Source organism: Pezoporus flaviventris, unplaced genomic scaffold (genome assembly GCF_033815535.1).
Source record: "Pezoporus flaviventris isolate CSIRO_AGI_PZ_B2104156 unplaced genomic scaffold, CSIRO_AGI_Pfla_v1 ptg000007l, whole genome shotgun sequence".
In the NCBI taxonomy this organism is placed as follows: domain Eukaryota; kingdom Metazoa; phylum Chordata; class Aves; order Psittaciformes; family Psittacidae; genus Pezoporus; species Pezoporus flaviventris.
Window position 1 is genome coordinate 35,376,209 of NW_026892555.1, and position 72,089 is coordinate 35,448,297.

General features: G+C 39.4%; 1 protein-coding gene across 2 annotated transcripts; it reads left to right on the forward strand.

Annotated features, from left to right (window-relative positions):
* The first annotated feature begins 335 nt into the window (after positions 1–335).
* On the forward strand, positions 336–30,799 carry ARMC1 (armadillo repeat containing 1). Of its 2 annotated transcripts, none has more exons than XM_061448386.1 (7): positions 336–509; positions 2,789–2,992; positions 6,291–6,382; positions 24,138–24,327; positions 27,765–27,881; positions 27,977–28,051; positions 28,570–30,799. In XM_061448386.1, exons 2-7 carry the CDS (start codon positions 2,801–2,803, stop codon positions 28,759–28,761), a joined length of 858 nt encoding a protein of 285 aa, XP_061304370.1. In that variant the 5' UTR covers positions 336–509; positions 2,789–2,800; the 3' UTR covers positions 28,762–30,799. The 2 variants fall into 2 exon arrangements, with proteins under 2 accessions (XP_061304370.1, XP_061304369.1); XM_061448385.1 differs by having other exon boundaries at positions 2,792–2,992.
* Positions 30,800–72,089: the final 41,290 nt, after the last annotated feature.

Genomic DNA, 72,089 nt, shown 5'->3' on the forward strand with positions numbered 1-72,089 from the left:
AGTCTTGACCCCCTAATGTAGATGCTGCCTGCTTCGGGTGTCAAAATAGGGTTGGGTGATGCGTTGCCATACAGTCTTACACTGCATCGTTTCACCCTATGCTTTATTTATTATTATTTTACTTCATACTAGAGGAGTAAATTCAAGTTCCGGTGGTAACAGAAAACAAAATACCCGAATTAAAGGGATTTACGAGGCCGCGGTTCACCCGTCGCTCCCCCGAGGTGCGGCGCAGCAGCCCTGTCTGAACTACAAGTCCCGGCGTGCACGGCGGTGCCACTACTGATTGTCGTCAGTAACAAAGCGCGCCACGAGTGGCGGAGAGGTGTGGGTGGGTCGGTACCAATCGGGTTGCAGGGTGGTGAGTGGTGCTGGGGTCAGAGCGGGCCCCGGTGGAGGTGTGTGAGCGGCGGGTTCTGCTGCCTCCCACCCCCCTTGCAGGCCGTGTCGCCCCGTGGGCGATGAGGCCACGGGGCTGAGCTGCTCGGCTGGGGACCTCTTCTGCAACGGTACGGGGTCGGGGAGGGGAACGGGCCGCGCTGGCGTTCGAGAGCGTGGGGCGCTGGAGAAGATGGGCGGGATGGTCCTGAGAGGGGGGCGGCGAGACCGGCGGAGATCCTTCCTGCTCTCCCTAACCGCGTCCTGGAGCTCTCCTTAGCCAGCTGGGCCTTCGCCGGCCGAGAGACGTGGGAGCTGAGCCCCGGGGCCTTGTCGCAGCCGGTCTGTCAGCTCCACCGCTTAGAGAAGGCTCAGCATGACAGTGGAGGTGCGGGGCTGTGGCGGCTCCTCTTCCGGGTCTCCCCCGGGAGGACGCGGGGCGGAGAGGGGATCCCACAGAGAGGTCTGCAGTGCTTTATTAATCTTTGATCTCAAAGCTGCAAGGAAAGAGCAGAAAAGAGCCAGTACCTGGCTAACTTCTCTTTTCGACACCAAATTCTAGGTAACTTCTTAAAACTTTTAAAAGAGTGTAATTTGAGTGGTTTTTTTTTGATTGTTTGGCTTTTCAGGAAAAATACGGGAGTCCTGTTTTTTCCTAAGATTAGTTGTTGCAGGTGATGGAGAAGGGAAAGGGCATTTTCCTTCTCAGTTGTGGCTGAGGAGAGAGGGAAAAGGGTTTGGGGAGGACATGAATGTGGCCTAATGAGATAAGAGGGGGTTAAAATTTCACTTGATGCTTTTTCAGGAGTTTAGAAGGAAAAAGGCAGAAGACGGCCAGAGTGAAGAGAGTTGAAGGAATGATCTGGTGCTGAGGACGCACAGCTAGAAGTCAGACGCTTTGGTTAGCATCAGTTCCACAACTGCCTTGATTTTAAAGTTTTGTATAAGTTCCTTTGCTAACTATGAAAAGTAATTAATAGTATTTAATGGAGTTTTGGTTTTCATTTTAATTGAGAGTTGTCTGCTTTGGAAATACAAATTATTGGTGGAGCTGCTGTATCTCACAGTTGATCTCTTTTGAACTTGTGATAGTCAAGAAAAATGGCCTGAAGACTAATGGTTGGTATGTACTCCACATTAGCACTCCCTTTCTTGAAGGAAGGAGATTGACAACATTTTTTTCTATGTGAAAATGTCAGAAATTATCATAACCAAGGTGCATATTTGTGGTTCATTCTTTTGGACGAGTGTGATTAGTTTGTGTTGCTTGAAGGCCTACCTTCAGTCAGAAAACATTGTACAATAGTATTTGTTTGGGAAATGATACTAAAAGAATGTAACCACTTACATATTTAGTTAATTTTATTTTTATGCAGGGGAAATATGGGAGAGCACAAATTAACAATATGTATTTACTCACACTTTTGTGCCTTAGGAAAAGTTAATGCCGTGAGTTGGTACTGGCAAAACCAGGATCACAGTTAGCATGTAGTAGTTTCAGAGGTACATAGTCATTCTTTTGCAGGAATCTAGGTTTTTGCACCACGATGTAACATTTTCTCTGACTAAACTTATACTTTTGTTACCTCTTGAGTAGTTATTCCTTATTAAACAACTCTGGAACCTGATACTCTCAAGCTAACAGGTGTCTCCTTTGAAACTGATCTGGTGACTTGGACTTTGGCTGGAGCAAGGCATGATGTGCGTGCTTTCTTGTTATTGAGAGGGTACTAATGAAAAGACAGACCACCCTGAACCCAGTCTCTGAAACCCTTTTGGCTTTTGTATGAATGTGGCATTTAATATATAGATCCAAGTTAAAGCTTACTGTTCTTGACACAGTGTTCATCTTTTGCTATTTTTTCTGGTTTATTTTTGTGTAAAATTTGATTATTGCTAAAGAAAATAGTAATATTTTCTTTTTTGATATTTTGATTTTATATTGATATTTGATTTGATATTTGATATTGATATTTGATTATTGCTAGAGAAAATAGCAACTCTGAAAATCTGTATTATGACTTTATTCTTATACAGAAGAGTGTTTATAGACTTTTAGGGTGACTTGTGTGAAAAATATGCATTTCCTGGAAATATTTGTAAGTAGTGGAAAAGAATCCACACGAATATACTGCTGTAAAAGCTGGCTGATCTGAAATGATACACTGGAAACAAATCAGAATATTATTAACCATACCTGGCTGTTCTCTGCATAGGAGGTTTAGATTTCCACTTTGATCCACGTTCTTATCAATCCCATCCCTGTTCCATGAATTCTAGTCCTTGGGGTTTTTTTTATACTTTTATGCTTATAACAAATCAGTGCCTTTGGGCTTTTGTTTTATTTGTTTGAATTAATGATAAATGTTGTGATATTAGTAATTGATTTCCCTGCTCCCCCCCTCCCCAGCAGGTATTTTGTATGCATGGTGCAGGAAAAATGAATTCTACTATGAGTGAGGAGCCTGATGCACTCTCTGTAGTTAACCAGCTCCGAGATCTAGCAGCTGACCCATTGAACAGACGGGCTATTGTTCAAGATCAAGGATGCCTGCCAGGTCTTATTCTGTTTCTGGACCATCCCAACCCGCCAGTTGTTCATTCAGCTTTGCTGGTAAGTATTCTGGGGATAAGTTTGTATGTGTGTAGGATGTTTTTTTAATTTTATTAGTATGTTTTTAAACAAGTAATAAGGTAAAAAATAAAATATTTTGTGTTATATTGATGTCCTTTATGTGTGTATTTTAAAAGCCATTTAAAAAATTGTTCAGCAGTGACACATTATTCCAGGGGAATTTATGGAATTTTTTGGAAGAGATTAATTTACTTAGAATTTTTTTCCTTAATACAGCTATTTTATTTTTTTTGTGTGGAGGGAGGTAAGCACCCTTAATTCTCCTTCTTAAGATGAAGCTGTGGAGCTTTAGAAATACACACAGTGATTTGACATTCATATTGTAAAAAGATACAAATCACAGAATAATTTAGGTTTGAAATGACCTCCAGAGGTGATGTAGTCCAATCCGGTACTCGAGGGTACTCGGACCATGGCTCAGGGTCATGTTCACCTTGATCTTGAATACCTTGAAGGATGGGGATTCCATTACCTCTCTGGCTTTATGTATCCGTATGCGTTATTTATACAATTAAGACTTGTCTGTGTCATAATTCTGTATTTTTCATTTGTTTTGCTTTTATAGTAGATATTAGTGGACTTCTTGGATTGATTTAGTGTCTGTGATACCCTTCTGGGCTCACGAAATGAAGACCTATAATCCAGGAGATGTGTGTCCTACTAACTGCTTTTAGGTTAGCCTTGCCATAGCATTTACCAGACTGTAATGTTCTTCACTGGAAGAGCTTTGAGTTGAGTTTACAGTTCTTGTTAATATGTTGCATTGTTTTTCTTCCCAGTGTGGTTTCCTTAGGTTGTGGTCTTAAAAAAGTATCTTGTTTGAATGTCTCACTCTCCTTTTCTTTGCTCCTTTGGGCTGCATTTTCACTGCCTGCATGAGATTCAGTAATTAGTCTGTGATCATGTTACAAAATAAGCTGTACATGAAAAGAACTAACTTTGTTAGATTGCTGAGGGCTAATGCAGTTTGCAGTGTGGCTCCAGAGCCGCAGATATTACTCAAGTTGTGTTGTAGGGACACCTTGTTGCATGGGGAGACAGCTGTGTTGTTTAGTGGTAACCTGCAGTTAGAGTGGATTAAGAATTAGGATTTAGAGGAGACCATGCTAAATCCCAGAACCCTGGCTGTATGGTCAAAAGTGCATTAGTTTACTGTGAAAACATGTTGGTTTTTTTTTTCTGCTACTCCAACTCCTTGTGCTGATTAGTTCTCCAACCTCTTAGGTTCTGTAGCATTTAGTATTTTTGCTGATTACTTTTTAGTCTCCGTTTTCTGTATTTTTCCATTCTGAAAGGTCTGTTTGTTTTGGTTTTGTTTTTGTAGTCATCCCATTGATCAAAAAGGTGCTTCTATTTGAATGGGAATCATTAAATGTAATGATTTTCCATTCAGTTTGTACCTAATAAAATGATGTACAGCACTGACTTTAAGTTTCTTATTGTGTTATTACACAATTCCAATATCTGTTTGAATCATGATAGTTCCTTATTTGACTTATTTGATATGTTGTACAGTCTTTTGGGGGTGGGGAAAATCGGACATCCTAGTGCAAAAAAGTCAGGTTACTCAAGTTGTTCTGATAACTTTGTCTTTGGTCTTATTTTAGTGGAAGTTACAATTGTGTGTAAAGAGTTTCTAACAGATGGAAAAGAGACTGCCTAAATTTTGACTCAAATATTTAGCTGTTAAGAGAATGTGTTTTTTTCTTTGTCTGACAACATTACACCCCTACTAAATTGCTTGAACAGAGAATAACAAAAATGAGACTTTTTCCACCATTAGGGATACATTGCTTGACATGAAAGTTAGTGGTTAAGAGCTATCATGCAGTTGAAAAGTAAGAAAACAAATGCATATATATACAACATCTATAAACTGTGGTTATTGATACTAATCCATGTCAGGAAACAGTAAAAATCTCATTTAGAGTTTCTGTCCTACCAGGCAGCAGCCAGGCTTTCTCAAAATGCAATAAAATGGTCTTGAATTTTACATAGCATGTGCTGAAGATACTTGAAAAAAAAACAAGGTAATTAGTTCTCTGTCTATGAAAGAATTAAGGATCATGTTATTTTAAAAGCAGCTGTTGAGCAGCATAGCTGTTATATGACTGTATTTAAAGAATTGGTGCACTTCTAAACCTTGCTAAACAAAGCATTTTATAAAACATTATAAAAATCATTTTATAAACCATTGTATTTGTGTATTGCAGGATTTTACAAGTGCAGTTCTTATACCTACATCAATAAAATACTGACTAAAGAACAGTGCACAGTACATCTTTGGCTGTTCCTTCTAAGAAAGCTTTGTCTGTCAGCACTAACAATAGAGAGATGGCTCATGAAAAGGAGGACTGACATTTTGACTAGGAGAGTATTAATGTTAGGAGACTCATGCAAATACACAGTTGCTGACTGGGGTCAACAATGTGAAGCTGTGCAAAGAGTTTGCCTTGAAAGCCAAAGAAACAAAACTTGTGCAACAAATTAGTATAAATTCCCAGTTTAGGTAACAATAACCTAAGCAGCTTCCTGCTGCTTGTATTCTTATTCCTGTGTGGAGTTATGAATATTGCAATTAGTCTTCAGAAGCCTATAAATGTGGTAAACCTCTTTCTGTAGACAGTAGAAACTTGGTGATAGATTTTCTAGTACTGGGGAAGCCCACAGAATGGATGGAAATTATGCTAGAAGCATAATGTATAAAAATTACTTTAGATCTCAGATCACATAAGTGTTTGGTGGAAGGGACTTCTGGAAGTCATTCACTTCAGCTTCCTGCTTGAATTGGGACTGTCACCGACAATCAGGTCAGTTGTAGCTTTGTCTCCTTGATTCTGCGGTGCCACTAGGTCATCTGTTTCAGTGTAGAACAACCTTCAGAGTGAAAAATCTTCTTGTAGTATCTGATTTAAATTTTCCAAGCTGCAGTTTGTAGCTGCTCCCCATTGTTACGTTGTCTGCTGCTGTAGCGGAAAGTTTGGCTTAATTATCTCTGTAAAGGCTTTTTAAGTAGTTGTAGACACCTGTTAGTCCCTTAGACTCTCTTAGCCAGTACAAATAAACCCAGTCTCTCAACCTTTTCTCATAGATTAGATATTCTATGCTTTCTGTGTATTTATAAGAAAGCTCCCTTTTTTTAATGTTCACAGTAGGTGATACTACTTTTATTTTGTTACTAGAGCTCACATTGTGACTGTTTTGCAGATGTGCGCTAATAAAAATGAATGATAATGTACTGGACATCTTGCTGATTTGCTGTGGTTCTTTCTTTTAGGCCCTTCGCTATTTGGCAGAGTGCCGTGCCAACAGAGAAAAGATGAAAAGTGAATTGGGTATGATGCTCAGCTTACAGAATGTAATACAAAAGTAAGTTTATGGTGGGTTATTGGATCCAAAGACAGTGTGAATGTAACATTCTGATGCAAAGTGAAACTTTGACTATTAATTTGTATAGCAAACTTTTAATACTGCATTCTTTATGTGCTGCAAGCAATTGATGGTTTTTATTTTTCAGTATAGCGAAGTAATTAGACCATGATCTACAAAAAATATTCATTTGAAAGTAATTTGCCGAACAGATTTCTTGCCCTTGTTACAGAAAACTAATTTTGTCTCTTCCCTTTAGGTTCTCTTTTAATCCTTCTCATCATTGTATATGGGTGCCTTGCACTAGTGCATTAATGAAATAGGCTGGCATCTGCCACATTTATCCTCTTAGAAGGGAAATTGTATGCGCAATGTATTTGTTTCAGTGTACTTTTGAAGGTATGTATTTGCACTTCTGTATTGAGGAAGCATCTTGCAGGTGGAGTGGAAGTCAGTGAGGTTTTTGGTGGTTTACTAATTTCTTGGTAGATTGGGTCAACTCGGTTATGTCTCAAAATTTGCAACTGTTGGATTTTGTTAAGATTGTTAACTGTTGAGTCTTGGATACTGGAACATGTGTGGGTACATACACTCTGGAGAAGATGCACATGTGCACTTACCAGTAGAAATTAATATGATACACTAAGATGAATCATTATTAACAAAAAAACCCCAACATACCTTCAAAGATTAGCCTGTCATAGCAAGAATTAATTTGCCATCAAGTTACTAAGAGATGCTATTTTATACAGAGCTTGATAGCATTTTAGTTAACTGGACTTTTCAAGATATGAGGAACTGTTTCATGAGGGAGAAGAAAAGTCATATTGCTGCACTGAGGTAAATGTTAAGTATTATTTAGAAAAGATGTAACACAAGTAAAATTGGGTGTTAAAGATTCAAGTGGAAAGCTTTTGAATCTCTTATGCGTTAGCTGAATCTCTAATGTATCACTTGTGGTATAAGTTACAAGTTTCTTTTAGAAAAAAAACTGGTCTAGAGTTTGCTAGTTCCTTCATTCCATAGTCCCTCTGGTTTTGGTGGTGTATCTTTTGTTATTCTGTCTCTCTAGCATTGCTTATCTAACGGTGTGAACCTGAAGAATTGGAGGGGAACTTCTAATCTGTCCACAAGTCCTGTGTAGTATATGACCTAAAGGAGATTAAAGCTGTTTACCTTTGAGTACTTCATTAATTCTGCTGAAACTAACAATATTATGCATTGGCATGAAATTCAGCATTGTGCCTGAATATAATCTTTTTATTCACCAGGTACCCAAAACATAAGGATTTAAAACATGCCTTAAGTGGGGCAACAAACTAAATGACTAGAATTCAGAAGAGAATAGTTCTTTTTTTGAATAATGCAATAATAAAACTTTTTTAAATGGTAGGTGTTTTTAATAGGATGTATGGGGAGAAAATGGAATTAAGTCTTACAGTGTTCTCCTTTTCTAAAAGACAAGCATAGTTAAGGTAAAATGCACATAAGTCTTTGCTACTTTTATAATAACAATAAACACTGAAATATTTAAGTAGCAACAGAAGCATATATTTTGAAAGAACTTTTTTCTAGTATAGATTACATGTCTGTTTAGAGCACAGAGACATCCTTAAATTGCTGAAAGGGGAATGCTAGTTCATTATCAGTCTCTGCAGCTTACAAATATTACTTAGGAAACAGTCATAATTAAAACTTTTGTTTAAGGAATTTTATAGAAATCTCTTCGACAACATTTTTTTTTCCCTGTGTTTCAATTTCAAGGACTGAAAGTGTGAAGTTCAGAAACATGCAGAAAAGGAGGGATAAGTCAGTAAAAACTGGAAATCTTGTAGGTGTTCTTTTTTTTTCTAGAAGGCTCGTTGGCAACAGTAAGAACATTTAATTTGTATGCTTGTAACATTTGGAAAGTGTGATATCATGAAAATTTAAATACATAGCATCTTCAAACACAAGACTTTGTCATGTGCTTGTCAGGATTTTAGGCTTTCACATTGACAGGAAATACTGAAGCTAAGTTTTGTGTTGCCTGCAGAAATATGGAGAAAGATGGTAGAAAAGTCCTGAGAAGATAAATGTAGAATTATTTTTGTCACAATAAACCAATGTTTTGGGGCTGTGTTTTTTTGTTAGAAGGTCTGTAGAGGAGAAAACAAGGTCCTTTACCTTCTTGAGATCTACGTCACAAAATGCAGATACTAGCTTTTAATGGGATTTCGGTTTACCAGAAGATGTTGTAGTCCATTGCACTGAAAGGAAACATTAATAAAAGAAGTAATAAATGCTTTGGTAGTAGATGTCATTGTCTGCTTCCCAGAATTTGTGGATCTAGCTCATCGCTCTATCTAGTCTAAAATCTTTTTATTATTTCCACAATTTAATTTGGGGTTTAGCTTTTTTTTGTAATATGTTTATAAAATTGTGAACAAACCATATGAAGAGATACGAACATCTGTCAGTATTGTGCTTTTCCAGTTACTCTGTGGTTCTTTGAAGCGAGGCAGAACCCACCACGTTCTGGATCAGAAGTTGTAGTTACTGGCTTTTTGCTCTTGACAGCTTAAGCACATCCTGTGGTCTGAATCTTTTCCTTTCATCAAGGATTTTGTAGCTGTCACTGTTCACTCTCTTTGACTTCTCACTTTACTGAATAATATTCAGTGGCTTTCCCTGTTCTGTACTGAATCGTGACAAACTGTATTCTGCCACTGATAAAGCTGTCTTATGTCTTTTCAGGCAATGAAATGGAGCTTGTGTGCAGAGAGGCAAGTTGCAAACAATATTTGTCATATTTCAGACTAAAGTTGATGTTCAGCAGTGCTGAACTGACACTGTGCTTAGGAAGTCAAGAGTTTTAGAATTCCAGTTCTTTTTTGCTTTCAATTATGTAAATTCTGAAATTTAGGGCTTTTTTTGTCATTTGAGTGTCTTTTTTTTTTTTTTTTTTTTAATAAGCCTTGGAGGTTTCTGTACTAGCGACCTCAAGTTCAGGTATGGAATTTCTTGCCATAACCTGCCTACAGATAACCAGTCTTAACAGATCTTCAAATGGTCAGTGCCATTAGCTGGAAAATAGTTGGACTTGGTTTGCTACTTATGACTTCTTGTAATAGTACATGGGAGCCTCAGGCACAAGCCAAAACGCTTTTGTTGAAACTAATACAGAAATAGTGGAAGAAGAATATAGCACTTGTTTAAACTCATTATCCTGAAGGTAAGGTACTGTTTCCTTCATAAGACTACTGAGGTTGAGAGTTTAAATTGCCACTGGTTTATCTAATGATAAGCAGTAAATTATATTTTGTACTGCACCATGGAAAATGGGTAGGAAATATTTGAGAGACCTTCAGGTTTAATTGTAATTATTTGAGGTACCTGCATGTTTAATTTCATAACTTACCAGTCCCATAGAATTATCTGGTCAGCTTTTTTGTATTTGCTTATAATAAGCATTATAGCTCACTTGTGAAAATCATTTTGCTGCATAAAAGGAATGTTCAGCTAACTCCTTAGTTGATACTACATTTCACATAAGGAACAAAGGATAAGTTTGAGGTTCATTGTGAGAGTGATTCTCAAGATGTATGAGCACTAGGTTTTGCTGACAGAAGAGTAACAGATTTTAGATGTAGAGACTGAAGCCTATAGGCTCTAGAACAGAAATATGAAATGTCAGCTCTGAGGAGTGCAGAATAAAAATCTGAAGGCAGTGAGATTTTTACATATTTAGGATTTCTTTTCAGGCTGAACTTGATTTGGAACATGTATATGACTTTCTGAGACACATCGTAGGAAAAGCTTTATAAAATTCCACATTTTCTAGGACATGTGAGGAGCTGTTCAAGTTTCATGGAATACTTCAAAACATTTTTCAAATGTAAAAAATTCTATTGCCCTTCTCTATATTTACTGTTTTTTTTTGTAACGGGACATTTTTCTTTTCATCCAGTTCTGCTTATTTTTAAGTGAAGCTTGGTCCATCTTCATGTTATCAGCTAAGAGTAGTAACAATGTTGGAGAGAAATCAGACCTTTAAAGTCCTTACCGGCAGGTTTCCAAACTTTTCTTTTAATATTTTGTTTTGCTTTTTATGGCTCATACTGCTTTGTTATAGTCACAAAAATGTTTCACTCCCTTGCCAGGTGACTGAGTACTTGGAAATGTATGAATAGAAATGTATGAGCCAATAGGTAAAAAGAAGAGGAGAAATTGAGGCTCATTGGAGAATGATGTTTCATTCTATTCCATCAGTCATCAACTGTTATTTAATACTGAAAACTGGTTTAGTTGCTGGCTTTATGAATTCTATAGAGGACTTACTGTATCCGTATGGACTTTATAAAATGTTATTAGCAGCTTCTAGAATTAAAATTAATTAGGATTTATAGCCTACAAGGAAAGACACTAATTTGTGTTCAGAGTGAAAGTGACTTTTGATGGACAGTAAAGGTCAAAGTTCATAATTTTTCATAATCTCTGTAAGTAGCATGTTGGTATTGTTTAAATATAACTAACATATTTAAAAAAACTGATGAAGAGTCAATACACTGAATAGCTCTTATTATGGAACAGCAAATTACTGAGAGTAAAATTCCAATTACTTAGCTAAAAGAGCTTTTCAAGATAGTCTTCCTTTGCCAGGGTGTCAGATTTAACAAGCTGAACTAAATCCAGTGCATTAATCAGCTCTTCCAATTTATTACTTGCCTAAGAAGATTAGGGCAATTAATATGTGTTTAATTAGAGTCCCTTGCAGATCTAGTAAAATACATGCAGTCTGTAATTGCTGACTTCTTACTCAATTTTAATTTTTGGTAGCCTTAATTACCTGTACTTTTTGAAAAATTAATTATTTGTTGAAACCAGCAAAGTTTAAATTTATTATGTTGGACCAAAAAACTGAAAAATAAAGCCCAATATTTCAGGAAGTGTTAGCTGAAATTAACGTTAGGGATGCAGCATCACAAGAGTTATCTAATTTTTATTGTGTGACATGCTACTTCCCCCCCCCCCCCTTTTTTTTTTGTTTCCCTCTTTTTTTTTGTGAGAAAAGAGGATTGGTTGGAGAAAGACAGTGCAAAGGCCATTTATTAATTAGTAAGAAAGTGAACTACATATTTAAAGGGATATCTGATGATGAAAGGGATGTTGCCATTTCAGAACTGGCTTCAAGGTAATACTTCATGAGAAATTATAGCTAAAATTTTGTAGCCTTTTTGCATTTACTGCATTTATACATTTATGCCATTGATTGGAATACTTAAATTCTGATCTGCAAAGGAGAAAGAAATAGCTTTTTTCAGACTGTGGAGATTTTCTATACCTGAATCATTTATTAATGTTATTTTTGTAATCCATGGTATGTGGGGCTTTTTTACACATCAGAATTGAGAAATAGTTGAGATTGGGTAATGGGATTCTGTTGCAGGGTTATTTTTGGAATCTACCATACTTGTGATTCTGTACTGAGCAGCTGTGTTTTTGGAGAAAAACATGGTTATCCTATGTCTTAGATATTCCTGTGAGCAGGAGCTTCCAAAAACTTTGGTTTTAGGAATTACTTACAAATTGCTGTGTATCACCTGAAACAAAGAGTAATACACACTTCCCTCTATTCCATGTTAACTTTCCTGGCCTTCCCTTTCCTGTTATTTTCCCAAGCCTCTGTGTTTTACTCACTTTGTTACATTTTGTCTATTAGAAGCAAAGTGCTTCTAGAAAATTACACTGCTTGCTGGTGCATCTGTTTGGGCTGTGGGGCTCCAGTCAATTCAGTGCTCTAGCAATGTGCTTGTTAATAATAGATGCTCACAGCAGGAGGACATCTGCGGGCTGTTTTATTCAGCATTGTTAAGCAAAGTGGCTGAATATCCTCCTCCCCCACCTCTAGTTTCTTTAGGGAATGTGTTTATTGTATATTTTGGTAATCTTACAAGTTTCAGAAATAGTTTGGTTATTTTTGAAAAAGCATCCTCTTCCAAAAAAAACCCACCAAACAAACCCCAATAAAATATTAGGAAATGTAGGAAACATCAGTATGTCCTCTTTAAATATACAGTATTAAATATACAGCTGAATGCTCCTTTTCTCTGTCAAACAGCTTCCTGGGATTTGGAGGAGATTATCTATATCAAGGAGTTAAGGGGTCGGGGAGAGAATGGGGGCAGTGCTGTAGGCTACATAGGTCAGTAAGGCATGTACTCCGTAAAAGTTCGTGCTCTTTTTGCTTGTGGGTCATGATAAACTAATAAAGAGTTCAGAATTTATCACAGTTCAGCAATTGTTTTAAAAATATTTCAAGACCTTTTGTTTTATTTCTGTAATATATTTGGCATTATGGAGGATATCTGAAGTCATCTCAACACTGATGCAGGCAAAGGAACAAAAAGTAACAAGAAGTAAACCACAAAAAGCGTTAATAGAAGCATAGAATGGTTAGGGTTGGAAAAGACCATAAGATAATCTAGTTCCAGCCCCCATGCCATGGGCAGGTTATGAAATGGTGTAAAATCCTAGTTTTACAGTACTGGTGTTAACCTGGATTTTAGTCATATTATAATGGGCTTTCTAGGAGAATTTTATGGGGTTTGTGAGATAAGAAAATAAGGTTTAAAGGCTTGGAAAGATGGACATTGTTTGTAGGAATAGTCCAAGACTTGACTGCCAACAATTCAAATATAGCTAGTAATTTACATGTTGAGTATTACTGTGAATTGATATTTTTCAGGGATTCATAGAAAGTAGCAGTCATATAAATAACTGTTCTAAAGGTTTATTATGAAAAGTGTGATTTAGGATGAGCTGATTGGGGTGTTTTTGTCTTTGTGTGTAGAACTGGTTACTGAAAAAATATGAAAGCGTGACCAAATGGAAGGGAGTGAGCTGTGCCCTACGGGATGTGCTCAGATGTTCTCTCAGTGTACTTCTGATGTTCAGTTTTGATTTATTTTTTTTTTTTTTTTAATCTCAGGACCTCTCTGTAGTCAGAGGTATTACAAAGTCATTGTTTCTTCCTGCACACAACTTCTTTGTTTAGTGAGCTCTATACAATCAGTAGTGTTTCTATACTTAAAACTTTAGGTGGTTGTCAAGCTCTAGATTTGGCTTTTGTGTGTTTGTATTACTGTTTTTATTCTGTCACGTGTCTATAATTCTTATTATAATGTTTCTGACTGCAGTCAGAATCCATTTTGGTTTCATGTCTTGCTTTCAAAGCTGCTACATTTACCTTATAATATCCCACTAGATACCTGGCATCTGTATCACGACTGCCGGTTGTGTAGCTTTTCATTTGATGTCTGTCTCAATTCATGTACTATATATATACATAGACTTTTTAATAAAACCAGTTCAACACAATACTAATTCAGTAGCCTAACTCTTAGTATACTAATTCAATATATGTACACACTCAGTGAAGCAGCGAACCAGCAGCTTCTGTAACTGGTTTCCATGCAGTGCTTGCAGTTACTGCGCAGCTTTTTTGGTATGTCTCTGACACTATAGTGCTTGCATTTCAACACCTTCATCCTCTTTTTTTGATACAAATATTTTATTTTCTTGATATTTAGTGAATTCCAATTAATTGATAAATAATGAGGTATCAAAGTAATCATTAATGCAGTGTTTTTAGTTGGTCATTTATGTAATGTCAGATTTAGAGACTGCCTGTAAGTTCTTCAGAATCATGGCCTTCAGCTGGTTTACAATGACTGCATTAAGAATGTGATAACGCTTAATACAGGACATGTAACTTGCTACTTAACCGTTGAAGTACCTAATTTCTACAGAGGTGATTTATGTACAATATCTGATAAGGTACGTTATCAAATTGTAGGTTCCTAAACCTGGAAAACACTTTTCAGTACCTCCTACTGCGTAAACAGGCATTATTTTGGTGGTGTTTTTTGGCAGAGAGAGGGCCATGATCATAATTGCTTTGAGTGCTTTGTATTTAAATGTGAAGAAATGAGTAAGTTAGAAAATAAACTAGTAGTTGGAGGCAAGAAACTAGAAGTTATAGGCAAATTGTGACAAGTATTGCAGAATGGGGGGGGGGGTAAAAGAGAACATTAAAACACTGAAAAAAAGGTGTGTGAAGTATAAAATAACTTTTCTAAAAATATATGTATATCAAAGCCTTTGGTCAGTGTCCTAGTCAATTTCTTCTTTGTTTAGAAAATAGCTGGAGCAGGAGGTTAAGTATTTTAGAAAGCAGTGGTTTTATTCCTGTTTTCCTGCAGACTTGTATTAAAACAAATACGGAACACTTGAGAAACATTGGTTATAAAAAATGAAATGGTTCACAGAGCATGGCACGATGTTCTGATATGTTAAAAAAATAGAAGCTGAATTGGCATTTAGCTTATTACTGAGTGTATGGTGGGGGAAAAAAAAAAAATCAATCTAAAGTCAGTGCCTCAAGACCCCCTTGACATGGTATGCCAAAAGGCAACTGTCTTCTCTTTTAGTGGCAAGGTTCAGTACTGAGGTTGAAGGGAAGAGATTTAAGTGGATTGGCAGAAGAGTCAGGAATGGTAATAGCAACACAGGGTGCCTTTACTACTCAATAAAACTTGTCATCAGCTGGTGTGGAAAACATTTTGAGAACACAGTGACCTTCACTGGTTACTGTTGAATTTACAAGAAGTGCCAAGATAGCATTTTGAGATGCTGTCTTTTGCTAATGGCTTACTAAAATAAAGAGCAAAGGAGGCTTATGATGCTTTGAAATGCAAGTAGCAAGTTGTGTTGCAAAGTATTTAATACTTACCGCAGGTGCAGATTGACAGTGTTGTGGGCTGGAGCCTACATTTATCTGTGAAAAAGGAGTTGATAGATACGTAGCACTTGTAAGGTTTCTCATCTTTCCTTGTCAGTATCAAATGTCTGCTTTTGGGTTACAATGAGCTTGTCCACAGGTGATTTTTGTCCCTAGTATGACTTTCATGCTAAGCGTCCCAAAAAAGTTGCAGATTTTTTGTCTGTTAATCCATAACTGTCTGGATTACCCCCCAAACACTTTTTTCTTTTATTTTTTTTAATTTCTTTCCTGCATGCTGCTCAATCAAGAAACAGAGGAAAGTGCTGGTAATTAGAAGTTGCATAGTTTCACGTGGATATTACAGGCAGTAAGTGCTACAGAGGGAAATGCCTCAAAAAATATTAGTGATGAAAAGAGTCTGCATTAGCAGTTTCTGAATGGAGCTGTTATTTCAGAAGAAAGTGAATTTTACTCTGGAACAACTAATGCAAAGTAGATATGTTATTCTGAATTAGATGTATTTATGTTCAGGAATGTGTTTTTATACTTTGTTGGTTTGCAGTATATGCTGCAATATAATTTTCTGCAAGATTTCCATTGAATTTGGCAGCTAGGAAATCCTGTGCGCTAACTTGGAACAAGTTAAAATTATTAGTGCATTCTGTAATTGCACAGTGCATAATAGAGTTCACACGGAATTTTTTCCTAAACCTTGGTACATGCTTCAACCTGTATTCTGCATGACTGCTGTCCCTTTGGCTAGCAGTGAAGCTGCTCATACTGGCTTGCTTTAAACAAAAAAAAAAAATCCATTGGCAATGTATAAGTAGTACAAGAGTATGAAAACAAGATGTTTAAATAATAGTTGCTTTCAACATTACTTACTTCAAATCTCTGCTGAATAAATTAATAATAATTTAATAATAATAAATTAATAAATTAGCAAATCAGTCAAATAGAAAGTTTACACACAGATATGCCTATGCATTTTTTTCCTCTGGTACAGGTTGCTGTAGTTTAATTCTTACTATTCACATGGGTTTTGTTTAGGAAAGCCTTCATCTGTAGGTTTGTAAGCCTTTCTTTTTACTTTCTCCAGTAGTTTTCAGGGAAATGATCAGTTGAAGCTTACTTCTCAGAATTAAAATAAACCGTGAGGTTAAGACAGAAATGTTTTCTAGGTAATTATATACCATCATCATGTATTATAATATGATATACTTGATGCTGTTAGCATGCTAATAATACAAGAAGTGGTATTTGGCATCCTTCCAAGCTGTTTCCAAAATGTGAGCATCATTCCAGAACTACCAGTAGTGCTACCTGATCACTACAGCAGGGTTAGCAGGAAGGATTGGCTTTTTAATGCTATTATTCGATAACTTCCACCATAAAAGGACCAGGGACAGTTGTTACCCTTAAGATTTATTTTGTTTTTAACCCCAGTGCAGTTTGTTGAAGCTATATAATAAACATGATTTCTGCCATATAAATCCATGAAATGATTACTGTTCATTAGCAGGCAAGATGTTGGAACTAGCTACTGTGAAATTCAACATGGAGTTTGTGTGTCTGTTACACAGACTCTTGTCTAGCAAATGCTACTCTGAAGCCTTTTGAGTTTAGTTGAGTAACAGGCCTGGATTTTTATTTTTTTTTAGATGGAGAATATGTCCATATGGTAGGTACCAAGCTGTGGAAGATCAAAAGTTGATCTTCCATTTAGCATATAAATAGCAAGAGTTAAAATTGGATTAATAGCTAAGTTAAACATATGGCATATGTTTGAATCTGTTAATCCCATTCGTGAAAGTTTGTTCTCTTCTTGTGATCAGAGGACAATAGAATGAATCAGGGAAATGTTCTAAGCACGGGTAATTAGTTTGCTAAATGTCACAGGCACCTATCTTACATCAGTCAATGGGATTATACTGTGATTTTCCTCAGATTTAAATTTGTATTGAAGTTTTTCAGCAGTCTTCAAAACATCCCAGCATTTACATGTGATTTATCTGAATTTTCAGGGTCATTAGGCATATGACTTAAATTGAGCTGGAAGTGGTGCTGGGAAATCCAATTCTCGCTCCTAATTTCAGTGAGGTATCTTTTGTTTAGTACAAAATCAACTTCAGTACATCGTTTCCTCATTTTGTCCCGAACTTTTACTTTAGTGTTTCCTAGGTCAAATTGTCATAGTGTGAGTAGAGTCTGGAATGCTTGCCAAGTGGGAGGAATCTTACGGGTCTGGAAAGCATTCCAGGGAAGTCTGTCTGACATTGCCTTGTTTCCATGGTGCAATAGCCTTGGAGTAAATAAAGGTGACATGTAGCTAGCACATGGTTGATGCCATTAGAGTGCAGTCACATAATGCACCTGCACTCACACAGTACATAGGTTCATCACAGTCCAGCTGCTTGGTCCTTGGATTTGGAAATTCATAGTGCTACAGATCATTGTGTCACTTCAAGCTTGCCCAGTCCTACAGGTTCTATTGGTTTTCCTGTTCTGTGCTTATGAATTAGCTTTCCTATTGTTAACCCACTGTTACGCGTGATCTGTTGTTGTTGGCTAGAATAAGGATCCTGCTGTCTATATTCTTGAGGATTTTGGCTTCTTACTTTTAAGAAAGCAGGTGGTAACTGTTTTTGTCAGCTGCTGTGTAACGTTATTTGGTCCTTACTGGGTGTTTTGTGGCTAGAGGGAGCTGAGGTGTACTGTAATGGGTAGCATGTTAATAGCACTGTAATGGGACTGTGAGAAAAAGTGCATTGAAGTGCTCTTTTCCAGGTTGTTTTCAGATTACTTGCCTGTTGCCTGGAATGAGTCAGGAGAGCAGCTTGTGAGCCCACTGTATCATGGGATGCACTAAAATCTCACAAGAAAGAGCAGCATTCTTGGAGATGAGAAAGAATCTTGCCCTGGCACTGGAGCAGAACAGCCAGTAAAACAGCCAGATCAGATAACTGTCTTGAAACAGATTGCCTTTTCTCTAATACCATGCTCTTTCTTTAGGCTTGTCATTCATGCTCAAAGTTTTCATCAAAACCATGTCAATCACTGTGTCTCACTTCTAGAATCAAGGATTAATGATTTCCAACCTTCCCTTGCAGAATGTAGCAATTCTTTGCAGCTTACTGCTCCCTTTAGTTGTTGCTAGAGACAATTTCTGTCTTTAAATACAGAAAGAATGGGCTCTAAAAGAAATTGGTTACCTGGAAACGCATACATCAATGGTCTTAAGGCGTAGTTGATAGGAATATCAATTTGTTAGCCATTTTTAAACCATAATTATATCAAATGATAGTTAAATCAAAAGTACATGCTTTAAGGTTTCTAATGCAGGAGCATTTCCCCCACAATGTACTTAGAATTCATGCCAATCCATTAAATTCTTACTTGTGCTTTTTGTGTCGTAGAAGGATACTACGTTTGTTGCAGCAAATGAGGTTCAATATGGAAATAAAATGATGATTGAGAATAGAACTGCTTGGGCTCTTAGGGGAAAAATATTATTTCTGCCTCACAGGGGCAGTACTTGCATGTATTAAGAGGGGTTGAGTGAAAATGTCTACTTCTGTGTGATCATAAGTTTTCTCAGACTTTTTGGAAGGATGCTGCTTGGGTCATTCTAAAAATTGAGTCTCTCAAAGTGGTATTTTGAATTTGAAGATCTGTGCTTTAAGGTGCTATTTTTCCAGTAGAATGTAAACTTCTTGAGATTGCAATACAGAAAGTTTTACCTGAACTGACTTTGCAAGGTTAAGGTCTATTTCCTTAGCTTTGGGTTGGGTTAATATTTCTTTCACCACTGCTAGCTTTCTTTGCTTTTACAGGCCTGCTCTTAACATTAATTTTTCTGTGTGTTGGTTTGCTAAGTACTTGTGAAAAAGAGTATAACGGTGAGCCATAAAGTGCATGTCCACCTTGTCTGATTGGCTGTTCAGAAGCATTCCTTCATGAGTTGTAAGACTGTATGCCATAGCCCCTCTTTGAAGGGGCGATGCGTACTCACAATATGTATAGTACAGACTATACAGATATGTTAAAGTGTTTATTGCATGTGAATAGAAGATGTATCGTAAATATACTGTTCTTGTATATCATTTTCCTTGCTTGGACCTTGTCAGAGTTTGGGGCTGTTCAGTGGTAGAAAGAGTCTGCCTCTGATTGCCCTCCTCTCATACAGGTTTCTCAGTCTTGTGTAGGGAGTGATCTCTAGTTCTTCTATCCTGAGGTGTAAGTGATGCCTCCTAAAGCTAGAAGTTGAGAATGATCTGTCTTTGGATCCCTTACTCCTGAGCAACCCTGGGGAAAAAGGTCTGTTGGTACAAGGCTGAAATTGGTCACTAGATTACGAGTACTCTTTTTACTCTTTCTTTTTGTAGTTCAAATGTAAACTCCTGAGTGAGCTTAGGTACATTGACATTTTCATCTATGTTGTGAAATGACTGGAGGTTAAAATATTTCTTTGGTGTTCCTCTGTGCCCTTACTTTTGGTTCTATACTAGATTTACTGAACACAATTATTATGCTAGGTAGAATTATGAAAAAATGCTATAGATTGAATGAGAAAACTTGGAGCAGCATTTTCCTAAAATCAGTATCATATCTGAACCAGTAAACTACTGGATTTTTAAGCTTTGTATTTAAAGCTTCTGAATTGATGTTGTAAGGTATAATAACTTGTCCTCGATGACTGTGGCTAGTATGATCATGGCATAAGATAAAGTGAAAACATTTGAAATACCAATTGATAAATGCCTTAATAAGTTTTGAGAACAAAGCCTCCCCTTTTTCATCTAGCTTTCTCTTTAGTTCATGATGTCTTAAAATAAAACAATTTAGGACTGAGCAGTTAACTGTAAGTCTAGATATGGGAGCAGTAAATTTATGAAATCAAAATAAAATTACACAGCTGCTTATATGTCAGTCTTTATAATTACTAGGTGCATTAGAATTAGGTAAACCATCATAGAATGGTTTGGGTTGGAAGGGATCTTAGAGATTGTCTAGTTCCACCCCTCCACCATGGAGAGGGACACCTTCCACCAGACCAGGTGCCCCATCCAACCTGTTTTGTTTGTTTGTTTTGGAAAACAATATGTAGGAAAAATAGTTGGCAGGAAAATCAAATACATGTTTGCTTTACTTACATAAAAACCTAAAAATAAATACACATCACATACACCTTTGGAGTTGTAGCCAGTAATTTTTGTGTCCTTCAAGTTTAGCTCAAACCTTGAAAAGTGTCCTGTTTTGCTAATAAAACCTCTGCAGGACTTGGACCATGTTTACAAAGTTATTTTTAATGGTGAAGAAATGGGGACTATTTCTTGTATCTTCTTTTGACAGATACAGCACATGTCACTTGGATTCTGTGTTCATATTACTTATACAGCCAGTCTTGGGTGAACATAATGGAAGGACAGGCAGCAATCTAGGATGACAGAAATTCAAGAAGACAGTGAAAATTAAAGGTTTGGGTTTCTGACAGGCATCTTCTGAATCTTGCTGAAGTAATGTAGTATGTTGCAGCCTCTGAAAGAGATGGTAACCAGCCCTTACCAACTGTTACTCTGCTATCACTAGAGACTACAGTTTCCCTGGCAGGATAGCAGAACACTGGTCGTAGAATCGTAGTATAGCCCAGATTGAAAGGGACCTTGAATAATCATCTAATCCAACCTTTCCTGTGAAAGGGAGGCTAGATGACACTGACTAGTGACTGACTGCCCAGTCATATCATGAAAACTTCAGTGGTGAGCACTCTGCCATGTCCCTGCAGTGTTCCAGTGATTTTTGTCAAACAGTCTCTGATTATATAGTGACTTTATAGTGTACCTGTACCTTCAGTGGTAAATAAAGTGCTGTGCTAGATGGGAGTGGCAGAAACATGAGCAAGAGTTCCCTTCTGCTGCTCTGATGGTGGACAGCTGTGAGTAGTGGTATCTGAAACTGCTGACATACAGGTGCTGGGGAGGGCCTGTGTCAGTGCCCTCAGAACCGTCTTCTCTTAAGGTTGCATTTTTTTCTCATTTCAGGCAATAAAATCATAGCCCATGTGTTACTTTTGTTAAAACAAACAAAAAATCGCCTCTATTCTATTTTAATTTTACATGTAATTTCATTGTATTTAGAATCATAGAATAGTTAGGGTTGGACAGGACCTTAAGATCATCAAGTTCCAACCTCCCTGCCATGGGTAGGGACACCTCACACTAAACCATGTCACCCAAGGCTCTGTCCAACCTGGCCTTGAACACTGCCTGGGATGGAGCATTCACAGCTTCCTTGGGCAACGCATTCCATATTTATCATTTTCTTACCAATTAAGTGTATAAAGAAACTGAGCCAGTGTTGAATGGGGAAGGTTTATTATACTTACTTCTAGGTAGGTGTGTTTTTTTGTTAAAGATCATAGTTTGAATTGGAAGAGACCTTTAAAGGTCATCTGATCCAAATCCCCTGCAATGAGCAGGGACATCTTCAACTAGATCAGATTTGCTCAGAGCCCTGTCTAATCTGACCTTGAATGTTTCCAGGGATGGGACATCTACCACCTCTCTGAGCAACCTGTGTGGGTGTTTCACCACCCTTATTGTAAAAAAATTCTTCTTATATTTAGTGTGATGTTAAGATTTCTAGTCTTTTTATAGCTGTTGTATAAATTAATGAAAGAATAACAGATTGATGCAAAACTTACGTTCACTCATTTTACCAGTACACTAAAAATTGTAGAAGGCTTTGTGTGGGATTTTGCACATCTTTGGTTTAACTGAGGTGCTGAAAGGGTAGTATTGCATTTCTGCAGACTAAAACTGGCTTATACCTTTATTGGGGATTGTTCTGCAATCTAATACTCATATGTGACATCTGTTGTTCTTGCCCTTGTAATGTAGTGTCTGAGTTTCACACTGCTTATTATTGGTTGCTTATTTTTCAACAGATTCTCTTTATATAAGATTAAAATCTTGTAATCTTCTGTTTGGTATTTTTAACGTTTATTATGTAAGAAGGGTAAGTAGAGTTATCACCTCTAACTTAGTGGTAGATACTATTAATCCTCTATTTGGGAAAATACAGGAAGTTGAGTAGCTTGTTTGTGTGTGTGTGTGCGCATGTATGATTTTTACCTGTATAGACTTGTTTTAGGAATATTGTCGAATGCTTGGATCAAGTGAGAGCAGATTTAAATTTCTGTTTTCAAATCAATGGCTTGTTTCAATAGTACAGTTAATTTTAGGTCATTAGTTTTCAAAGAACTGGCAGCTATAATGTTTGGAGCATAAAACACATGAAAATCACTGTTTTTTTACTTTTAGACATTTGCATATTTTACATTTGTTGATGCCTTGATAACTTCAAATTACTGTTCTTTTGTGTAGGTATATATGTTATGGCTAGTATTAAGTATATTTTATTTCTTATTTGTCTTTCTGTTTTTTTTTCTTTAACTCTGGGATGCAATAGTACAATTGTATTCAAACAAAAACTTACCAACAGCAAAGTGGGTGCTGTAGGTGGGATAGTGATATTTTCAACAGTGTTCTTAGTTAACTGTACTTAAACTTACCAAAGCTTTAAAGTCCTCTGTTGTAAATCACTTGATACAGACAAGATATTTGTTGTTGAAAGAATTTGCCAAGGCTAATGGTGGGTAAATTTCTTAGTATCTTGATAAAATGTCACTTTTTCACAAGCTAATTTATTACTACCTCAGGACACCAGCATGCACGGCTTTACCATCTATTCTATTACTTTATCTAATAAATTATGGAAGGTTGAAGTTGCAGTCTTTGTGAGTTCCCAGCCCTTGTTTCTGTGAATTAGCATAAGCATTTTCTTCACCATAGGAAAGCAGAACATAATCATGTATTTAAAATTGAACATATGCTGAAATGCTTTGCTATTTTAGGTCTTGGTTGTTTGCTTATTACTTCTTTTTTTCCTTTCTTTCTTTGAATGCTATCAACGTACTGCATGATCACAAGAGCTCACATTTTCTTCTCCGAGTGCTGTTCAAAACAAGGTGCAGAGAAGAGAATGAAAAAGAAAGGCTAGCTGGGACCTCCACAAGTTGAGGACTCCTAACATGCCTGCTTCAGTGTTCTTTCTTGTCCATATGGTAGAATGGAAAAATGTGTTTAATGTCTGGTAATTAAGGAAGTAAAATGGGGAAAAAAATAAATCTAAAGGTACTTGTTACTTTCTTAGTGTTTGGTAAACAGAGCAGCAAAGCTGTCATTCATCGTTTTAAGATTAATTGCAACTTGATGCCATAATAATTTTGCCTCTGCACATAGCTTTAAATCACTGGCATAATTAAAACAGGGCTGAATATGGACAACAGATTTATATTAGTACCTTACTAAAGTTAGTTTTAATCAATCATAAGAACTTAATATATATTCGGTCTATTATCTACTTTTCTTCCTATCTAAAAAAAAAATGCTTACCATATGGTTTGTACCATGACTTTTAGTCTAATCAGAAATAACTTTTGGATTCTTTAAGAAAATCTGTGTTTCTGCTTTGCTGTTGATGCCTTGTATCTTTTGGAGAAGAAAACATTTGGAAAAATTGCAGTTCTACAGAGAAAGTATTTTTACTATGTAGCAAGGAAGGTGGGAAATGAAAGATAACACAAGGCGATTGGAGATCTTTTGTTTAAAAAGAAAAAAGCTCTGTGCAAAGTGTTTTCTTTGTAGCAGTCAAACTGATGTAAACTGTATTCATGTTGTTTGAGAACACAGAGTTGTTTATAGTGATATTAGAATTAACAGAGTGACATAAAAATTGGAGTATGGGAATAGAAATAGTTTTACGTTGTTTCTCCTCTCCCCTTTTAAAGATTTTGCTATGTGTTGACTGTGTAACTGTATTTCTGTAGCACGTGGAGTATTCCAGTTGCAAGGAGATAACCAGCAGCTGTTTGGAGCTTACTAGTGTAAGCGCAAATATTTAGAAATTTTAATCCCTTTTTTCTTTAAGGACCACTACACCAGGAGAGACTAAACTTTTAGCTTCTGAAGTCTATGATATCCTTCAGTCTTCCAACATGTCAGACATGGACAATGTGAATGAGATGAATTATCGTCGACGGAAAGCACAGTTTTTCCTCGGCAGCACAAATAAGCGTGCCAAGACAGTGGTTTTGCATATAGATGGCCTTGATGATTCGGTAAGGAAATCTTAAGTGTTTATGTAAATAACGCATGCTGTACTGAGATGTAATTTGCCCACAGAAATAATGTATTCAGGCTACTTTTGTGGCATCATCGTCAGCAATTTCTGTGGATCGTATTTTGAAGATATGTATAAAGTCTTGCATAAATTGAGCTTAGTCAGAATATCTAAAGATGTTTTAAGGCAGTTTCCATGATGTTTTTTTAATTACTCTAAAACAGTGTTGTGTTTCCACCTCTCCTAGTTTTCTTTCCTTTTTGAAGAAAGTTTGGAATAAAGAAGGTATATTCACCAGTTTTACTTAAAAATAGCTTCTTGTTGTATCAGTTGTGTTAAACTAAAAGGTTTCCTTTTAGTTATGACAGATTTTAGACACTTTTTACTACTTTTAATGTAGCAGTGTTGTGTTTTCTTTAAGCTGGTTTTGCTGCATCTTTTTATTATCTGTGAGATCTTTTCTACTGTAGTGACCAGAATGGCATTTGAGTTAATGAGGTCTCGCTGAGTCTTTATGTAATGTCAGAATAACTTCTACAGATTTATCTACCATACCCCTGTAGATAACACCCCAGGGCCATGTTTGCCTTTTTACGGCTGCCAAACAGCATGTAGACTGTTTAAGCATGTTATCCACAAGTGCCCTCCGGACTCTGTATCTTCAGTTTTGTACCCATTTTAAATGATCAAACCTGATCCTTTGCTTTGTTGCTTTACATTTTGCCAAGTAAGCGTGTCCACAGGCCCAGTTCATCAACAGCATACGCATCGTACTGTTTTCATAAGACCATAGTTAATTCATTTAGAAATAACATGCTGCTCTAGCTCACTTTATACAAAGTAAATATTTTTCACAGTTTTGTCCTTCCAGCACTTACTCTGTCTAGAACGGCAGTGCTTTGTCAACACCATTGGCTTTTGTACTCTGAAGCGGGGTTTGACTTGTTTTGTTTTTTAATTCAGTCCAGTAGGTTGTCTCTTGTTAAGTTTGGTTTGATTTGTTTTTAAGCTTGTAGTTGATTTGTTTGTTCACAGGTATCTCCAAGCAAGGAATCTCATTCACTTCTACTTTGTGAATTTAGATATTCTGGCTATAGTGTGATTCTGTCTTAAAAGTGTTTCTTTGTACTCTTCGACAAATGGAACTCGGTGAGATGTGTGGCGTTTCTCTCTTAAATGCTGAGGCAAAGGTATTCTGAAAAAAGCATCAGATACTCAACACCAGAGAGCAAAACTGCAGGCTCCTGTAGTTGCCTAGAGCACACCAGCATGTTTTCTTACCTCATTGTTGAAGAAAAGAAAAATCTGACTGTACGCTGGCTGGAGATGGCTAGTGTGCATAGCTCTGTATTTCATCAGATGATTAAAGAAATGTTAGGGATACTCCAGGTGCTCACCTAGCAGTTAAACAACCCTATAATGGTGTTATAAACGTCAGGGTAAGTTGGGACTGGGAAGGTGATGAAGGATGGGAACAATAAAAGCAGTTTAGTTTCATTCCACAGTTTATTTACAGCCTAACAAGCAATGAATATCAGGTGGGGCATACAAGTGTTAAAAGGCATATTAAGTAAACACAGAGCTGTAAACATTGTGTTCTCAGTTTACCTTTGTTTTGTTATTTAGATTTGAAATGGAGTTGCTGTCAGGAATGACTGCAAATCCTATAAAAGCTTGTCGATTTTGAAACCTTAAATAGCAGATACTGATTATTTCAGGAAGGGAGGGGAAAGGTCATTTGTTGTTCAAGATCAAATTATCAACTTGATGATAAGCTTTAAAAAAAAAAAAAAGATAAAAATGAAGCAGTACTTCAGGATTCTGTGGCATCCCCCTCAATAAGTCTTCTAGTCTGTACATTTTACTAGTATTTGTTAGGGTATGGGAACCTACATTTCACCTGCCCTACGCTATACCTGCCCTGCCCTGTGCGCATGCGTCATAACTACCATGCAGAAGGATGTCTAGCTGTGTGCTGCAGGGGTTTGTGCCTAGCTGCTACAGTTAGACATACTTTGCCAAAGACATCTCTGCAGCAAGGCTGGTGACTGCCATGCTTCCAGGTTTTTAAGGAGTCTGTATGGACCTTTCTAAGTTTTGTCTTTAAGAAGCCATTCACCAGTTACCTGATCACTGAAAGCCTCATTGCAAATTAAACTGAAGTGCCTGTGATTTAACGTGGGATCTCGGGGTAAAAAGCCAAATTCTGTACAGAGTTGCTACATGCCTGCATAAGTATAGATTATTTTAGGCTAATAAGCTATGAATGTGGTGCCGCTTTTGTCCAAAAGTAGTTTCAACTTTCACTCATGAAAGACAGCCTATCATTTTTGCTATCAGATATTTCCTGTGTGTAGGCCAGGCAGCTTGTCTATCAAAGTTATCTTTTGTAATTCTCAAATGTTAATTATTTTAATACGTAAACTTACACAAATGAATTGTTTCAATATATATGCTAAAGTGCTAAAAACTGCTTTGATTAATTATAAGAGAGAGTAAAAGAATTTAGTTTACTTATGCATGAAAATTATCCCAACTACAGACCAATGATTATATGATAACTAATATAAATATGCTTTGAAATAACTTGCTATTTAAAACCTTGCAGAAATTTGCAGTAAAATTTAAATACATCATTACTTCGAACTTTGTGTAAGGCCATCACAGATACTGTTTATTTCTGGTATAGTGCATCTTTTCTTATTTTCCCCTTCTGTCCTATTAGTCTCTCCAAGTTTATTTTAATCCTTTTTGTTATAACCATCTTGTGCAAATATTAAAAGGGAAGAAAAATCAGAACATTCTAAGATAATATGGAACAGATGCAACTAGTACAGGTCAATGTAATGTTACAGCACAGTAGGTGATGTCACTTGCTTTAAACTTAACATTCTGTGGGTTATCAACCAAATATTTTCTCTCTGAAGTAAGAATTAAGCTTATGCTGTGCAGTGGTGTCTGTGAGCTGCCACAGATAAAGCAGCTGAAAGATACAACAGCTGCTTTGATGCATTCAGTCAGTATGGAGGCAAGGTGTCTGATAAATAGCAACTTACACACTAACTACTCACCAATGAGCACTTCAGTCAATCAGAACTTAACCAGAGGGGACTGTTTAGCTGATTGTACGGAGAAAAACATTCTTTGCTTTTCAGCACTTTCCTCCAATTATTTACAGTCGATTCCATCCTTTGTTGACTTCTAAAGAGTAAGCAATTTTTTCTTTTTTCTTTTTTCTTTTTTTTTTTTTTTGGTGGCAAGAGGATCTAATATTTGTGCGCTAAAATGGAGGTCTAAGGTTTTATTTTCTGAAGATGTGATTAACTAGCCACCTGCCCTCAGACATACAGGAATTCCTTAACAATCGGTTGTGAGCATTTAGCCATTGTGTATTATGAAAGTACTTTAGTTGTGGGGGTTTTGTTTGTTTTTCAGTCTCGAAGGAATCTTTGTGAAGAAGCCTTGCTGAAAATTAAAGGTGTTATTAGTTTTACCTTTCAAATGGCGGTTCAAAGGTGCGTGGTCCGAATTCGCTCAGACTTGAAAGCAGAGGTAAGCGCTCAGTAACACTCCAGATCCTTCCATTATTGTGTTCTGTCACACTGAACTGTTCTTTTTTTTTTCTTTCTTTTCCTGTGTGCTTGTAGGCATTGGCAACGGCAATAGCATCAACCAAAGTTATGAAGGCACAGCAAGTTGTGAAAAGTGAAAGTGGTGAGGAGGTAGGATACATATCTTTCTAAACTAACCTATCGTTTTAGTTCTGCTGTGTCTTTAATACCAGCACCTTTGTGCTGCAGCATCTGATACCAGGCAACATTTTGTAAGTGGGCGTGCTACACATACAGTACAAGGAGAATAAAGGGTATCCTATGTCAGGACATGTATGCATAGAACAGTTTTACAGAGCTTCCTGCTTAGGAGGACAAAAATACTGTAATTGCTTCTCTCCTTAATGATATGGAAAGGATCACAGTGAACAGAGTTGCTGAAGTGTTTTTATTTCACATCTACATTAAATGGGCTGTGCCTTTATTTGATACTTTTTCTTCCGTGTTAAGCCAAAGCTTTTATTGTGTGTCTTCTAAGCGTAGTAGGTTCCATTTGTGTTCTCTCTGTACAGGAGGATGAGGAGGAGTCTCACAAAATACATGCCTGTTGTCTTGAGTATCTGTGTAACTTCCATTCATTCTTTAAGTTACAACATTTGACATAATTTTAATCTATTGTGGTTTATCAGATGCTAGTTCCATTCCAAGATACTCCAGTGGAAGTAGAGCAGAATACAGATCTACCTGAATATTTACCAGAAGACGAAAGCCCGACTAAGGAACAGGACAAAGCAGTGTCTCGTGTTGGGTCACACCCAGAAGGTGCAGCAAGCTGGCTCAGCACGGCAGCAAACTTTCTATCAAGATCTTTCTACTGGTGACTTGTATTTGGTGTTAAAAGACTGTGTGAATGAACCAACAGGGGGGCCAGTTTTCCATTGGTGTGGTGAACTGCCAAGTGCAATTTGCAATAAATCATCACGAAAATTTTAGATTAAGCAAATGTATGCTGCATTTTACATTTTATTGGATGTTTAGCCTGATAGGGCAGGGGTCAAAGGACAGAGGCCTCCAATCAAATTGTTCTTTTTTTCTTTTCCCCTGTAGATTTTATTGCTTCACTTTTTAAATATGGGTCCACTGTTATATACCAAATGTTTATCCATATAGAGCTTTAAGTTTGACTTCACATGAAACACATGGTAGGAAGAATCCGTTTAACTCAAGTCTCAGGGCCTCTGTGAAAGAAAATTCTTAATAGCTCTAGCTGTGCATTAAATAAAATGCCCTTTTTATTTCTGCTTCCCTTTGGACTAATGTTGTTTTGTTAAATTTTTGTAGATTTTGACTCCAGAGAAAAATACAGTCTGCCTCTTTTTTTGCCTTTATTTTTGCCAGCCACATTCGCAGTGTGAGCACGATGTTCCCCTTTCGCTATTAAACTAGACTCACTACAGACTTGAAACTTACACCCTTTTATGTATGTTGAATTTTTTTCCAGTCTGCCCTTAACCACTGGAGTGCTTGAGATTAAGAAATAAGGGATTGAATAAACAAATATGTATACATACGTTGTACAGTAAATAAACTAGAACATATTTGTAATGATGGCTGTGACTGGCTGATATATATATATATAACTAATAAATACCACTGCCTGCTGTTTAGGCTAGCTGGGAAGAGTGTAGCAAAAAGAGCTGTGGTCTAATGTAGTGATGACCCATTGCAGCTCTGTCTGAAAAGAATAGAGGGATGTAGACTCTATTTGGTTAAGAAGTGGTGTTCACTGTTAGGAAACATTTGATGGTAACCGAAACTTTAAACTTGAAGAATAAAGCAGAACTGAATGCCTCTTGCCACAGTGCCACACTTACAAATTTTGACTTTAACCCTTTTTATTTTACTTAACAAATATGATATGTAATTATTCTTCCCTCCTAATATCTTTCGTGAGACTTCCATCAGCTTGGATAGGCTTAAAATCATGCAAACAATTGCCTTTGCCCTGTTACTTACAGACAGTAGAGGTTTAAAGATGTCTTGGTAGCTTCTGTGACCAGAAGTGGTAAAAGTAGAACTTTTGTAGACAGAGAATAACATCTGGCTGAGCTGTTAGTAAACATTGTGTGAGAGGATTCAATACACAGTGCTTGAGAACTGCGGTGCCACTGCTTTGTTACACCAGAGAAATACAGCTGAGAACTAAATAATGTTATAAAATAACCTCATTATACAATGCTTTTTTGTGGTAATGTATTTGCTATAATGTTAATTATATTTACCACTTGGAGACTCAGAAAAAAAATTTAATACATCAAAGTTACTCCCTTGGGCCTATGCACAAGGAATAAAAAAAGATAAATCACAGGCTGTCATAATACTACAGAAATGCTGAGGAAATGATCATGTAAAGTAATAATGCAGGTCAGAGTTCACCCACCCAAGTTAGTTGTCATTTTAGGATTAAAAAAAGAGAAAAGCTTGTTGGCAGACTAGATGTCTCATGTTTTTTAATATATCTAGTTTATTTTTGATTCAGGTTTACACGCACAGATTGAAAATAAAGGCTTTCCAGGGCATGTATTGCTTTAAATATGTAATACTACTCATTTGGCTGTCTAGAATGTTACAGTACCAAATGTGTTTGAAAAGTCCTCTGTTCTATAGCCATGAATGCAGAGTTTTATTTTTCTGCATTAACATCTGTTTGCATTTGCATTATTGCACATCTCTACTAAAAGACTGCACCCTTTGGATATTAATGGTTCAATACCAGTAGGTATTACAGTTTGTTTGTGCATTTGGTCTGTAGGTGTGCTTTTATGACAGTATTGCAGCTCTTGTAGAACAGTATAAGGCATCTGTAAAAGTTTTTGAAATATATTGTAAAATAATAAAGGATAATATAACTAAACAAAATCTGACTTGTGCCTTTTTAAATGTTTAAAGGGCTGGTGCCTTTTTAAATGTTCTGACGTTCTTTTAAACTGTTAGTGGTATTAGAGGTACACCTTTTTCATCTTTAATTTAACAGAGGAGTGCAAATGTCTGGTCATAGTGAGGCCTTTGCTGCATATCACAGTAGGGCTTTTGTGCATGTTTAGAACATGCTTTCATTTTAAACTGAGTTTTTGTACAAAGTCTCAAATTCATTCTTAGGGGAATTTCTGGAGATTAGGGTTTTTTTTAATAACTGATGCTGTGCGGATGCGTCTTTCATCAGGCGAATTAAGAACCACCAACATTCCTGGAGAAACCTCTTACTTTCAAAAAGCAAAAAAAACCCCAGACACAGCACACAGATGTTAATTTTATGCTTGTTCTTTCTCAGGGGTCAAATGAAGGGTAAGAAAGCCCTTTGACCTAGGAGATGGCCAAAATAAAATTACTGCAAAATTAGAGGCTTCCAGAAAGAAGCTGAACTGGAAGACTGAGCACTGGTATCACATTGCACTGGTTGCAAAGTACTTGACTGCCGAGAAAGCCACTGCATGCCTCATGGTTTAAGCTCCTGAACTGTCGTAGTGTTACAGCCATGTACAGCATAATAGGTTAATCACTACCATGTTTCTTCATAAGAGTAAATGCTTATGGGATAGGTAGAGGCAAAACTGAGGCTTATAACTGTGCCCTGCGAACAGCTGTCAAAGCACTGCAAGCATTCTGCAGTATTGTGAAATACAATATACTCCAGCTTTCCCACTCCCCAGTCATCTACGGCTTATTCTATACAAAAATAGCTGCTGTGGCTGAGTTTTGCCATAGGCCGTGTAAGCTGATGGGGAGAGCAGTGCGTGGGGCTAATTCGGAAGAAAACATTGAACACCTAGGCAGATGCAAACTGGCAGGTGTGAAGTAGTACTGGAACTGCCTCAATGTAAAATAAACTGTGGGTGCTCCTTTTTGCCCGAGAAGAACACTCCAGCTGTCAGCTACGGGAGTTTAGAAACATACCTAGTAAAATTCTGAGCAGCTGCGTTTGTTGCTGTATTCACTTTGCAGAAGGCTGGGTGATAAAGTCTTTCCTCTTTCTTCATCTGTACCTAATTATTCTGAGTTCCTAAAATGTGAACAAATCTATTTGTTGAGAATAACCTCTCAACCCATCTTGGATTCTGAACGTAATTCTTCAGGAAAAGTTGAGAGCGCATTATTTGGTGAAAGGGGGTGGGTGGTGGGGTCACTGGAGACTTCTTCAGTGAGGTTCAGTATCTAATTAGCCTCGGGGGTGAGTCTGACTGCTAAGATTCTTCTAAAGCTTAATTTAAAGCTGCTACAAAAAGAAATTGTCCTATTTCTTGTAGTTTTCACAGAGCAGGCATTGCTTAACTTGTTCAGCCTGCTTTACATGCAGGTTTTGAATAGGGCTGAAAAAACCCTGATTTACATTTGCAGTACTTTGCATATATATTGGTTGAAACATGGAGAGCGAGGTCTACTTCTGTAAGCTGCTGCATGTGCTACATCAGAATTTACATTACTTGAAGATTTCTTCATGTCATTGTTCATTGATGTGCATATGGCACTAGGCTTGTTAAATAACTGGGAGAGTTAGAGCTTCCCCTGTGGAATAAATTAAGATCAATTAAAGCAGTTAAAGTTGTGTGGAGATACAAAACCATCTCAGAGATGCGCACTCTTACCATGTTTTTGTGCCGGTTGTGATGGTAAAAGTTGTCTGTTATGTTAGAACCTGAAGGCCGCTACCTGAAGCAAGTTCCTGGCAGCTCTGTCTCTTCATGCCATGAAGACTGCACAGAACTTGGTAGCTAAATAATTTCCATTTTAACACAGGAAGCACTGCTGTGCCAGCAGTGTATAGCAACATGTCTGATTGGCATGAAATGGCACTTTTAAGTAGCAGATATAAAATACTGAATACCACAAAACCACCATATGGGAGCATCGTTGCTCTCATTTCCTACTGGAGCACCGAATTAAGTGTAAATACTGAGAGTAAGGGAGTATGGCTGGTTTGAAGTAATGCCTTGCTGCTTCATACCTCTTCTCATTGAGATCCTTCAGGGACATGAGTGTGCTAACCCACCGGTGCAGGGCATTGACATGTCGGCTTCTCCACTGGAACTGCTCCCCTGGATGTTTGCTGGTGGAAAGGGAGGGTCATCATGAGCTCATGGTGAGCTACCAGGGAGCAGCTGGGACACTGTTCATGCCCAACATCCCACAGAAATACAAACACCTATAACATGAGGTCTTCACAAAGGTGTTTTTCTATTAACCTTGTTTTAGTTTGTTTATCCGAATTGCTCGGGATTCCAGGGAAGTACAAAATTGTGTGGACTGTCTCCGATTCTTAGTTCACGCTTCATTACAAAAATTAGCTGAAATGCCTTCCATTTTAGGAGAGGACTTCACACTGTCTAAGCACCTCTGGCCTGAATTAGAAAAGTCAGACCTCTCATAAGCAGCTTTCCTTATTGAATTATATATAGGATTGCATCACAAGCCAGCATGGTTGTAAGCCAGTTTTGCTCTCAAAATAGACCTTATTGATTTGTTGAAGTTCTGTACTGATTTATTATCAGCTGGACAGCCTGCTGGGACATCCAGTCTAAGAAATGCTTTACCTAGAATACCTAGAAAGGTTGGACCTTGAGGAGGATCCTTGAGGTCTCTTCCAACCTGCTATGAGTCTGTGAACTTTTGGTAATAAATACCCTTTCTAGTTGGTTTTCCAAAAACTATATTTAGCTATCTTTACCTGATAGTTATGGTTATGTGTTATGGTGTTATGCTATATTTCAAAAGCTTTGTGCAACATGAGTTATTTCAGCAGTGCTACCTGCATGAGGTGCCCAAGGCATCTGCTGTCTTCATGTAAATTAAAGCATCGCCCTGACGGTGGTGTTTACAGCCTTTCCAGCAGTTAATGTTGTTTGTGGTATTTGATCCTTTGCATTTCTTTAAGAAGGCGTGACCTCCTTTATAGAATTCCCATGTATACACCATAATATAGCTGATAGTAATGATGCTCATTACTTTTCAAGAGTGTATGTATAGCATGGGTTGAAAGAGATATCACAAGATGTCCCATTTGTTATGTGATCTTTTGGCCATGCTTTTTTCATGGGGGAGAATCCATGGTGCTTTGGTTTGCATTAAACTTTGAAGAACACATAAACAATCCGGCATGGGAACTCCTATTTTGGGAAGGGTGGGAGGGAGGAGAGGGAAGCTGGAAGCCAGTTCCCAGAGAAGCAGGCATTCCACTTGCAAAAGGCAGCTCCCCATGGCCAGAAGAACAGCAGTAATTTAAGGTTACACAAGGCTGTCTAAAGGTGATGGTTTAATTTGTATTATTGCAAGATTAATTTTTTCCTGAATGAAAACTTAAACTGCTGTAATAGATTTTTGATTATAAACCCCTATATTGCTAATGTGGAAGTCCCACATTTAATATTGACAAAGCCATTCACTGTCATTATCTTGATGCAAAAAAAAAAAAAAAAAGCTTATATTATCCTTGGTTTTCATGGCTTTACCTCCTTTGCTACAACAAATATGTGCTGTAATGTTTTAGCAAATAACCATTATTGTTTATACACTGTAATTCAGTGGGATGGAGTAAATGGCATATTTTAAAGAGTCTATTTCTTTGCATATAAAATACCTGTAAAGCTTACTGAAGGTAAAGAGTGGCTACTACTTAGCTCTCAATTGTTGGCTACATTCCTGAAACAATGAAGATATATCACCCACTATAATAAGGAAATAGCAGCCATTTAACATAGTTGAGCATTAACTCTGTCATTTAGGCTGCTGAAGCAATCTTATTATTATAGTCAGTGTAGCTGGTTTTGTTTCTCCATATGTGTAGATGTTTCTGGTGTACAAAATGCTTGCTGTTTGTAACAGTAAATTACATACGCTTGAACACTACCCTTGCTATTTAAATGAAGTTATATCTGGACCTTTCAACAGAATAAGCAAAGATAAAGTGAATAACGTCTGGTTTTGAAATGTTTTTCGTGGTAGTAGCTTTAAAAGTGAAAATGCCCTGTGTCACCCTGCAAAATTTTGTTCTAAGAGAAAAAATAACAGTCCTTTTCTATGTAAACCTTCACTATGAAAACAGCTTCTTGAAACATATCTTTGCAGTGCTTATTATCAAAGAGGTGCATGTTACCCATTCCAAAGCTTGGACCCTGTAAATGAAAGCTGGTGATGGCTAGTTCTTCACCTGTGGTGTCTCAAAAGTCATGACCTCTTTAATATTACATTTGCAGTTTATACCTGTGTGTCTGGCTAGAGAAGTTGAGAATGTCATATTTTGCTCTGTTTTCTTTTTTCTTTAGCCTTCCATGTACATGCACGAATATACATATATGTACACACCACCCTCAGTACAATGGACCTTGGTGCAAGTGTCACTAGTGCTATAGCTAAATAGTCAGTACAACTCAATCAAGGGTCTATAGATTATGAAAAGGAAATGGTATGTAATAGGGGACAGCACGAAACCAAGCTTTAGAACTTTTAAAAACTGTAATGTATCTAAATGTAAAAAAAAGCTTTATTGACACACTGTTCATAATATACAAGACCCTTAATGTGTGAAAGTTCCTTGCGTAGTTTAATTGAAGTAGGAAGACAAGAAGAAAAAACCTAATGCCACAAAATGAAGTGAAAGCTCAAAGGTAGACCAGCCCTCTCTGGTCCTTTTCTGCCCCTTGTCCCAACACTGTCACCACCAGTCTGCAGCAGGGTCTGTAAAAAGATGTGGGGAGTAGACCCTTTCCTCATGTAAGAGTAGCTTTAAGTGAAAAAAGGTGGGTACCACAGGCATCCCATTAGCTCTACAGTACTTTAATGTTAAACTGCCTCTGAAGAGATGTGTACTTAAATGCCACCAGTGAACATTTTGTTTCCTTCCTTCAGGATGAGAACACTCAAACTCAGAGTGCCTCGTTGAATCCTGAGCCCCAGGCTAGCTCCCAGCTGCTGAGTGATGGTTTTGGGATAACCTAAATGGATGATAATGGGTACCCAGCAAAGTTTCAATGTCTGCTCCCAGTGACTATAGCCCATCTCAAGTACCCACCTACTCCTAGACTGAAACGGCAGCTGGCATCAGCTACTCAACCAATCCAATTTACTTTCAATCACACCATTACTACAACCTCCCTCCTCCATCTGTGTAAACATATGTCTTTGTTAAACACCACCATTTGTACAGGATAAAAATTGTCAATGCTGACAAAAATGCCCCCACATAATGCTGTTGTGATTGCAATGTTGTCCTTAAGCTGATTTTAAAGAAGTCTGTGAGCTGATCAACATCTTCCACTGCCCTTAGTGGGAAACTGATAGAAATAAATCTTGTAAAAATGGTTTTATTTTATCCGTGGGTAATATGCTTTTCTAAGACTCAGCTCTTGGAAGCTATATATTAATTGTTAGTGGCAGTTTGCAGTTCCACAGCAATACCCCAAAGCAATCACTGTTTCCTGAGTAGTCCTTTCTAATATTAGTGTGTTATCTTGGCAAGAGCATATTTTCCTTATACCTTTTGGGGCTGGCCCTTAAATCTGGCTTGGGAAAAAGTCACAACTCTGAAAAAACATTTGGTTATTAATGGCTGCTCCTTGCACCAGATTTTCTTCAGGAATGACTGCTTACGGTCTTTGTACAGGAGTTTTCCCTCTTCTTTTTCTTGTAGTACAGTGCACCTAGGACTGTCCTACAACTTAATTTAATCACAGCATAACTGGGGGCCTCCACTCTCTAAACATGAGCATTATAAAAGAATCTCTCTTCAGCAAACTGAATGCTCATAAAAATTTTACAGTGCTTCTTGCTGGGCCATCCTGTAAAACATTGGCTTGATCAGCATTAAGGCAGGGAAAGAAACTGGTTTTGCTTTCTGGACCTAAGCTGCTCATTCTTTGAGCCTTAACACCAGACACTTAAAATTAACAGTCCCTATCGTTATATGTCTGCACTTCTCATCTTGCTCTAGCATCTATCAGCCCAGGGTGAGATCCTAAACAAGTAAGTAAGCATTTTCTTTTGTGCAAACCTGCTTCTTCTGGCGCACACTTTGCTCCTTTCTTTTGCTCTTATTTACAATACTTGTGTTGCCATCATCATTGTGCTTTTCCATCTGTTCAGCCCTGGTAATACTAAACATGAAACTGTAGTTAGCGAAGTCCCACCATGAACTGGACTTTGATTCTGTGAGGACTTAAGCCCAATCATTTTGCTTCTTGCTAGTTTTCTCCAGCCATTTGGGCACTTGGGTATGCCAGTGTGCATTTCCCAGCTTTTTTCCCCATCATCTCTGCAGCTGCGAGGATTAGAGATGTTTGGTTTTTAATGAAAATTCAGGCTTTTTAGAATTGCTTCCTTTACAAATGAGCACTTTGCAAAAGCAAGTATCAGCAAAAGAAAACAAAGACCCAAACCCTGTAAAAAGATTAAACCAGTTTTCTGCCTTTCTTCTTACTTAGCTAATTCACTTCTTTCCTCAGTGGCCTCTGTTTTATTCTGGTGATCATTCTGCTGTTTCATGCTACCTTTCCCTGTTTCTGTGGCTTGGTGGTTTTGTAAAACATTCAGTGGCTTCCGTATTTTTGGGGATTTGGTTTTGTTTGCTTTGTTGGTGTTTTTTTGGCCTGCTCTGCTAACCATAACCATGATTCTTGTATAAACTAAGACGTGGGATATCAGGAACCTTCTTTATTCAGTGTTTGGAAGTATTGGTATCTCCCCCTGCTAGGGACCTGGTGGCTGCTCATGCAACCCACCAGTGCCAATAGGAAGGACTCCTGCCTTGTACTACTCCCAGTCCAGATAATTTTGTAGCTGCTGATCTGGCCTTATTCCTCAAGCTGCTGCTTAGTGGTTTATGACTATTTGAATGTTATGAAGTTTCTGAGGAGGCACTTTTTAATGGGTTAATCTTGCAGTTCTGATGAAAAGGGGGAAACTCCCACCCTGGTTTTCTGGTGCAGAAAGGGTGCTTTCGCCTTCTGCTGGGCCTCTGGACCCCTGAACTCTGCCTTGACTTGAGGCTCAGCCTCCATTTCACTGATGGTACCTCCACCACCTGGGCAAGGGAGCTAAAGGAAGGTGGCACTGATCGATTTCCCACATAAGCAGATGCTTGCAGCAACACTTTCCCCTGGTGTGCTTTCACTTTGAGTTTCCCATTCAGCTTTTGGAGGCCTAATGTGTCTTTTTGCATTTATTTTAAAAGGACCTTTAATTGGCTGCCTGGCTATGCAGATCTGCTGCATAGGAAGAAACTCCACGTTTACTGTACCTCAGGTCTTAGCACTTCTTTTGGCTGCTGTGGTCCATGCTAATTCCTGTTACTATTTATTTGGTCCTGTATCAAGCACAGAATGTTTAGGCCCAGCCCTTGGCAATGCTGTTAAGCACGGTTATATGGCTTTGCCTCCCAGCCAGCAGCTGATACTGTCCACTTAAAGAAGATATTTCATCATTCTACATTTTTTATGTGTTTGTTTTGCATGGCATACCAGGTTGGAACGGACCTCAAGAATCAACTGAGAGTTGGTCTGGTCGGACTCTTCCCAGGACTAACTTGCACCCATCACCCTTGTCTTTTCGATGTCACTCCTTGCAAAAAGCGAGTCTCAGTCTACTTTGTAACCACGGTTTAAATACTGGAACATGATGATAAAGGTCTCCCCGGAGCCTTCCCTTCTGCAGGCTGACCAAGCCCAGCTCTCTCAGCCTTTCCTCACATGGCAAGCTTCCCGGACCTATGATTATCCTTGTGGTCCTTTTATGGACCCTTTCCAGCCTTTCCACATCTTTTTTTTTTTTTTGTACAGCAGGGACCAAAACTGAACACAGTATTCCAGCTGTAGCCCAACAAGTGCTGAGTTGAGGGGGATAATGGCACCTTTGCCTCTGCTGGTGATGCCCCTGTTGATGTAACCCAGCAACCTGTTGATTTGCTTCGCTTCAGCAGCACACTGTTCCCTCATATTGAACCTGTGGTCCATCAGGACCTTCAGGGCCCTTTCCACAGGGCTGATCCCCAGCTGTGCAGATCCCAGCCTGTGCTGCACTCCTGGGTTGTGTTTTCCCAGGAGCGAGACCTTACACCTGTCCTTGTTGAACTGTGCGTGCTGAAAACCCATCTGCAAACAAAGCGCGAAGGGACGCTAACTAATTCCTGCCGGATTTGCTCCTGTTATCGCCCAGGTGGGGGCTGGCAGCTCCCGGAGCCGGATCAGAGGCACAGCGGCAGCGAGTGCGGTGCGGTGCGGATGCGCGGCGGGGCGGTCGCGCTAGATGGCAGCATGGACGTGCCGTTGGGAGGGCGGGAGGCGGCGGGGACGCGGGACCCGCCGGGGGGGGGACTCTCGCTGCCACGGCGCTGGGACGTGCTCCTGGCTGGGGATCAGCGCAATGGTGAATCCCGAATCCGGCCCCTAGGTTTAACTCTCCTATCTCTATCTATCTATCTATCTATCTAATCTATCTATCTATCTATCTATCTATCTATCTATCCATCTATCTAATTCTAATGCATTCTTTCACTTTTCTGCTGACTTTTGTGTTGCCAAAAGAAAAAGACTTATGCTTATTTTTTACACCTGATTTATTCATAACTGCATACACAGTGCTATGGACAACCCTAGTGATCCTGAAATAGGATTCATAGCAGGGATTGTATGTCTGTGTGTAAATATCTGCATATCTATGCCCTAAGTGGCACCTGCTTGAGTGACAAAAGTCCTGATCTGTCAGCAATGCAAGCACAGGTTAAATTAATGTTAGTTTTAACATAGACTCTTAGAATGGTTTGGATTGGAAGGCACCTTAAAGATCATATGAGTTCCACCCCTCTGCCATGGGCAGGGACACCTTCCACTACACCAGGTTGCTCAAACCGTCCAACCTGGACTTGGACCCTGCCAGGGATGGGGCATCCACAGCTTCTCTGGGCAACCTGTGCCAGGGCCTCACCACCCTCACAGTAAAGAACTTCTTCCTAATGTCTAATCTAAATCTCCCCTCTGTCAGTTTAAAGCCATTCCCCCTTATTTTACCACTACCTTCCCTCATAAAAAGTCTCTCTCCAGGTTTCTTGTAGGCCCCCTTCAGGTACTGGAAGGCCACAGTGATATCTTCCTGCAGCCTTCTCTTCTCCAGGCTAAACAAGGTCAACTCTCTCTGCCTGCCTTCATAGCAGAGGTGCTCCAGCCCTCTGAGCATCTTCATGGCCTCCTCTGGACTTGCTCAAGCATGTTCAGATCTCTCTTGTGCTGGGGGCCCAGAGCTGGATGCAATACTCCAGATGAGGTCTCACTAGAGTGGACTAGAGGGAAAGAATCACCTCCCTTGACCTGCTGGACGTATTCCTTTTGATACAGCCCAGGATATGGTTGGCTTCCTTGTCTGTAAGAGCACATTGCTGGCTCATGTTGAGCTTCTTGTCAATCAGCACCTTCAAATCCTTCTGCTCAGGGCTGCTGTCAATCCATTTAATCCTGAAGGCAGAGGATCCTGGTGTTATTGAACCCAAAATTTATCCCAGGCTCTTTGCAAGTAAGTGCCCCTTTTTAGGTGGCTAAGGTTTAGTCTGCATGTGTTCATTCTGATTTCGTACTGTATTGTTTCTCACCCCGTGCTGGGAACAGGGAGAGCAGCCTCGCTCCTGGCCCTTCCTAGGGAGAGCTGCTTCACCTGCCAGGATGGAGTAGATACCACAGATGCCTCCCTGATGCAGCTGTGGGGCTTGGTCCAGGGGTGGGTGGAAGGACAAGTGGGGCAAAGGAGAAGTCTGGGTAAGGGTCTGACACTTTACCCACACTGGTATAAGTGAAGTTAGGCCCCAGGTTAAGGTAATCAGAATTTGAGATCCCAGTTGCTCCTTTAGAAGCTGCTGCCCTTTTACTCCCTCAGGCTTAGCCTCTGAAAACCAGAGGCATTAGTTGTGAAAGTGGAGGAAACTAACCCCATTGTTATTGAGACAATCAGTGTAGCAGAGATCAAAAACCATATTTTAATGTAGAACCCAGAAGAGGCACACTGATATTTTTCAGTGTCATGTATGCATTTTATTCCATAAGACAAGAAATGGATATTTGGAAACAAATATTTTTTCCTGTTCTAGGCCCTGTTTGAAAGGTTTATTGTAAGATCAGTTGACTTGGTGGATGTGGATGCATGAATGTGTAGGAGAGATAAATGCTGTGAGTATTAGTTCAAAGAGTTTTTGTTAACTGGACTTTCCTGAATAGCTAACCCCCACCCCCGCCATCAGTGCATATTCAACAACTATATCCTATGCAATATATATAAAAGTTAAATTTCATCATACATGTGCAGCATGTAGCACACAGGACACATGATAACGATTAGCGTTATTTCCCTCATGGGACTTTTCCAACACACATCTGCTTGGTGTGTGGGCAGAGCGAGAAGACCAACTTAGGAATTCCTTTGCTTTATGGTCCTGCCTGGCCTTGTGTCAGACACACTGACCCCGGTTGTGGGAGAAACTGGAGAAGTTGGTGTAAAGTCTGCTGATGCTTGTAACGGGATTAAATTCCCTTCTCAGGTCTTTAGACACTTTCCTGGAAAGGGTCTGACATGTATTACTAGAATGGGCTGCTCAAAATTAGGAACCTCCACTGAAATAAAAAATAGGGATAGAATAATGCCATGTAAAAGTGGATGACGATAGCAATATTCCATAGAGAGAGAAGTGATAAATGAAAGTTGTGGGTGTTACTGACTATGCTACCAAATATTTTGATACCAATTAAAGTGTAGTGCCACTAGAGATGTTTTCATCACAATATGAGACACAAGTACAAATACTGACTCAGAGAACGACAGTGGGGATATGAGCTTGTGCCACAACAGATGTATAACTGCAGAGAGGCATGTATAGCAGAGTGATTCAGAAAAATCAGGCACACAGGATTGCATCTTGTGGAGATGACAGAAGTTGAGGTTTCTCCTATGGGGACAGAAAAGAGATCTCCCAGCAGTCAGGCAGAAAAGTGAATTAAATCTCAGCCTTTAGAAACGTCCCAAGTGGCAAGTACTATCGGCAAGTCTAGATGGCTGCAATACAGTGACTTAGGCTGAGTTTCATAGTGCAATGCTTGTTTTATTTTCACTTTTTATTTTCATACTAAGTCAAACATAGTCATTATGTGAAAACTTCTCAGATGTCTTACCCGAAGAAATACACTCTTGAGAGTGTATTTCAATGAGATTTGCAATCTGATTGGTTTGAGAGCTCAAGTCTTGGAGAGTCTCCTGTGTCTTATGTTCATAATGTATGGACATCATCAAAACGAAATTTAAGGTGTCTGTATTCTATTTGGCTTCAAATGGACAGGTAGAGGAAGAAATAGCTCACGACAGCTTTTATGTTGTTCTCTTCACAGTATAACTCTAACAGTTTGATGCATAAAGACTTTTAGTCCTTCATTTATGCCTATTGCTGTGTTACTAGCAAGATGGAAAAACAACAGTGGGAACTGAAAGCAGGAACAGACTATTAAACACAGCCATTCAGTGAATCCTGCAGCAAAATGAGCATTTCTTTATTAATATTTTAGCAAAACTGGATTCTTTCCCCAAATAAAACAATGCTATAAAATATCACAGATACAGCATCTGCTGGATCTTCATTAGTTTAATTGTTATGATTCAATTTAATGAAATTTTATCAGCAACACTTAAAACTGAAGTGCAGAGAGTGTTTTTTCTACAGATAACAACATCTTTGGGCAATAGAAACTTGGGCCTGTTTGCTGATGGTCTTTGTAGCACTACATTAGGAATAAATCTTACTGATTCTTCTCTCTCCAGGCAGAAAAGCGTCTAACAGGGTCAGCAAGTGTTCTTTGCACTGAGAAACACAAATTCCACTGGTGTGACTGCATACCATTCATGTTACGAGCAGAGGAAAAAGAGGATGATCAAGTAGCTCTTCAGGTCAGCCAGACATGTAAAAGCTTCTCCCTTCTTTTTTACCACTGGTTTCTTCCTAGCACCAGAAGTTCCAGAAATAAGGGTTTTAAGGAAGTTTTGCAAAATGAGGTAAAACAGATCGGCTGGGATCTGGAAAGGTCTAACCAAGCAAAGATGTCAGGGGAGGGCAGGGAGAGAGGACAAGTAGTACCACTGGCTTGTTGAAGGTGACAGTGAATTAGGATACCTCAAACAATTCCAAAAATTCTGGGATGAGGCGGCATATCTGTCAAATCCCACTGTTATTAAGTTCAGGAAGGTTTTGATAACAGGCAATTGTAACTTGGAGAAATGGGGTCATAGTTGTAGGCACCTCTGTGTATGGCTTAATTGCAACTAGCAACTATTTTGCCATGATTTCCTCTTACTTAGAGTACCTTGTGAAGTTCAAGGGTGCTACCTACGAAGCATCAAAGTAAATACAGGGGAAAGAACATCAAACGTTGCTAAAAATAGGGACAGGAAGCTCAACCTTGTTGAGCTGTGCAGCAGTGGTATATAAAGAAAAGTCAGAAAGCAAAAAAGGATGTTGCTTTAATGAATTTCTATTCTGTGCACTCCAATCTGCTTGCAAATCTGCAACCACTAAAACACACAAACGATAACACACAAAATAGTGCAGAATTGAAAGAAACTTGAACTGACCTTGGCACCTGGGGAACAAGAAAGTGGCTGAAATCCAGTTATTATTCCTTTTGCTAACTTCGGCCCTGGATGAAATAAATTATCAGAAAACCACAGTTTCATTAACCATTTACTGTTAAGCTGCCTGACTGCTTGCTTCTCATTCGACTGGGAGACAATTTGTTTTTCACTGCCTGGCTTGAAGAGACACTGAAGAGGTGAGCTTACTATTTTATATCAATATACCACCAGGAGCCTAAGACCCTTTTTCTCAATTCCTTCTCTTAGTCCCGGCAAGTGCTGCTGCTCTGGCTGTGCATAGCCAGACATCTCAGCATAATAGCTCATGGGCTCACACAGGGACAGGATTCTAAGAAACGCTTGACTCAGAAATCGACGCTGGGCTGTCAGTAGGTGGTGTGCCAGCATGAGGTTGAATAAGGCGTAACACACAGGAGTGAAGCCTTTAGGAAAAGTAGAGTTAAAGTGATCCTGCCTATAAGACTGTGCAAACTCTTTGGTACCCCTTGCAAAAGCAGAAATAGGATTAATGTCCTGGTTGACAAGGTAGCCCATGAAAGCATGCTGTGTGCAAGTATGATTTCCTAGTGTGGTGATCCAGACCTACTCTGCACATTAAAGGCTTTCATGCAGTACATGCAAATCTTGTAGGCATGCCTCTAATAGGTAGAGTGTTGGACCACTTGGTTAAAGAGTCCTCTGTATGTGTCATAATCACATAAGTTAAATTCAGCTTGCTGCTTGTGGAGCTGTCAGCCTGAATGCTCTTGAAATTAAGCTTTCACAGTTTGCCATCTGGGTCCTGTATGAAGGCAAAAATGTTTCCCATCTCTAGAACCACATATTAAGACACAAAAATTGAAGTTTTCTATACACCTGCCAAACCCACATCTTGGTACCAATTATGGTTGAGAGTTTTCTTGGAAAAACATCCATAGAACAAAATGTATCTTTCTGATAAAGTAGTGGAAGTATTTAGTTTAGAAGTTTCAAGTTATTCATGACTGGAATTGCATGCTTGTCATTATAACTGTAGTTAAAAGTCTTAACCTCTTGACTCAGTTCTTGTTCAGGCAAGAGCCTTACTGGTCTGAAATGCTAGTGTCTTCAGTACTGAACCCTCCAACATCAGGATCCTTTGTCACGGAGCTTCAGTTCAGGCTAGCTTGGTCCATAGGGGTGATTTTGAGCAACCTTAAGGAAATACCTAAGGTAACTTTTGTGAGTTTTTAGCAGGAATGGCTAGCACCTGGTAAAGTATTTTGCATTTTGCATTTTTTTAAAAGAGATGAGATGATCGGCATAAGTTTTGCTCAGATTGCAAATGTTCTCCTGCTTTTAATTTGCATTTCCGTCTATAGTTGACAGACTTTAGAAAGTCCCTTTCTCCTTCTGTATTTGTGCAATAATGAACAGACCAGCATTTGGCTTGGTTGTGTCATCAAATCTAACTTCATGAGATTGCTGGGATATAAGGTCTCTGTACAGTCATCCAATAACTCACTCCTAAGGTATGCCCATGAAGGAGACAACTGCAGTGGAACATGGGATAGCACCATGAATTGCTTCTCCTTCCTCTAACTTTGTGCCTAGATGAAAGAAATACTCAGAATATTGGTGTTTCATTATTATGACTACAAAAGGAGGGTGAACATAGTCATTAGAAAGCACTGATGTAATACATGTCTGTTTCTACATTAATAACCTAGATTTAGCTCGGAGGGCTGAAATGAAATATAAGCTTTGCTTCACTGCAAGCTATTTTAGTCCCTCCATGCAGACTTTACAAGCTGGAAATCCCATAGCCTTGGTATAGATAGATGGGAGCCAGCTAACAGGTGATTAAAACCACTTTGAATTCCTGGCTTTCGCTGTTTTATGTCTGCGATGTTTCGTCTTATGTAGAAAAATTTACTTTTCTGGGTGCCAGTACACAGTCTTGACATCTCCCTTTCCCTAGCAGGGGTCCCATGTCCCCTGCATGGCATCAGATACTGAAAACATGGTGGTTGCTGGTGTGGTTATACATTTTGCAATTTTATATAAGAGATATTTTGATAATTCTGCAAGGGATTTTTTTTTTTTTTTTTAATTAAAGCTTGATATTTTACAGCTGAACTGTAGCCCTAATTACTGGTAGTATCAGCAAGTGTAGCTTCATGAGAAGAGCTACAGCTCTAGAGGTCTCCAACACATCAGTGATGGTTCTTACAGATATATTTGCATCTGGTGGGAGCTGCATAAGTATTTAGTGGCATATTTGTGTCTTTGCTGGTGACAGAATATTAATAAGCACTCGCCCATTTATTAACAGAATCCTGTTTTAATTCAAAAAGAGAGAAAAAGCAACGGAGGCTTAAGCTCTTAAACTGTATCAGCAAAGAAACATATAATCAGGAAGAGGAATCAGCTTGTGAATGAGTCCTTAATTTAAAAAAGGCAACATTGTTACATGATTATATTTTTAATTATTTGACTAATTATTTACTAATTGGGTATAACATGTGAAGGCAGTGCTAACAAATCATGGCTTTGGGAAGTGTTTACATTCAGGATCAGTATAACGTGTACTTGCAGAAACAGTAATGCCAAACTGAAACATCTAGATTGCTGTAAGAGCTGGGTATCATTGGTGAAAATAGGATGTGAATCTCAGATGATTTCTCTAATTCTTTTTTCTGCAGCACATTTGTAATATCACAGTGTAAAGACCATGAGAAATAGCAATTTTGATTTGCAAATGAGTATTGGTTATTTTTCTGAAATTACTGGGATTTTTTTCCTCACCCATTTCTGTGTTTCTTCTACAGTGCTTAGTGTAGATAATATAAAACACTGTAACACTACATTCTACCTCTTTTGTCTCACGGAATATTTCACTGGGATTATTATCACAACTATTTTGCTACGTTCAATGAAATTGACATTGATTCCATTCGTTGAAATCATATGGAGACTGCAACTGCAGTCTGCCTTATTATCAAATGAGTACAGTTTGCCCTTCAATAATTCTCTAAACTCTCAAATGCCTTGGAAATGATATGCTGGAGTGTTACCGAACTGTGACTGAAGCACCATTTGTGCAAAGTGTGACAGTGCACAAATGATATTCCACAGTAAGAGTTCAAATGACATTAATCTTTCACAGAGAGGTTCAGTGACTGGGAAGATGCCTCAAACACCAAATAAAGACACTATGGCCACACTTCAAATTATTTCTGGGCAGCTCCTCTGTATCCCTCCTTTAGAAACATGTACATTAATTTCTCTGCTATATATTTAAATGTAACCAATAAGAAATTGGAAAATGTAATGTCCTGGGTTCAGCAGTAGCAGTCATGTTTCTCCTTCGTGGCAGCTGGTGCAGTGCTGTGTTTTGACTTCCAGCCTGGGAACAGTGCTGGTGATGCCGAAGTTTTCGGTTGTTGCTAAGTGATGTTTACCCTGACCAAGGACTTTGTGAGGCTCATGCTCTGCCAGGGAGGAGGGGAAGCCATGAGGAAGCAGAGACAAGACACCTGACCCAGGCTAACCAGAGAGGTATTCCATACCACAGCACGTCATGCCCGGGGTGGGGGGTAACTGGGAGTTCCCCGGAAGGACACGGGCTTCCGGGTGGGACTCGTTTCTTGGCCGGTGGTATCGTATTCTCTTCCCTTGTTATTTTCCCTTATCATTGCTGTCGTTGGTGGTAGCGGTGGTGATTTGTGTTGTACATTGGTTGCTGGACTGTTCTTGTCTCAACCCATGGGAGTTGCACTCTTTTGATCCTTCTCAGTGTGTGTCATTAAGTTTGTAATGGTAGGCAGTGTAATCCACTTACTTTCATTCTTTGTGGATGACACTGCATAACTGATTTTGTGGTTTTTCTTCCTTCTGCCATCTTGAATTACAGCCATTCCTCAGTCAAAAAGGGGGCAGGCTCTGACCACAGTTATTTTCCCACTGTCTTCATAGGATCCCAGTACAGGGAAGAGAAAATAGTGCTATCTAAATGGAGATTTAAATTTAAGTGGTGATTAAAGTTGTATTAGTTTTGGAAATGGGAGTATTGATCTCTGAGGGACCATGAAATCTGGTAGTAGGAATGTGGGTCTAGGAGCTGGGTTATTTCACTTTCAAGTCCTTCTCTTTTGCTTACTTGGTTTTTGGCCCTTGGGAATGTCTTCTCACTTCCCCCAGTGAGGTGGAGATAAGGCATTTGCCCTATACCACACAGGCATTTGAGAACTGATTACTCAATATCTGCACAATTCTTGTAGTGAAATTTCCTGAAAGCTGTATCTCAGTGTCCAATCTTGTCTTGAAGAACTGAATTAATGGAGAAAATGTAGACAGAAGTTATATGGCCAAGATCAGTTGGTAAGACTGTGCCACCATCGTTTATCAGAGGTACAGTTGTGTCAGCTCTTGGTCTTCCAATGTAAGTCTCAGCCCATCGTTTCCTCCCCCGATTTCCATCATTTGCTTAGCTGCATATCGCCAAGCATTCTGTACTCCTTTGAAAGCCAAGACCCCATCTAAACATACCAGTGTCTTCAGAGGCCAGAATTCACCTTTCGTGGCTGTGATTCTGCTAGGAACAGGGAGATGGCAAAAATCACATGCTGTTTGGTGCAGCAGACCCTTGCTGAGTTGCTCAGAGCCTGAACAGGGAAACCGTCCCCAGGGACTGGTGGAATCCCATCCTTATCTTGGAGTAAAAATTGATTTACTTTTCCATTTATCATCAAGGAAATTGCTTTCTTTGACTGTGACAAACCAACCTTCTGACATCACATCAGAGATTAATTGCTTAAGACCAGAAGGGACTACTATGACCATCTAATCTTCCTTCTTGCATACCATAAACCTTTGGATGTTCACTAAATAACTCACACTCGACAGCCAGTGTATCCCCAAGGGAAACAGCCAGTCCTGATTTTATTGCCAGATCCCACCACAACTTTTAGCATATTTTCCAATGGAGCTATCTGTTAACTATTTTGCAGTGTTTTCAATGTGTCCTGTGTTAATTGTTTGGGATTTTTGTTTCAATTTTTTGCTCAAAAGCAAGTGAAAGTTCTTCCTTTATGACACAGTGAGGAGGAAACTCTTTTGAGGTAACCTGCTTCCTGTTCCAGGAAGCTTCGTATTCTTCTTTTGAACTGGTGAGGACTTCTGAGTGGCCAAAACCATGAACCAGATCTCCCTTTCTTCTGGATGGTGCAGGCAGGTTCCCTGTTTGTTCTCTGGCACTATAAGTCTTGCACATCCGCACGCAGTGGGACAAGAAGACATCGTTTCAACAGAGACGAGGAACAATCCCTCCTCGTCTGTAATCTGCTCAGATACACGAGAGCTGTGGGGTTGATTCCCCTCAGTCTCAAGTACAGTTCAGATTTTAGTCTCCTCTTCCTGGTTTTGAGAACCTACCACCATGTTGTCGTGCAAGGCAAGTTATAGACAGATAGGAACAGCTTCACTCTCACAGGCCCTTGTCCTCATGAGGGACTTCAACCATCCTGATATCTGTTGGAGGGACAGTACAGCCTGGCACAAGCAATCCAGGAGGTTCCTCGCTTGTGTGGAAGACAACTTCCTTCTGCAAGTAACAGAGGAGGCGACAAGGAGAGGTGCCATGCTTGACCTCGTGCTCACCCACAGGGAAGGGCTCGTTGGAAATGTGACGCTCCAGGGCAGCCTTGGATGCAGCGATCATGAGATGGTTGAACTCGAGATCCTCAGGACAGTGAGAAGAGCGTGCAGCAAGCTCAGTGCCCTGGACTTCAAAAGAGCAGACTTTGGCCTCTTCAAGAAGCTGCTTAGTAAGGTTCCATGGAATATAGCCCTAGAGGGCAGGGGGGCCCAAGACTGTTGGTTGATATTCAAGGATCACCTGCTACAAGCTCAGGAGTGTTGCATCCCAACCAGAAGGAAGTGCAGCAGGAGGGCCAGGAGACCTCCTTGGATGGATAAGGAGCTGCTGAGGAAAATTCAAAGGAAAAAAGAGGCTTATAAAAGGTGGAAGCAAGGACAGGTGGCATGGGAAGAGTACAGGGATGTTGTCCGGGAAGCTAGGGACCAGGTTAGGAAAGCCAAGGCCCAGTTAGAATTAAACTTGACTAGGGATGTTAAGGATAACAGGAAGGGTTTCTATAGGTACGTAGCAAATAAAAGACCGACTAGGGAGAACGTAGGCCCCCTCAGGAACCTCTCAGGAGAACTGGCTACACAGGATTTGGAGAAGGCTGAGGTTCTGAATGACTTTGTTGCCTCGGTCTGCACTGGCAAAGGCTCTGACCACACCACCCAAGTCTTGGAAGGCAGATGCAGGGACTGTGAGAATGAAGACCTTGGGCCCACTGTAGGGGAGGATCTGGTTCTAGTCCATCTTAAGAACCTGAATGTAAACAAGTCCATGGAACCTGATGAAATCCATCCACGGGTCCTGAAGGAGCTGGTGAATGAAGTTGCTAAGCCACCGTCCATCGTATTTGAGAAATCATGGCAGTCAGGTGAAGTTCCCGATGACTGGAAAAAGGGAAATATAACCCCCATTTTCAAGAAGGGGAAAATGGATGACCCAGGGAATTACAGACCAGTCAGTCTCACCTCTGTGCCTGGCAAAATCTCGGAGCAGATTCTCCTGGAAGGCATGCTAAGGCACATGAAAAACAACAAGGTGCTTGGTGACAGCCAGCATGGCTTCACTAAGGGGAAATCCTGCCTGACCAATTTGGTGGCCTTCTAGGATGGGGCTACAGAACTGATGGACAGGGGTAGATCAGTCTCTAAATTGGAGAGACATCTGTTTGATGGATGGAGCACTCGGTGGATAAAGAACTGGCTGGATGGCCACACACAAAGAGTTGTGGTCAATGGCGCAACGTCCAGCTGGAGACCAGTAACGAGTAGTGTCCCTCAGGGATCGGTGTTGGGACCGGTCTTGTTTAACATCTTTGTCGCTGACATGGACAGTGGGAATGAGTGCACCCTCAGCAAGTTTGCCGATGACACCAAGCTGTGTGGTTCAGTTGATACCCTGGAGGGAAGGAATGCCATCCAGAGGGACCTCGACACGCTTGTGAGGTGGGCTGATGCCAACCTCATGGAGTTTAACCATGAAAAGTGCAAGGTCCTACACCTGGGTCAGAGCAATCCCAGGCACAGCTACAGGTTGGGCATACAATAGATTCAGAGCAGCCCTGCAGAGAAGGACTTGGGGGTGTTGGTTGATGAGAAACTTAACATGAGCCTGCTTTAGTGTGCATTTGCAGGCCAGAAAGCCAACCATATCCTGTGCTGCATCAAAAAGAGCATGACCAGCAGGTTGAAGGAAGTGATCCTGCCCCTCTACTCTGCTCACGTGAGATATCACTTGGAGTACTGTGTGCAGTTCTGGTGTCCTCAACATAAAAAGGACATGGAACTGTTGGAACAGGTCCAGAAGAGGGCCACGAGGATGATCAGGGGACTGGAGCACCTCTTGTGTGAAGATAGGCTGAGAAAGTTGGGGCTGTTCAGCCTGGAGAAGAGAAGGCTGTGTGGAGACCTCACAGCAGCCTTCCAGTATCTGAAGGGGGCCTATAGGGATGCTGGGGAGGGACTCTTCATTAGGGACTGTAGTGATAGGACAAGGGGTAACGGGTTAAAACTTAAACAGGGGAAGTTTAGACTGGATATAAGAAGGAAATTCTTTCCTGTTAGGGTGGTGAGGCACTAGAATGGGTTGCTCAGAGAAACTGTGAATGCTCCATCCCTGGCGGTGTTCAAGGCCAGGTTGGACAGAGCCTTGAGTGACATGGTTTAGTGTGAGGTGCTCCTGCCCATGGCAGGGGGATTGGAACTTGATGATCTTAAGGTCCTTTCCAACCCTAATTATTCTATGACTCTATTGTACGATTCTATCACTGCTGCTGCTACATCTGTCAGAAGAATACTTCACCTGCTGAGTCCTCTCTGAGCAAGTGGTATTGTAAAACTGCACCAAGCTCCAGTGCACACCTGCTAGGAACCACTGTTTCCTACCAGCTGGAGGTAGGCAGCTCCATGTTCAGCATTCAGGAAACCTAGAGGACCAAGGGGAGAAAAAGAGAATTGATAAGCTGAATCAGACTCCTTACTGACCACCTGGGGAGCTTTTTCTCTTATATAGGCAGCCTGAATCATCAGGCTGGGACTAGACATTTGATTTGCAGGTTTTGCAATCCTTAGTATTTAAATGCCTATAGTAGGTGTTCAGAATACAGTGCATGGGTCCATGGACTCCAGTGGTGCTGGAGTGGTTCTGGAGCAATAATTATAGGACGTCTGCTGGTGCAAGGTAACTCTGGTAGCCAGATGAAGAAAATCCTAATGGGGGAAAAAGCAAGAGAATATAACAACTATGGCTCCTTGCAGCCAGGTTTGCCAGTGCAGCTGCTCTTTCTGCAGCTGAGTCACTGTTCCTGTCATAGTTTTTGCTTACCTATGAATCCCAGTCATGGTATTTTATTGGTAAGGACCATCTCAGCCCACACTCTATAGTCAGCTGTATTTGCTGCAACAAAGATTAATAAGTTACTGGGTGATGAGTAAATATTTAACAACATTTTTCTTTGCTTTGCTTTACATGTAAAATAAATATATTTGCAGAATATTCATTTTTCCTAGGTCTGGCAGCTTCCTAAAGTCTTTCACTTTTGACTTTTAGCAGATATGTTCATATGCTGTATCTAAAAGAGAATGGTGAGGCAATCTTTATGTTGCATATAGCAAACATTATGTTTCATCCCCCTTTGAGAAAATCCCTTTCTGAGATTTAAACTAAATGTGTTTCCTCTTCATATTCAGTATGGCTCTACTTATGCTGCAGCTTCCAAATTATTTTAACCCTTGTGTGCCTTTTTTTAGTAGGATTTTTCAAGGATTTTCAAGTTCCATTTTGTTTATAATGAAATTTCTTTAACATGGCGAGACAAAAGAGCTTCCTTTTAAGGATTGAAATAATGATACTTTTATCTTAATCAGCCCTCCTTACACTATAGTTGACAAAATATATTACTGCTGAAATCTTTGTTATCTAGGTAAACCTTCTTTCCCCTACTATACCTGACTACCTGACTTCAGGAAGAAGCACACCAAACAAAGTATTCTGAATGTGGCTTAAAAAAAGGCCCCGTAAGAGATATTTGTTCCACTTCTGTGGAAATTAGTCCCAGGACTATATTTGTCCTTACCACCAGTAACTGGACTTTAACCTTCAGCTATTAAGTTCGTTGCATTCCTTCTTCTGAGTTTTCTTTATCAAAATCCTGTTGGTGGGTTGGTGGCAGGTTCCCCATTAACAGGCTGAGATTGCAGGTATTGATTGGTCAAAGACTGACTTAAGCTGCAGAAGAGACCCCAAACCACATTCTAAGTGGTTGTAAAGAAATTTCATCATCATGGAGAAGTGGTAAAGGACATTACAAATGAACTTCATGCTGGGAATAACCTCAAAGGTCTGAAAAGAATGATGAATGGTTTATCAAGAATTCACCGGTGATGGTCTCTCTTCCATGTCTTCAAATACTTGAATTTCTTTCTAACTTTGACTGCAAGGGTCCCAGGCTGTGGAAGTGGTAGCAATAGAGGTCCTTTCTCTCAGAGGTGAAACCAAGAGAAGCCCAAATTTAAGAAATGATTACATTACAGTTTTCTGGTATTATTCAGGGAATTAAACACATCATGTTCACAACAAAGTAAAGATTGTCTGGGAAGGACAGCTGTACTGAGAACAGGTCTAGCCAGACTCTAATGTGAGTACGATTTAATTCTCCCAGTGCTGAAGAAGGTTGTTACTCCTTTAGCAGGGAACTGCCCACAGTTTTATGAGTGGTGGTGGTGGTGATGTTCCCCCTCAGAAAGTGTAATCAAATAAGATCCTTGATAGCAGTCTGATTGGAAGATCTGAGAAATCTTTGAATTAGTATATGTTCTTCTTTTTTTGCCATTCAAATGTAACAGACCTGGACCTGTATCTATATCCCTAATAGCACCACAGGTTTAAAATCATGTCCAACATATCTTTATTTAACTGCTCATGTTTCATAAAAAACAATTAGAAAGTATAACTAACATGACCTGCATGCTCTTCAGAGTTTTGAGGTCAGATTCTACTCTGAGTTACAAACACATGGCCTTCATTGAGGACTGTATGTGAACAAGCTGGGCACAGGGAAGGCTTAAACTCTCATTACAGGAAACAATTCCAGAGCATTATCTTCTGAGTTGCACTGCATACTTTTTTCAAAACAGTTTAACTGCAGAAACTACGACTAAAACCAAACTGCAGAAAACCAGACTAAGGCGGAAAGTCCAGTTGAAGGGAAACCAGGAAACCCTGCTCTCTTCACTTCCTTCTTTCACCTCAATTGCTAGTTTTTATACTTCACAACCCTTAAGAGTTAGGTTTGTTGAAATGTCATTGGGTTTTTTTCCCAATTTTTGTTTGCAAGTCAGTCTTATACTGAATCCAGAGCTAAAAATATAATATTGGAAATGTGACTATATTTGAAGTTCTTATAAGAAAATCATAGTTTCATGTCAAAATGGTTCCCTATCCCTTATAACTTTCCACAAATTTTATTTGATCAAGTTGTACACTTTAAAATGATCATTTATTACAAACTCTATTTGATTTAATGGTACACTTTCAAATTTGAAAAGATGTTGTCCAAACCTGCTGGGTCTTGTTTCTGTTGACCTAAGCTTTTTGTTAATGACCCGTCTTTATGAAGTAAGGGTTTTCCTTCTTTATTTTTGGCTTTTTTTTTTTTTTTTTTTAACTCCAAGGGGAAACAAAGCAAAACGACTTGTGCTTCAGGTCTCTTGGAAAGAAAGCAAAATATCACAGGGAAATTCTTGCACAAGTGGGAGGAGAACAAAGTCTTTGAACAAAAGACTTAAAGTCCATCTGTCATTTCCACCCACTACTAAGTCTACCACAGACTGAACATTAATCCCACTGAGCTGAGTACACTACTGAACTGTGGTGCTATTGGTCACAGCAGAGCCCAGGCCTGGCTTTTTAGCTTTTTGAAACTGTTAACACAGATTTAGGTGCAAGTGAGAAGACATGAAGCTATGAATGTTTTACTGGAGAGCTCCAGATCATCTCTCAGCAGGTGAGTTCAGTGCCATCACTTAAAAGATTAACCTCTTATCCCTACAGCAGCAGTTATGACAGGAACAGCCTTCTCAGGTAAAGTGTATTAGATAAATCGAAACTCTATTGACAAATTGATTCAGTAAAGCTGACCTCACAGCTCCCAGGCTACATGGGAAAATGTGTAGTCTTTGTCTTTTTGTGTTTAGGAATCAGCAGGCTAATGAAGAATTAGTGAATGTTCATGTGACTTAAAGAGCAGTTTAAGAATGTGACTGTTTTGCAAACATGTAACCTTCCCATGTACCATAGAATCTTTGGGATCTCACTTTGACAGCAGGTCTCAATCAGATTTAACACGTTTCCCTTCCATTTCTTAGGATGAATTTGCTAAGTAATCATTCCTCTGAGGCAGCTTCTTCCAAGATTCTGACATTATACCTAAGCTTTGATTTCAGCTTTGTAATACCCTGAGGTGTTGAGCAGGTACACTATTTTTTCTCAAGAGGAGAATACTCAGAGGAAGCATTATTAATATCCAAGTTTTCAAAAGCAGTGGTGGATTTTCATGCATGGCTCTTCTAACCATTGATCTACCTGAGTCTCCTCACAACCAGTTTTCAGAGAAGTGTGATTTGGCTGTACCTCCAGCTAAAACAGCATGAATCTGGAATGCTCAGTGCATCTGGAGACAGTGCCTATGGTGTCTGAGAATGTAAAATAAGGTATCACCACGGAAAATAAAGGGCAGTGTGACTAGTCTTGGGAAACATAAAAAGTCTTCGCCAAAGCTGAGAACCTAAATGCCCTGTTCCTATTCTATGAATAGGTCTGTTATGCTGTGTTTTCCTTTCTTCTTTAGAGAAAAAAACAACCCTAAACAGTGACTAATTTTTCTCATTTCTTCTCACCAGAACAAAGCATGTTATTTTCCAGACCAGAAATACTGATGAGTTATCAGCAGTTGTCTCTGTAGAGCAATGACAGCGCAACGTCTTAGATGCAGTTTAGCAAGGTGACTGCTTGAAGGGTTTTCCAGTTTAAATTGAACAAATGCTAAATATTTGACTGCAGTGCAGTACCTTAACAAGGAAGTGGAGAAGATGGGGTGGGAACAACTTCTCCTAAGTAAAGCCAAAATAAAGCAACTTCAGTTCTAAATGATGATTGGTATGTTGGAGGGATTGGTTTAATTGTTAAGATATTGTCCTGGGTTCAGCAGTAGCAGTCATGTTTTTTCCTTTGTGTTAGCTGGTGCAGTGCTGTGTTTTGACTTCTAGTTTTGAGAACAGCGTTGGTGAAGCCGATGTTGTCGGCTGTTGCTAAGTGATGTTTACCCTGACCAAGGACTCTGTGAGGCTCATGCTCTGCCAGGGAGGAGGGGAAGCTGTGAGGAAGCAGAGACGGGGCGCCTGACCCGGGCTGGCCGGGGAGGTATTCCATACCACAGCACGTCATGCCCGGGGTGGGGGGTAACTGGGAGTTACCCGGAAGGACAGGGGCTTCCGGGTGGAACTCGTTTTCTTGGCCGGTGGTATCGTATTCTCTTCCCTTGTTATTTTCCCTTATCATTGTTTTAGCTGATAGTAGCGGTGGTGATTTGTTGCTGGACTGTTCTTGTCTCAACCCGTAGGAGTTGCACTCTCTCGATCCTCCTCCCCGTTCCTCCGGGAGCGGGGAAGGGGAGAGCCCGGTGCAGGGAGGGGGGGGGAGACGAACACGGACCTTGATTGTTGTCAGCTTGGCACCACTCACTGGGAGTGAGTGAACAAGTTACCTGACTGGGTTTAAACCACGACAGTTCTTTTTTGGCGCCCAACGTGGGGCACGAGGGGTTGAGATAAGAACAGATCTGACTGGATTGATAGTCACTCGTCACAATGCTGATTTATTGGCTCTCAAGGTTTTTCCTCTTGATCTCACAGTTTCAGTATACCATATCTTACGTCCATCCGGTATTGGCTGTATTAGTGTTTTTCAAGTGTGGGGCTTGGGCTAAGGTTTTTATCCCATTGTACTTTATGGTAATGACTTGTAATACAATAGAATCATTGATCATGAAACTGATCTGGCTTATGTTCCCAGTGTGGTCACCACCTTTATACTTTGGGAGGTATATGATGGAGGTGCTTAGCAATTACACATCTTTTTTCTCCTTCTCAGGTGCTCAACCTGTGAAGGAGACATCCTTTTACCCTCCTAGTCGTCCCCCCAGACCATTTACATTCGCTTTACCGGGTAAAACTGCCCCACAAGTTACCTGACTGGGTTTAAACCACGACAGATATCTACTTTCAATGAACATCTGACTAAGGGACATGGAAACCCTAGGAAAAAAAGTAATTACTATTGTCCAGACCTTTGTTTTGTTGTCATGTAATGTCATTTGCTGTTGTTACCATACATGAGAATTGAGAAAATTGAAAATCCTTTATATAGGTTAAGGAAATGATTCCTGGACTGTGGAACTGAACTATTACTTCCTTTCAGAGGTGCTTATTAGCTGAAATGTTGAGAGCAGTGGTCTTGGGGCATGGGCCCACATTTATGGTGAAATTGCTGCTGCAGCTGGTCCAGATTGTGAGGGTCAGAGGGAAGTAGATAGGTCTTCATACAGACCAAAAAGGTACCTACATGCCTTTTAGTTCCTGGCTGCAAATTTAAAGCATGCTGTTTCATCCCCCCACATTCTGTTTTTCTCTCTACCTCCAACAAGGGAGGGAGTGGGAATATCCCCTGCTCCAGATGTCTGTGGCTCTCAGAGTCTTGCACTTCTCTCACCAGTGCTTCTCAGATGCACTCAGTGTGTGTGTGAGTACACGCATGTAACCTTTGCAGAAAAAACCCACAAACTAAGCCAGCCTATTGGAAAAATTGGAATAATAGAATAGAATTTTTGAAAAAATTGGAAGGTCAAAGGAGGGATCTGACTGACCACTCAGCTGCAAAACTGTAATGAAGGGCAAAAGTGGGAAATATTTCATTTAACTACCCTTATCAGTGACACACCTGCACCATCCACACATAATAAGTGATTTTAAAATAAATGTCCTCTCCTTAAGGATTGTTGCTTTCAAAGGAAAATATAAAAGTTGTTATCCTCACATACCCTCCCCCTCCAAGTTTTTGTGAGTGAATATCCTTTATCTTATGCCTTCAAGGACATTTCAATTTGAGTGGATGACATGACTCCACATGACGCATGCGTTACACCTGGGTCACACCTGAGCTGTTTGTCATGAGGGAAAACTTCAGATGATAGGATTTATTGAAAAAAAATTTAGATGATCCCTATAGGGTTGGGAGACTCCTTGGCAGAGGTGGCAGGGGTAGCAAGGCTGGGACAATGATCAGCAGTATGACTGGGAGAAGGTGCATGTGGGAATGGGGGCAGGAAGACCCGGAGTGAAGACTTAGGTAGTACAATGAGTTTTTTCTCTTCATATACAGATCAACCTCCCCTCAAGAGAAAAGGGCTAGTCTGACAACATGAACAGGATCTACATGTGAAGCTATGTACCAGATATCTCTTCATCTGACGTAAGAATCGCATTTGCTGGCCCTCCTGTGGGCTTGCTGCCTCCAGCTTTGCTCCATCAGCTCTGGTGGGACTGATGTACAGGGAAGTTTCTGTAAACTTTAAAGGAACTTCCAAAATCTCTTTCTGACTCTGACAGAGAGAGATTTCTTTACCTGTAGCTGCAGGAAGTCCTAAAATTCTGACAACCCTTTCTAATTGTGGCATTGGGTTATTTGTCTATTGATTGATGTTACACAAAAAGTTCTAGGCAGATGTTATGGCTCTAGAGCTATGTGTTATTACAGGAACATTCTACTAGCTTCATTTATTGTTACCAAGTGCTAACATCCCAGTTTTATAGGGGAACATTTGAGGTACACAATCTTTAATTAATTGCTGAAGTCCAAGCATAGACCTTGTGTTTACAGAGGTATCTGGGTTTTTGAGTTCCATTGAAATTTGTGGCAGAGAATAGCTACTATGAATGTGGGTATGGCCCATGAGTTTTAGTGGAACTTAAAACCAAACCCAATGCTACCTGACTGGATTTTCTGCCATGACTATACTACTGTGACTGAAGTAATCTTGTCCATCTCTTTACAACTTTGGATTGCCAGAGTCCAAAATAGAGTGACTTAAGTTCTGCATGTAACAGCAGAAGATTTGGAGGTCCTTCACAAACGTTGCTGCTTCTCTCAGGAAACATCACTTATCTCTCTGGTTTATGGGTTGAAGCTATTCTCTTAGTGTCTTGCTGGATTTGTGCTAGCACAAATGCCTTTTATAGGGCAGTGAACTGAAAAACTAGATACATAACAAGTTATAGACCAGTCAAGCGCTAGACTTCTCCCTGTAATTCATTTGCAAGGTGCGAGAATTGCTGTTTGTGTAGGAAGATGTGTGACAGCCCCCATGTACTGTGTGTCTAGTAAAACTTGTCCATGGTTGGTTTACCTGGATATCGGAATAGCTGAAAGTTTTTCTTTGTACGCAGTCCCATTGCATGAATGTACCTCTCTGCCTCATCAACTTTATCGCTTTTCAACCCTCATCTTAAAGCATACCTTTTCTCCTTCACCTGTATCTCTTAATTTTTCTTTTCCTTCGTCACTGACCTTACGACTGAATGGTTTAATTTATTCACCGTGCAATATCTTTATGATGCTGTTTGCTATAATTTATATCAGATACAAGACAGTGGACAGTGTTATTTAATTCTATAAAGGGTTTTAGGATGTCATTTGTACAAACGATGCATAAGAAATAAAATCATGAGTCTGCAAAAGATTTATTCATGCAAACAAGTACATTGAAATTGATGATGTTTCCCATGTGAAGTTTCCAGGTTGGACCCTAATGTTTTGTAGCTGGATACCTGAATGTCCCAAATGGATTGTCTTCTGAAAGTCCTCTCAGGAAGTTAAATTTCCTGACAGCCGGTTGATTTTCAGCTGGTTGATTTATAACATTCTGTGAGTCCAGGAAGGTGCTATTTTATAGTCATGTTAGGCGATATTTACCCCAGCCAAATATAGGTGTTCTGGAAAGGTGCATTCAGGAGGCAACACAGAACATGGATGTTTGAAGCCTGCTTTTCACCATGTACTTTACAGGGAGATTCCCCTGAAGACTCATCTCTTTGATGGCCACAAATAGATGCTTTCTAGAGGCTTACTAAGTCTCAGGCAGGTCTCCCTTAACTTGGGAGGATTTTCCTGTTACCTCATTAAAAAAAAAGCCATAGGCTTTAAATTAATATTAGAGCCAATGCTTTTAAACTTTAAAGTTATTTCATTTAATTTAGATAAATCTTTGTTTTTGAGAGTGGTTCATCTCCTGTTAGGTGTCTAGTGGTTGTTTAGCAGAACCAAATTACAGGAAAAAAACTAAACAAACAACTCAGAATTAGAGGGGAATAGAAAGCCCTAAGACTCTGGGCTTTTCTCTGAGCGTCCTTTCCATGTTAAACCAATCTCAGCTGTGTTAAAATATACCATGCTGGCATGTTTCTTCTCCCAGAATATCTCCAGTTCACTAGTCTTGAATTATGACATGTATCTCTGAATATGAAAGCTTTTGGCTGAGCCTGAATAACCTTTCTGGTAAGACAGATGTTCACTCTTTGGATATGTAATAGAGAACCCATCGAATGTCTCATCAGTACAAAACTGATGATGTGATGCAACTTTAGGTGCTTTGTCTCCTACAGAAACTTTTATATCTATTACCTGGAAAATGGCATGATGATTTCAAATTGGTTTCTAGTTGCTGATGGAGACTGGGCCCTGATTCACTGGCAACACCATGTCTTTCTATTTATTATCTCTGTTGGGGATGAGGGGGCAAGAAAGCAAAAGAAGGAAGCCCATCGAATGCATCAGTTGTATATTTTCTCTTTTTTTAACCCTTTTTTTTTTTTTATGTTTCCTGATTTTTCACTCAGCTGCATGATGGAGGAGCAACTCCACCTAAGCCCCAGTGCAGCTCCTTGTCCTGACCCTTGTCTTGGTGTTTCTGTTGTCTCACAGGTGGCTTCTGTTGTCACAAGGCATCTTCTTATTTACACTGATTGTGCTAGCCAAAATCCATCAATGTGCTTCATGGATTCAGGGCTGGAGAAGTAGGAAGAAAAATTTAGCAGCTCAGAATAATAGATCAGGCACTGTAGAGACTTCCCATTTCCCTGACCAATGAGCCAGAGATTTTGTGAACCAGCTTTTGGGAATGGCATTGAGTAATCCATTCAGTAACTGACCTGTTGTCTGGATTTCCACCCCCACACCCTACCATCCTATTTTAAGATAAGCAAGAAATTATGTTTAAAAAAAACATTCTTTATATTTTGATGTAAAAATATTGAGAAAAATGCAGTTTGCTGAGAGTGGAAGAATATCCTAATTTCCCTCAAAAATGAGATCCCTTCTGCAAGCAACAGTGACTCAGTGGGGCTCAGAAGAATGCTTTAGATGGGTGGACGTTTTTATAGCCTGTGTTAGGCCTCACATAAGGGTTATATCCAGCCATGACATATAGGTGTTTTTTATACGACTTCTCATGAATTCTCCTTTCATAATCACTTAGCTTTGGAAGCTGGGGAAAAGCCTGTTTTTAACAATGACCTGTCAGGTGGTTAATTGTAAACTATTTTGGAAGTGTTGTATTTTGCCCTCTGTAAAAAAAAAAAAAATCTCTGTTCTGAGCAATTCTTCCAACATAATCTCATTCAGATATTCCTTAAAATAGCTCACTGAGGCAAGGAAAATAAGAATTATTTCAATTAGGAGATAAAAATTACAGTCATAGAACAGACTAATGTTTATGGTAAATACTGTATTATCTTTTACATTCAAACTTGGTTTCAGGGGATAAAGAGATTGACTGGAATGTAAGCTTGTAATTTGATTTAAACAGTGAGACGTTCATACACAATGAGGAGGCAGAAAGTAGTTCTTCTTTCCTGGGGCAGATGAGGAGAAGGCAGAAGAGAAGGCAAAGGAGAAAGCAATCAGTGACAGAGGAAGGGGTCCTGATCCCTCATGTAGGCGTTCCTATATGGAGCACGGAAAGTGTGTACCCTGGCAGTAGGGAAGCTGAGCAACACGGGTTCAGGAAGAGTGCAACTATGCAGTTCGTTGTGAATGAGTGCTAATAAGACTAATATACCACATGTTACCTGCACCATTTTACCGCTGTCTGCTGTTCCAAGGAGAAAAACAAAGTGGTGAAGAACAAAAGGGTGGGAGTGACAGGGAGAAGAAAAGAGGGCTGCTGCTGTAATCAGCATCTCACTGAACTGTGAATTTTAACAGGTTCTCTGTAGTTCAGATTGTTATTTTGTCCACTAGGTACCTGTACAAGATAATGATGATGGCTGACAGAATATTGCAGTACAGCTGAATCCTCATGGACTTTGCAAACAGGTCTCTTGTCCAATATGCTTCAACGTATATGATGGCAGCTTAGTCATATCGCCACATTGTTTTTGATGCTACATTGAATTTTATGAATAAACTGGTTTCTAAATTGCTAACCAGTTGTCTGATTAGCTGCCACAGATACCATTTAATCTAAGTGCTCAAGTAAAGCGTAACTGCTGCTTTTACGGTATTATCAATACCCATGTCATGTCTGTCTAACTGGCAGTTATGCAACCTGTGCTTGTATGATAAAATTCTTTTAGAAATCATTAAAGAAAAGTATGGGCATTTGTGAGTAAAACCAATGGTTATATTTATTTTTTTTGTAAATAGTACTTGTTACCCTACAGCTTAATGGCTGGTTGAATTTCAGTGCCAAATGTGGCAAAAAAGTGTAGGAACCGATTACATATCTTTTGTTCTTTCTCTTCAAATTCCTACTTTTGCTTCCCGGAGAAGCCGATGGTATATTTTTTCAGGATTTATTTTCCAGCCCCCAAGAAGTGCTTATTTTAGTATTTGTGGGGTACAATTTGAAAACACAGGATTTAGCTTGCATTCAAAATGAGCTACCGGAACAAATTTAGATGCTGATTTTCTGGAGATCTGCAATTTGTTCCGTGAAAGCAAACATTATGACCACCAGTCATGCCTGTAAAGGGAAAGCTAATCACCTGATAATGTGCTGGAATACTTGTAGCTGGTGAAGTAGGTCTTGTCATCCCTATTTCATAAGTAGAGACAAAGTAAAAGGAAGTTACATGGTGCACTGGGAATGCAGACAAAACACAGTAACATGAAGTTGATGACCAGGTGCTCACACTGCCCAGACTAGAAGCCTATGATGTGAATTATTTATAGTTAATGAAAAGAGAGAGGCTCTCCTCAGAGGGCCATCCAGAGTTAGCCCTGTGAAGCCTGGTAAAATAATTACTTTCTGATATCTGTTGGCAGCTTTTTCATAGTTTAGCGTTACAGACATTGGAACAATGAACAACAACTGAACAGAAGCTGTAAGCTACAGGAAATGCTAGAGGCTGGTCAGGGTGGATACAGCCTTGGTGTATGTTGGGCAACATCTCAGGGGGGAAGCTGCTCCCCATCACAGGATGTGCAGTGTGCCATGAACCAGGCAGAGTTGATGTGAAGAGCATCCCCTGCCCTGTCCTTGTGTTAAATCTGTGCCTACCAGCTATTGTATTTCTCAGTTTCTTATACGTACCTCTGGCTTGCTTGCTCAAAGTCAAAATATTGTCAACACATGATCGTGAGCAATGCGTGTTAGCTTGTAATGGTGTTTGTTGCAGGGGTGTTAGTTTTTTGCACAGCATAAAATGGTTAACGTGGTGTTTTGCCTACTTATGGCTAGAGCTTTTTTACTTGCTTTATATGGTTACCTGAGTTATTTTCCATCTGTTTCCTCATGTCACTTTCAACTGGTTTAATCCGACTGCCTGAGAGTGGCACTTTCCACTATGCAGTGTAATTAACCACAGGCAACTATTCAACGTATTAGAAATGAAAGCAGCCTAGTGTGTTTTTTTCTGACTTTGTGACATGTGAAGGCAAAAAGAACAGCTTTATTCTCTCTAAAGCTTTTCTACCATTCTTTGAAGTGTGATCAGAATATTTTTAGATGGCTTTGCAGGTGTACAGGTATATCTAGGACCCTGCGCAATGATATTGCTTTGGCCCCATAACCAGCCTTTCCACGCTGAAAAGAGGAGAATGTTGGCAATGGTTAATATGTAGCAGAAGAAATTAAATGCCTCTGACAGTAATTGCCTGAAGGAAATTCAGAAGATGAGATAGCAACAACATAGCAGACACAAAATAACTAGATTAAGAGCACAATAGCCATATGTCAACATTATATTAAGAAAACAGTGCTTAAAATGGTGAGGTCAGAACCTTTGCCAAGAGACTGACATGTGGTTGCCAAACTAGTTTTGTCGGAGAAAGTAGTGTATGGAAAAGGTGCAAAAAACAGCCTCCCCCTCTAGACCCTACAATTTGAAATCTCAGTGTGTCCAACTGAGATTGATTACTCCAATTGGTGAGGAGTATTAATGGGGAGGGAAATGTTAAAAATGAAAAACAATTCTTTTTCCATTTCTTAGTCTACTTAGAACTTAATGATGCTAATAAAGCAAGCCATAGTTGGCTAACAAAGTAATTTTTTCCCCATGTAAATCTTGACTCTTAAAACGTTTGTACTGCATTATGATCTCTACAACTACAACTAATGTGAGTAATAAACTGGTAGCTTGCATTAAGAATGAAGCTCATTTTTGTTTGTGATTTTCTGGCAAGTCTGAGGTTGCTGATATCTATGGAGAGGGTTTACTTTCAGCCTTCTTTACATTTCAGTTAAACATGGTTAATTCCCCTGGTGTGAATATGGAGACCACTACCTTAATACCATTTTCAGAACAAAGATATAGATTCTTATTTTTGATATCAAAGGTGTTACATACACCTATCTGTTAACATGTAAAAAATTTATTATATTGGTACATTTTATTGGATACCTGTACCCTACAAGATTATTCTTCTTGTAAAGGTTCAGCTGCAACATCAAGAAACACTTTCTCAATGTTACGGTGACCAAGCAATGGCACAGGTAGCCCAGGGAGGTTGTGGAGTCTCCACTCTTGGATATCTCCAAAAGCCGTCTGGACATGGCCCTGAGCAACTGAATCTGGGTGGCCCTTTTTGAGCAGGGTCTTTGACCAGGTGTCCTCCACAGATAACTTTCAGCCTCATCTGTTCTGTGATTCTGTAAAGAGATGGCTAATGCAGAGGGCCTATTTATAATCCTCTCTTTTTTTTAGGAACCTCCGGTATGTGCCTAGCCTTACATGTCATCTGTATTATTTTGATACAAAGAGATAAATAGGCAGCCTGCTGTAAGGTGCCATAGTTATATAGTTTAGCCTGTTTATTCTAGCTGAAAACCAGAAAAAAACCAACCCTCACTGAGTGTAAGGTATCTGGATACAGATTTAACCAGATCTACTTTCGGTCTTTCAAAGGTAAAACTGTCAGCAAAATATCGCACCCCAAACTGACACAGTTATACCAGTGTGAATTTTTATATGTAGGCCAACTCTTGCTCTACTATATGTAAAATGAATCATAGGCTGCAGTCCAATTCCCTTAACAAAAAATAATTGGCAGGAACCTCTGCTGCCAGATTTGGCAGTGCAGGAACTGTACAGGCATGCAGGCTAATTTAGTCTTGTTTTCAGAGTACTTCTTCAGAACAGGTTACCCTATGTGAGTGGGGCATCATTAGGAAGTTTGCCCTGCTATTGCCTGTTTATTTAGTATATTTAACTCTGTGTACCACTTGACTGCTGTCATGGGAACTATGAGTTAATGGCCATAAGCTAAAACACAAGAAGTTTCACCCCAACACGAGGAAAAAATTTATGCTGAGGGTGGTAGAGCACTGGAACAGGCTGCCTAGGAAGACTGTGGAGTCTCCCTCTCTGGAGGCTTTCAAAACCTTCCTGCACATGTTCCTGTGTAACCTGCTACAGGAGTTGGACTAGATGTTCTCCAGAGGTCCCTTCCAACCCTAATGATTCTATGATTCTGTGATATACCCTGACATTGGTTATTACTCTAGGTATTAACCCATGAGCGGCTCAATGATATTCTCTGTCTCTCCCATCCTCTTTGTAGTTGCTCCGGCAGTGACACCACCTGGACTCTCGGCAGTTACCTCTCGATGTGGATACTTTGACTATGTGTGTAACCATAAGTTTTGCCCACAGTGCAACACAAAACATGCATAATTTTGAACCCTGCACATCATTTTCATTTTAACTTTGCAGTCTGTTTTCTAAAGCATTTGCTTCATATCAGCCTTTTGTAAATGCAGCACCTAGAACTGTAGCTTTTTGCACACTCTCCCAAATGAAGAGTGAAATTACTACCTAGTTAACTGACCATAAGATCTGGGAGTTTGTGAGAAAAACAGAGGATTCGCTAGAATTCAAAGCTTGGCGTTATTGCAATGTATGAAAAAAACATTTTTGTCATTGGTTAAATTAACACTCAATTTAATCCATCTTATTAAAAGCTATGTTGGAACAGCCTGTTGCTTAAATGAACATACCTCCCCATGAATATGTTGTTTTGATTCCGTGGTTCTTTTTCTGTTAAATCTGTTTATGAGCTGAAGGAAGTGAAAGACGAGTGGAAAAAATTAGCAGCTGATATCTCTAGTTCTGACTAGATGCTGCTACATGTTTAATATTTAGTTGATTTTAGATTTACAAATAATCTTGAGATGTATGCAGTACTGAAATGGTAAATACTCTTTTGCTGGGTAAGGCTCAATAAAAATTAGACTTAATATAATGTTTCATGTTGCTATTTTTTAAAAGGTTTCTCATCTTTGAAATACATAGGTGACTACTTGGCTTAATACCAGCTCACTGTGATTAGTGATACATGCTTATAAGGGGACAAAGTGTCCAAATTCAAACCATGTTAAGCCTTTCTCATGTTTAAAATCCATCCATTAGGTTAGGTGGAAGGGTCGTAAAGCATTCTGTGAAATCAGGCACTGATATATCACTCTTGAAGGGTGTTAATTTGGTTCTCCAGTTCTGATTTGTTTGGAAGAATGTATTAATTGCTTGTTAGACAGTATTAAACCATTTTGTGTTGCAAACAACAAAAAAAAAAAAAGAAAAAAGGAAAGAGAAGAAGAAAAAAGAAAAAAAATTTGCTGAGAATAAAAAGCAAGATCTTTGCAGAGCATTTTCATTCTGATTACAGCACCTTGTTTTGCAAAAGGCAGAATGGGATGATTCTGTCTTTTTGGATCTTCGAACAGCTCTGAGAAACAAAGGCTGATACTGCTGAGAGATGAGAAGCAGAGAGAATTTTATTCCCTGCCAAAAAGTATTCTTAAGGTCATAGTATTATGTGGTCTGCCTCAGCATCTCTCCTGGCTCACAACTCAAGCAGTCAGGAAAATGATTGCAAAAAAGCTATTCCACTTGAAAACAAAAGTGCTTGGTTCTGTTGCAGCTGTAGAGATATGATTGTACCTGGGGCCTGATCCTGTAACTCTTGAGCCGGGGCAGAACCACATTAAGGTTAATGGAGCCTAACTTGGGCATCAGGACATCGGTTAAGTCAAGAACAAAGTCATAACCACCAGGAATCCAGACAGAGGGGTCTTTTAAAAATGAGATTCTGCCACGGCAGTGTTCATTTTATAATACCATCAATTTCAAGCAGGCATGTAGGTTCGTGCTCTGTGTGTAGCATAACTGTAGAGAAGACAGTGAGTGATTGGTCAGGCCACAATGTGAAGGGTAAATGTCCTCATGCTCTCATGAAGTTCATTGTTTAGAAAAATCATGGTGCTGAATGAGCTTTCTAGAAACACAGAATTTGTGCAAAACCACATAGAACATCAGAGACCCATATTCCCATGGTACAATTGTAAACATTGATTTCAAAATGACAGAGCAAGGCTGTACCTCAACTAAATTGCATGACTTATTCTCATGTGGGCTACCACTTCTGTCATGTATTACATTTATATGTGCAGAAGAGTAGCATGCTGGTGGAAGGACCTACCCATTCACATTGGCCTGTCCTTATGTCTCATTGTGTTTAAACAGAAGTTCACAGGGTGCTTAGTGCAACAAGGGGCAGCAAGCTTCACAGGAAATCTTAGGGAATATGGTGCTCCTTTGAGGTGGAGCAAGTGAAACTGTGAAGTGACTTTGATTATTTTCTACAATAGTAGTTGATTTCTAGTGTATTGTGTCAATGTCATGCGGTTTTCTTTACCAGTAGTTAGATGAAAAGAAAATTTATATGTACGTCTACTTTCAAATCTACCAAATACCTAGCCTTTTGAGGGTCTTGATTGTTGAATTGACTGAGAGACTCAAACTTTGCCGTTCCATTTTTTGGAAGTTTTTTCTATTTGCTTGATGGTTAGGCTGTGTAGGGTGATTTTCCTGTGTAGGTTTTAATTTTCCTTTTGCTTAGTTCAAATATCTATCTTCTTAGAACATGTTCTGTTTAAAGCTGAAAGGACACCAGTCTGCTTTTCTTAATAATGTCAGTTTGCAGTGTTGCTCTCAAATGACTATGGAGAATTCACTTAGGAAAGGCATGGATTTGGTATTTATATTCAAAAGATTTTAGAGAGTTTGAATTTCACAGGGATCCCTTCCAAATCTCAACTGTATGTGCATAGATACAAAACTTACTTTTTGTGGTGGCCTTTCCGTATCCTGCCTCTCCGCCTTGGCTGCTTCAGTTCTTAAGTCTCCAGCAAAGAGCAAGCTTTGATATCTTAAAAATACCAAAGTGGAAGACTTCTTTTGTGTAATTTCCTTTAGTATGCCTAAAATCTAGTAATTCAAACCTTGTGCTTTGCTGCTAACAAGGATGTGTTTTAGTCTTTTCTCCTTAACTCTTTAGCACCCTATAAACCTCTTGTTTTTTTTTTCCACCTTTGTATTTCTGTCTTATCCTCATCCTTGAGCTTTCTGAGCCAGGAGCTGTTGCCTAAGCTTGATATTGTGACTGCCAGTCACTCAAACTTGGCTGTCAGTTCCTGCATGCTCCCAAATGAAAAACAAAAAGCACCTCCAAACCCACACATCTCCTGATGTCTTTTTTGAGTTTTTCTTCAGGCATTTAAGATATTTTCAGTACCTAAAGGAGGCCTACAAGAAAGCTGGTGAAGGACTTTTTACAAGGGCATGTAGTGATAGGACAAGGGGGAATGGCTTTAAACTGAAGGAGGGTAGATTTAGATTAGATATTCGGCAGAAATTCTTCACTGTGAGGGCAGTAAGACACTGGAACAGGTTGCCCAGAGAAGCTGCCCTGGCAGTGTTCAAAGCCAGGCTGGACAGGGCTTGGAGAAACCTGGTCTAGTGGAAGGTGTCCCTGAAAGGGCATTGGAAATAGATGGTCTTTAGGTCCCTTCCAACCCAAACCATTCTGTGATTCTATGATATTTGTGCTTCAGGAATGATATGTATTTGCCATAAGGGCTACCTACTGACTTACATCACCAGGTTTAAATTAAAGTGGTTAGCTCAAGTGCAAATACTGTAATTTCTCCATTAAAGGAAATAAAATAACTTTTGTCTTCTTCTGAATTTCTATAACATTGTGAGATAAAGGTCATCCAATTTTTCAGATTCACTTGTCTAAACTTGTTTTGTCCATCTGTTTTTGTACTGGCATGCACACCAATAAATCCTTCATGTAAGTTCTGTTTCATTGTTCTTCCATAACAGTGAGGATGAACATTCAGAAATATTGTTGGTCTCTAAATAAAATAGAATTGCTCTCATTTTCTCTAAACAGGAAAATATCCATTAGCAAGACAGATAGGGATGTGAAGTCCATGGCAAAATAATGATACTACATTTGTAAGTAATCAGGATAAAATATGGATTCATTTTAAAAATGAAACTTAAGATACAATGAAGCAACAGAGATGTAAATAATTAAAAATATTTTAACATGAGTTTTTCTTTTTTTTTTTTATTTTTATTTTTGAGGGATTCATTCATAGCCATCTTCAGATTTGGCCACAATTTAGTGAGCATGTATTTCAGCATTTTGCAGTAAAGCAAATTGCTGAAGCTTTTATATATTTATAAAATATATATGAATTATAAATGTTGTATGCTTATGCACTTTGAAAACCTAACAGTCCTTTCTATTGTCACCCCAATGGGTAGGTGGAAATAGTGTAAAATTTATGAAGTGTCTGGTGATTCAAGGTTTTGGAGTCAGATTCTGATCTGTATTTGGATTTGCTAAATCACAGAAGAGTATCAGTGAGAAATGGCTGTCAGAGGCTTACATGTTGTTTCAGAGAAAACTGAAAACAGGAATGCCTTAAATTTTTAGAAACTAAGAGTCAGCGTGGTGAGCCCTGAACAAAGGAAGAGATAAGGCAGAACAAAATGCTTCAGAAATGTTGCTGTTTTGTGACAGAAATGCTTTTTGTAGCTATGGTGGGGAAAGCCAGTGACCCTGTTGTCACACGATGTTGTCACTTCAGGAGCAATACATATGACTTTGAGGCAGGATGGGTTAGCTTGGGTTTTATCTTAGGCAGCACGTGAGGGTGATGATAGGCAAAAATAGCTCAGCAGGGCACAGCGCAGCCACTATGAAGGACTTACCTTCACCTGGCATCAGCCCTGCTGCACTGCTCGTGCCGTGGCAGAGCGCAGAGCAGCGCCTGGCTGGAGCCAGTGTTGTCAATTCCTTTGGAGAGATGCTTGTTGGATTTTTTTTTAAAAATAATTATTATGCTGTTGAGTAACTGCTGTTGTACATCAGCATTTGGAGCATGTGAAGGAAAACTTCTCTCTAGGATGCCATTGTGAATTGTTGTTCTCTGGAAAGCAGTCAACTAAAAACCAAAAGGGCATGTAAAAAAAAAACATAGTATTTGGGTAAGACTGAGATAAAGACAAGCAAAAGACAAGTTAATGCATCAAAATTATTTGTGTAAGGCAGCAGCAACAGTCTTACATAATTTCCACAGGAGAAAACATGGCCTGCAAATTTTCCTTTTCCATGTCAATTAGCTTTCCTCATGCTTCACCAAATGCCTTTAGCAGTACCTAGAATTGTTGTGAAAATGGAAGTTTAACTTGGCAAGAGGCAGAAGAACTCAGTCAAGGACAGAATAATGAACAGACCCTTTGTATTGACAAAGGAGAAAACACCCCCCCGCCTCCCCCCCGCCTCCTTGGCTGTGGCACATGAGTGTTCATGTCACCTCCTTGTGCAGCACAGTGATTGTCTGAAGCAGTAGATGGGCTTTGTACAGGCTACACCTGCTTGAACATGTTGTCCTGAAGTCAGAGTAAAAGAGTGGATTTTTGACTATATTGACATTGCTACTATATATACAGTTTTTCTTGAACATCATTTTTTCACCTGAGTGGTAAGAAAATAGCTCTTTGCCAGTGTTTTGGGTTGGCTGCTTGGCGCACAAGCTGCTGGGTCTGACTAGGCTGTGTGTGCCCTGGATGGCGGATGGGCGTGCATGGATTAACTCTAATGGTACAGTGAGCCTCAAGTGCCAGGATATACTAGTATGTCTTTATTTTCATAGCAGATTTGATATAATTGCTATATGCATCATCTTTCTCGTACCTACATTATAGAAGAATCAGGAGCAAAATATGGCAATCCTAGATATGTGCCTCACTTCACACACTTTTATTTTTCTATTGCTCCTCTGAGTGGAAAAATTTCACCATAAGCTGCTCTTGTAACTACCTTCAAACAGTGGCCACAACAAAATTTTGTCTAGGTAGACCTTTTTGTTTAGCCATATTCAGCCCTGGCCATGCCAATGGGTTGTTGCATACCAGGATGAGTTTTATGGATATTGCACTGTCAAGAATCCCCAAAGAAAAACAAAACAAGAGTGATACTGCCTCTCATTTTGCTTATAATGGAGCACAGCACTCAAATCTCATCTTGTAAGTACTTTGAATTGAATCCTCAGCTGGTACAAATTGTCTCCACTCCACAGAGGAGCAGCTTTTCTGTGTGCCAGGGCTCCCAGCAGCTTCAGTGGGAGCTCTTCATGCTGAGTACTTGCAAAAGCAAACCTGTCGCAAATGAGCCTGACTTGAATGCATTTGTGAGCATAGATGGATCTTGCCATGAACCAGAGAACAAATTGTATTTGAACTCTGTCCCCCTTGCAACTTTTTCTTTTCAATCCTCAATATGTTTTTGCATTTAGGGACTGGGGAGACCTTCTGTAGCTGTGCTAACACATGCTAGTTCCCCTGGGTTAGCTAAAAGCTGTTTAGCCTGGTAAAATTCTGCACAGCTGTTAACCAAAGATTGTGTTGGATGAGGGGCATGCCCCATATGTCAGAGGGTGCCGAGTTCACATGTTGATACAGCTTTGCATTTTAATTTTGCTTTCTAAACTCACAAATAGCAAGGACAAAACTGCAAGCCTCCCATGGCAGAATGATT

What these genes read in the sequence shown, in the direction of transcription:
- ARMC1 (XM_061448386.1), top strand. Translation starts at nt 2,801, where the DNA reads ATGCATGGTGCAGGAAAAATGAATTCTACTATGAGTGAGGAGCCTGAT. An exon ending in TTACAGAATGTAATACAAAA is followed by an intron (nt 6,383 to 24,137) that starts GTAAGTTTATGG and finishes TTTTTCTTTAAG; the next exon opens with GACCACTACACCAGGAGAGA. An exon ending in TAGATGGCCTTGATGATTCG is followed by an intron (nt 24,328 to 27,764) that starts GTAAGGAAATCT and finishes TTTGTTTTTCAG; the next exon opens with TCTCGAAGGAATCTTTGTGA.